This window comes from Poromitra crassiceps (assembly GCF_964638095.1).
Source record: "Poromitra crassiceps genome assembly, chromosome: 20".
NCBI lineage: Eukaryota > Metazoa > Chordata > Actinopteri > Beryciformes > Melamphaidae > Poromitra > Poromitra crassiceps.
In genome coordinates, this window is record NC_139637.1 from 29,812,372 (window position 1) to 29,879,646 (window position 67,275).

General features: G+C 42.8%; 6 protein-coding genes across 6 annotated transcripts; all 6 read left to right on the forward strand.

Moving 5' to 3' along the window:
* Positions 1 to 33,025: 33,025 nt before the first annotated feature.
* On the forward strand, positions 33,026 to 33,985 carry LOC310795013 (olfactory receptor 10H2-like; the record flags this gene model as incomplete). Its single annotated transcript, XM_083657035.1, has 1 exon — positions 33,026 to 33,985. One exon carries the CDS (start codon positions 33,026 to 33,028, stop codon positions 33,983 to 33,985), a length of 960 nt encoding a protein of 319 aa, XP_083513161.1.
* Positions 33,986 to 38,065: 4,080 nt separating this feature from the next.
* Positions 38,066 to 39,025, forward strand: LOC310795014 (olfactory receptor 10H2-like; the record flags this gene model as incomplete). Its single annotated transcript, XM_083657036.1, has 1 exon — positions 38,066 to 39,025. The coding sequence occupies one exon, from the start codon at positions 38,066 to 38,068 to the stop codon at positions 39,023 to 39,025; it is 960 nt and encodes a 319-aa protein (XP_083513162.1).
* Positions 39,026 to 43,171: 4,146 nt separating this feature from the next.
* LOC310795015 (olfactory receptor 10H2-like) lies at positions 43,172 to 44,131 on the forward strand (the record flags this gene model as incomplete). The annotated part of the gene is made up of 1 exon (XM_083657037.1): positions 43,172 to 44,131. One exon carries the CDS (start codon positions 43,172 to 43,174, stop codon positions 44,129 to 44,131), a length of 960 nt encoding a protein of 319 aa, XP_083513163.1.
* A 4,668-nt stretch (positions 44,132 to 48,799) lies between these two features.
* Positions 48,800 to 50,473, forward strand: LOC310795016 (olfactory receptor 10H2-like; the record flags this gene model as incomplete). The annotated part of the gene is made up of 2 exons (XM_083657038.1): positions 48,800 to 49,565; positions 50,340 to 50,473. 2 exons carry the CDS (start codon positions 48,800 to 48,802, stop codon positions 50,471 to 50,473), a joined length of 900 nt encoding a protein of 299 aa, XP_083513164.1.
* Positions 50,474 to 53,903: 3,430 nt separating this feature from the next.
* On the forward strand, positions 53,904 to 54,863 carry LOC310795017 (olfactory receptor 10H2-like; the record flags this gene model as incomplete). The annotated part of the gene is made up of 1 exon (XM_083657039.1): positions 53,904 to 54,863. One exon carries the CDS (start codon positions 53,904 to 53,906, stop codon positions 54,861 to 54,863), a length of 960 nt encoding a protein of 319 aa, XP_083513165.1.
* Positions 54,864 to 58,907: 4,044 nt separating this feature from the next.
* Positions 58,908 to 59,570, forward strand: LOC310795019 (olfactory receptor 10A6-like; the record flags this gene model as incomplete). The annotated part of the gene is made up of 1 exon (XM_083657041.1): positions 58,908 to 59,570. One exon carries the CDS (start codon positions 58,908 to 58,910, stop codon positions 59,568 to 59,570), a length of 663 nt encoding a protein of 220 aa, XP_083513167.1.
* Between the last annotated feature and the right edge of the window lie 7,705 nt (positions 59,571 to 67,275).

The window sequence follows — 67,275 nt, forward strand, 5'->3', positions numbered from 1 at the left end:
AGAGGCCATACTACAATTAAATGAACTACCTATGTGTGGCAGTATACCGCTGCCGACCTCACAATACATAACCTGGATGTAAGCTTACATCCAAAGAGACTATTCTACCATTAAGTGAACAGCAGTATTTAAGTGAAGCAGCACGCCAGCTGCGACCTCAGCTGCATCCCGCTTGGAAGAGAAGCAAGCCTGCAACCCCTGAGGTCATATTACCTACGCCAGTACGATGCCAACCACTTTCCAAATGCAGCAATTAACATAATTTACTAATAATGAGTACACAATAAATGACTTGTCTCCTCAGGTGTTAGTGCTCATGGCCTTTTGAGCTGAGATAATGTCATTGACTTCTGAGCGAATGTGACGTTTGTATGGTGCAGAAGACCAATGTCCCATTGCTTTGAGAATAGATGCAGAGGTAGACGTGAGTGAAGAGAGCAGCTGACGAGGGAGTCCTTGTCATTTGCAGCGGAGATGGCGGCGGAGCCTCCTGGCGGGAGGTCAGCCTTCCCTTCGACACTCAGTAACAGGGTTAGTCCTGCCCCACATCAGGATCTCATGCAGTACGGATCTTAGAGGATAGAGGACAGATCAAGTATTAGTTAAAGAGATAACAGTTGAGCCTTTAGCATCCCTGTCTGTTTTAAAAATGTTAAAGTGAATACAAAATTTGTATTTTGTCACTGGTTGGGGCAGCAATGGAAATCTCTCATGACAATAAAGTCTCATGACTTTATTGTGCTATCCTGATGTATTTTAATACTGTATGCTTCTGTGTATTATATTTTATTATGTCAAATAAAAACAATCAATCCCCCAAAACACATTGCTTCCTGCTGGAACAGCAGCAGTACTGCACCAGCAGTGTCATCCCAAGAGTAACCATACTGTATGCCTAGCCTAGCCTGTTGCATACCCTAAATGCACTTTACCTATGAGAAGCAACAAGCATTCTGCTATTCTCATTGGGTGCTGAGAGCCTTTCTTGTTCAAGTGAGAGATGAGGGAGCATGAGGGAGACACATAGCATCTTTATCCAAGAGAAATTACACATTAAATGACCTTACCTATGAAGAGATAAGCCTGACACAGATATAAGCTGAACATTTTCTCAGAGGGCAGAACATAATGATAAGCTGTGATTTCCATATTTGATAATGAATGAAACTAAACTATAAACAATGAGCTGCATTTAATATTAATGACTATACTCCCATGTGCAGAAATATCAAGCTTAGCTTTCACTGAGGCGGCAGCCGGCATCACGTCTTTGGCGCTTAGCATATTTGTCAATGCACGCTCTGGTTCATGGAACATCCTGAATTGAAAAAGAGTTTTTAAAATATCTTATTTCTGCCAACTGATGACCGCAGATGAGAAGCAAAATATCAACTGCTAATTGAATGTTGTGATGATAGTCCTATTACCTGTACTAATTAGACTGAGGAAACTGAATTGACTTACACTGCATGAAAAACCTACTTTCCGGGACTTTGTAAAATCGCAAATATCTCCTCTTTGCTGGTCTTTGTAGCACTTTGGAGCCATCACAGAAAAATTCCACATTTTAACCACAAATAGGTCGACAGTTGACCCCCCCAGCCCCCTAGCCTGTGGGAGGCTTTCACATGCAAATGACAATCCTGGTCCTGGATGGGGGATGGGGGGGGGGGGGGGGGGGGGTTTATTGACTTAATAGGTAACACCTCAGGACAATGGCTGGTGTGTGAGTGCCTCTGTGATTGTGAGAGAAATAAACTTAAAAGCAGTAAAGTGTTAGATCCTAAAACAATAGCTGCTTTCACACACAGTTGAGGGCCGGATTGAGATGGTCCAGGGGCCGCAAATAAATAAATGATGAAATGATACATTCCCTAAACTGATAACAATCAGATCACTTTCAGATTTTGTGCCTAGGTCCCCCGTGTGAAAATATGTTTACTTTAGATGTATCACAGACCCATAACAAAAAAAGCCATCCTGCTTCCCCCCACATATTTCCTTCAACACAGTCTCACAGAAAATTGTATAATAGCAACGTTTTGGAGCAACGTTGCTATGTTACAATTTTGGCTCGAAAAATTGTAAAATGGTAATGTTCTGAGATCTTAGGGTTAGGGTAGGGGGAGGGGTTAGAAACAGAAAATCTCCGTAAACCACGCCCAAACCATGACCACCGCTGTAGACACATACGTTACCATTTTACAATTTCTTCGCCAAAATTGTAAAATAGCAACGTTGCTCCACAAACGTTGCTATTTTACAATTTTTTGGGAGATCGGGTTGATTTCCTTCCACCAAGCTTAGACATACTTGAGGCAGACAAGAGGATGATCATTGTACATGTAAATTAACTCAACAGTCACAATGTGCTTCGATGAGTGTCTGCTCCATTTCTTGAATGAACACTGAATGTACACTCGTCATATCCACCCAGCTCCTGCTTTCTTCTCAAAGGCCATGATTATCATATGGTTGGGGTGGGGAGAGATGGGGGAGAGACAAGTATCTGATAATTGTCTGATAATGTTAAATGACCTCTCTCACCCATTCATGTTACAATGTGCATGATGGCTGTCTGTCTGCAATATATGCGTAATGTACACTCCACATCCACAACGATGCTGGCTTACTTCAACACCCAAGGATACCCAATTTGGGGCCTGGGGGCCAAACTGGGGCCATGCACAGTCTGTCTTTCAGTGCATTTAGATGTAGAATGTAAACTGTCTATACAATAATATCATCTAATTTCATACATAATTTATTCTTGTCCCATCCAGATTAATTTCGGCCCTTCATTTTACTGAATTTGGATGCCTCGGGACTAAACATTGAGGCATCAGAATATCTCGCAAATGCAGTTGTTAAAGATAATATTTCTTTATTCCCACAGCAACCAATGGATATTGTCACTGTTTATTTTACCAGGTGTTCATATTAACTTTAATTGTGTTTGTGATGTTATGGCTGATGCTAACATGAATCATATGATGAAACAGAAGGGTTCAAGTAAAGTGTTTTTATTTCAAAGATAAATCAAACGGTCACACCAAAAAAGTAATGAGTAAAGCCATTAAAAAATGTCCTAAAAATAGCTAAAAAGTAAAAAAAAAAAAAAAGGACAAAAATAGTACCAAAAAAGTAAAAAAGAAAAGAAAAAGTAAATGCTTTAAAGCAGCTACGAGCAACTTTTTCGATTGTTATTAAACAGTATAAATTTAATATCAATGCATCACATCTTACCTCTAATAGTCGACGAGACCAACGCAGAGTAGTCTCGCTTGAACCCCGAGTTAATCGGCCAGTGTAGTCTGTCTGTGGCCAGGGAAGATCAGGAAGTGAAATGAAACGGTTTGCAGCAGCCACTTCGGCCATAACCACAAAATAACTTCCAAAAAACCTGTTAGAATATAACGAGAGATGTTCGCGAGAGTATGCGTGGCGTTCACATTGTTTATGCTATGTTGCTAGGCAGTGCGAACGGGGTAGGCAGGCAGCTGCGTTTCACTCCCGGGTTTCACTTCTGCGTTTCACTTCCGGGTAGCCGGGCCGGCGGTAAGGAGAGAGAGAGAGAGAGCCCCCTGTTGACGCGAGTTTAGACAGAGACAGACTTAATAATCATCCAAGGGAGCAATCTCCGATTCACACGGCTTTGGTCTCAGCTACTATTATAGGTAAGATGTGATGCATCAATATTGTAATTATACTGTTTAATAACAATCGAAAAAGTTGCTCGTAGCTGCTTTAAAAGATAAAAATGATCAAAAGCACTTTTATAAAAAGGTACAAAAATTAGATAATAAAATAAGTCTGTAGTGCAAAGCAGACGCTGACGCCACTATATAATAATATACGTCCACATCTAAAACCAAGTTTAGCACACCATAAAATAAGAGGAGATAAGAAAAACACCACTCATTAAAATTACACACGACACAGCACACAACATGAGTAAATAAACACAGCACTCTAAGGGCACACAATATGGATAAATAAACACTGCACTCTAAAATAAACCATAGTCACTTATGAAACCTGCCCCATGGCCTCAGTCACCCCGTAGGTAATAATTACTGAAAAATCAATTGGAATAATCATTTAAATCTCAACCAAGGTGCTGAGTGGTATGACTACGGTCACCTTTTCTTTTCTTTTGCTTAACTGAACAGTCAAAGTGTTTACCACACATCTTCCAGCAATTCGCTCAACAGGGAGAAATGATGCTGGGCATGAGGTTTCTATTTCCTGCAGGCTCCATACTTCAACTGGCTTTCTGTAAAAATGTCTGTCCAGATGGGGTTGCAGCCAGGAAACTTTTGCAATGACATGTTCACATGGAATACCTTGTGAAATGACATTCACAACTATGAACTGCTTTATAATGGCTGGTTGTGGTTCTGTTAGAGGGTCAAGGATGGGTTCCTCAAAACTGTAAGTGTTAGCACACCACTTTGCATACACATATGCTGACATTTCTACAGCCATCTATGGAGTAAGTCGCATTCAGATGCTTTACTCTTTTGCATGTCTTGGCAAGAGATGCAACCGCAGTGATACAATTTTCAGGGTACATTTTATGATACATGGTCAACATTGCATCTCTATCATACTCATCCAAGTCAATATTGTGGAATGGAGGCACTGGCTCAGCTGTACAGTTTTCTAACAGAAGTCTTTCTGCTGACACTAAAACACTGTGCTTCACATAAAGCAGATCGGCTGTCTCGTCACGTGACAAAGTCCCAACCATTTGATGACCTCCCAAAATACTAGCAAATTCAGCAGCATATTCACATGTCCATGGCATACAAAGCTGTTGACTCTGCTGAAATTTCCTCATAATCTGGACTTTAATCGACCTGTTGTTGTTATTAAATTTACCCAACATTCCATTGAAACGCTCAAAAGAAAAACACCAGAAAGAATACACGGGTCCATAGTCCAACATGCACTCTTTCAAATGAAGATGCAAATGCATGTTGGGGGTACAGTCTAGCAGACAATTGGACTCGAGTCATAGGGACTCGGACTCGAGTCGACTCGAGTCGCAAATTTGACGACTTCCGACTCGACTCGGACTTGGAAGGTAAACACTTGAAACTCGACTCGGACTTGGAAGAAAATGACTCGAAACTCGACTCGGACTTGTGACAAGATCAGCCGAGTGCACCAGCTGGGCGTACGCCTAGGTTTACACGCTACGTCCGATGTAGAACTCAAAGTTACGACTAACTTAATTTTATGACTAGTGCACCCTGTATGCGCTGCGTCTGTGTATGGAGCAGGCGTAAAAGTTACACCCAAATGCGTAGCTACTCACTGACAGCTGTCTCATCTTGATCTGCGCGTGATGCGGCCGGAATCTTCTCCAAAAATATCGATCGATATGTGCTGTAAATAGACGAAAGCTGATGCGTCGGAAGATCTTTCAATTTCTTCCTGACTTCGTCAACTGCCCGCAGTGCGCAGTCTGCCATCGCATTCAGTAGCCTACTGATTGCACTTGTGATCAAACTGCTTGTGTTGGCGCTGTTAAATTGAGCTGTGAGAACGTTTCTATGCTTTGAATACAACTCTATAAGTTTGAGCTGAGTTGGAGCTGTCTGTCAGCTGTCTCGCTCGTCTGAGAAAAGTGTGTTGCTTGGCAACAAGCACGTATTAACGTGAACGCGCACGTCTGCAGCCTAAATAATCTCTGCCTTGTCATTTTTTCTAACCTGTGACTCGACTTGACATAACCTGTGACTCGACTCGAGACTTGACTTGAAATAACATTGTGACTTGACTTGACTTGACTTGCCGACAAAAGGAAAGACTTGGGACTTGCTTGAGACTCGGGACCAATTGACTTGAGACTCGCTTGGGACTCGGATCAGAGGGACTTGAACAATTGTCTGCAGTCTAGTGCAGTGGTTCCCAACCATTTTTGTGTTATGTACCCCTTGAGCTGTTTTACCATGCCGATAGTACCCCCTCACTCATGTGTGTCCATAATTCTCCTAAAGATGTTATATTAAACTTTTAGTAGGCCTCTCTAACACATCTCATTAAATGAAAATAATTTGAATGACTCCTCTTTAATACAATTTTGAATTGCGAAAAAGTCACCAGTTTTTATCATTTTGGAAATACATTGTAATCCCAATCTTTCCAAGTACCCCCTGCAAGCTGCTCAAGTACCCCTAGGGGTACACGTACCCCTGGTTAGGAATCACTGGTCTAGTGGACTGAAAAGTTTGAGAAATTTGGAAAGAAATGCCTGCAGGTATTGATCAGCTATTTCCAGTTTTGAGATGGATATGACTCTGGAACAGAGAATGGCACAAGCCTGCACAAAGTCAGACCACATGTCATAGTGTCTATTGTCAATGAGCCCCTTCAGACAAAACATGGAGTAAATAATTGTCCAGTTTTTCCATTGATCTGCTGTAAATCCTGTGAAGTCGGATGATATTCGCAAGGGGATTCGGCCAACCTCATGAGGTACTTTGACGTTTTCCACTCTAGTCTGAAGTTCTTCAAGGCTTCTTCTGATGGCATCATATGGCTCAAGCGGAACAGTTCTGACCATCTAGCATGGGTACGATTTCAATCCACTCTCTTTCCCTATGTTCTTCATAACAAAAGTGTGCTATACATTGTGCTGTATAAAAGTAAATAAATCTGTTCTGTTCTCTATTTCATTTGTGTTCACAGATTGAGCCATCCACACAATGTGGCGGTGAACTCATATTTGATGGGAGCCCTGGCTGCGAGTGCAGACTTCTACACTTTGGACCACGATGTCCTTCTGAGTAAGTAACTTTGTTAAATGTTTGTTAAATGTTCTTTGTAAAATGAAGAGATTGCCTATTTTCAGCACCAGTTGATTCCATTCTGTGTATAAACTGGAGATTGTTTTGCTCTAGTGCAGTGGTTATCAGGACCCACAGAGGTCCTTATCAGGGTTTCCATGGGGTCCCCAGCTAAACAAAAAAAATCCATTCATAATCCTTCTAACACAGAATGTATGACTTTTGGTCATCATCTCATCTAAAAGTAAAAATCTTATCAAACGGGGTTCAGTGGTCTAATTTGTGTCAGTTTAGGGAACCACTGCTCTAGTGTGTGTCTATACATATCAGTATATTTTATATACTTATATGGAAATGTAGAGAGACAAAGACATTGTTCCCATGCATGTACTTGTATGCACTTGTATACGACCCCTGGGTAATCTGTATCAATTATGTTTGGATATGCTTCACCCTGAGAGGTGCTGATTGCACCACCCACACCAGCCACCCATAGAGCCTATTAGCCTATGATTGGCAGTTTATATATATGGGTGGTGTCAGTCACCAAACATTTCTGACCTGAAGAAGATCTAATAGGATCGAAACGTTGTCTATTCTTGTGTCTCAATAAACTATACGGCATGGAGTAAGTGTACAGGCTCAACCTTTTTTCATTTATCTGAGCTCTTTTGCTATAGCCTCGCACCTGTATATGTGATGTGCGTATAATTTTTCCCTTTCAACATTAGCGGTTAGAGGGACATACAGTAATATTGCGGGACAGTCCCAAATGAAGTAGCCTGGTTAAAACCATCCGGATCCATGAACTCACATTTTGATCATACGGCTTTTACATGGAACACAGACAAATCTAGTTATTCATATCCCTGTATATTATATATGGGGTGTGCCACCTTAGGCACCTCACGATTCGATTCGATTACGATTAAGGGTGCTACGATTCGATTATTAAACGATTACGATTAATCACGATTTTCGATGCATCTTTTTCACCAAACAGGATTTTTTTTAAGCAAGGTACGTTGTTCATAACGTGAGCAGCAGGTGCAAAACAATCATTAAATTAACAACCATGAGATGGCAGATGGCAGCATATTAATCAAAATGTTATGTGTCAGATATTACTTTATTTGCCCATAATATTAAACGTTACAATTGCAAACCGTATAACTGAGTTATAGCATTATTAACCATATAACCAGATAAGACTATATTTTCAAACGCAGCTGGCTGTGATATAACTGAACAACCATAAAGTGGTCACTTACTTACCAATGGGTTCAGTTCATTGTTTTCTGGACATGTTTTCATGCTACAGTAACACAGCAGCTAACAGAACTGACAGGCCTGCCATGCCGACGGACCTCCATGGTACACCGTCACAACAGGGTTCCTCCAGGCAGCTGTCGGAGTCTCGGAGGGCGGGGCTGTGAGGGGGCGGGCTCTGTAAATTTTGACGCCTATTGGTTGGCGGTTAACTAGGTAGTAAAATCCATGCAAATTCTGAAACTCTGATCCGCCCTCTCCTGGGGCTCCATGTTGTGGCAGGGGGGGGAGAGGAATGACTGCAGCAAGTGATTTCATACTTTTACAGATGTTACTTAGCACCTCCAAATTTATACAAACCACAAAACCCAATCAAAATCGATTTTCACAGTATGGGACGTTTAAGTTAAAGAAACATTCTTGGTTGAGTAATATTTACTAGCTTATTTTAAGTGATACCTACTCATTGTTTTAAGTTAAAGAAACATACCTTGGTTGAGTAAGTATTTTTGTGTTCAAAGTACTAAACAAACATCAAGTAACTACCTCTAAATATTTTTTTACCTTTAGCAGAAAACATTGGATTTATTTAAGGCAATATTCACTTTACTGTATGTCAACTACATTTTTTTTAAGTTCAACAAAGTTCCCTATACTTTTTGCACCCCATTAAATAAGTTGCCAGTGAAATTGTGATTGTGGTCCAGTCTTCTCTTTAGGTTCAGTCACTTTGGAAATGGCCCATTGAACTGTTTCTAGTATTTTGTCCTATTCTGAGAGCGCCGACCTCCCTCTGTGGAGGGGCTGAAGTACAAGAGATTCCTTATACATCACCACACATGCAGAAAACCTCTTGACAAGTGAGCTCCACATCATTGCATGAGAAAGCCACATGGCGCAACACCTCCTTGTGTAACACAAAGAAACAAGTGCAGAATTATCTGAGCTGCAGTGGAGATAATGTCATATCATATCATATCATATTTCACATTCAATCAACTAGACCCATATTTCAAATATGATCATGACAGTCTAGTTGATACAATGTGAAAAATTCTAGTTCCTGGTTGGGAAAAAACAAGAATGCTCAAAACAACGGGAAGTGGTCACTTTTAATAGTGTAGGTGTTTTCCCAGCTCCTCTTTGCTCATACTGTGTCCGTACATAAGTGTGTTTTAGAACATATGTTTAGAGCATACTGCACACCACTCTATACTGCCCACCTGTGGTCAGGTTACAGGAGGGCAAGCATGCACAGACTTCAAGTGGCATATAATGATGCCGTGAGAATATTGCTCAGGAGACCTAGATGGAGCTCTTACCACCTTCCAGGCACTGTTGAGGAATCTGATGTATAAATGTATCTGTTGACTGAATGTCTCACAGAATGTCATCAAGCTGTTGGTAAATCCCTGCTGTAGTGATGTCAGATATCAGTCACCTCTGTGGAGACACTGGTATATGTCGCTCTTATGAACACTGCACTATTTATTTGGATATTGCTTTTTTTCCTACTGTCTGTAGGGATCCTTTTTAGTGTTGTATGTTTTTTATATGGACCTTGAGGCCATGTCCACACGGAGACGAGTTTAGGTCTATCCGCTAAAGTCTTTTCTCGTATGGACGTTTCGTCCAGATGGAACCAGCGTTCTGGGAGTATAAGTTCTGGGAGAATACGCTAATTTTTGAAACCGGGTCCCAGAGTGAACAAATCTGAAGACGCCACCCTTGCATTTCCGTGTTTACAACCCATACGCATCTTTCCTGAACCGATGATGCCTTAGCCCCACCTCTCCGCCAGCAACAGCTAGTGAGCCTCTCCACAGCTGCCTCTTCCCATCCACCCCTCCCCTCCCTTCATCGGATATTACCCAGAAAGCTTAGCGGTGGCTACGTTTTTACAATAACACAAACAAAATCAGGCTAAACGTGTTTGATAGAAATAATATTTATTTTTAATACAAGATGCAATTCTGGAATATTTGAATATTGGACAAAATTAAATTAAATGAAATGTAAACCCTGAGTGTAACACACATACTCGGGATGCTCTGACATATAGGGCTCTATTCTCCCACAGGCCATCGGCGCTATTACGGGCCTTAACCGCAAAAAAACGTGCCTTGCGCCTGTTTCGGCAAGATAGCAATAGGCTTTAGGCTGCCAAATGCGCTTTAGGCCGAATGGGCGTGGCGCAGTCCCAAAGTGGGCGTGTCGGCGCTAAATACCAGCCTAGTGATATCTTGGGACCTGGCCTACATTTAGCGCTTTGCGCTTTTGAAAAGCAGGCCTATTCTGTGCCTTCACTGCTTCTTCTCTGTCACCCTTCTCTCTCTCTCTCTCTGAGTTCCCAGCATGCATTGTGTTTCTTCATTTCGCTACTAAATAGCCACCAAATGAGCCAAAATAGATATAAAAGGTAGTTCTAAATTAATGTGTAATGGTAACACAGCCTGCCATTGTCAACATTTCAATATTGGACCAAATAAAACATCGAAATGAAAACACCACCCTATGTGAAACATATATGTCCTCCTGGGCCTATATATACCCCTTGTCGAGTTAACGTGATTTAGAGAAGTAACAGCGGAACGCGCTTCGGAACGCGCTTCTAATGGCATCTGCTATACTGTGATGTCCCTCCAATAACTTGGCCCTATTTCACATTTAGTTTTACAATAAAAACACATTTATGCAATGACTTGACATAATGTAGGGTATATTTATGTGCATCATCCTTCCTGCAGCAGGCGAGAGAAAATGATATCTTTCTGGACAAACTTTCACCAATCTAATAGGCTATATTTTTCTAGCTGATGCATAGAACATTATTTTCACTTTGATCTTGCTATAGTGTAGCGTATTTACATGCTTGCAGTAGGCTATTTAAACTGCAGTTAGATTGGTTTGAGAAGCATCATAATATGGAATAATAGCCGATATATGGAGACAGACGGGATGAAGGGAGGTGGGGGGGGGGGGGGGGGGGGATCAGAGGCTTGGGTTTCGTCTGGTTTTGCGGGACCAGTGGAATTGGAGCTAAAAAGGCAAGCGTGCCATTCGTTTATTGCACTTATCCAATGAGCATGACGGTGCATAATTTTACGCCTAAAAGGCGTGGTTGTAATGCTTTGGGCTGCATCTAGCGCCAGCACGACGATATCAAGTGCGCCTGTCCACGCCCACTGCTTTGATCTGCGCCTGCCGCTCGGCCTAGAAACTGCGCCGATGCAACGATAGGGGCCATATAGTGAAGTGAGAGGTTTGACGACTTAACTTAGTTATCCTATGTATTAGGGGTGTCACAATATATCGTCCCACGAAATTTCGCGATAGTAAAACGTCACGATATGTATCGTTGAGATGAAATCTCATATCGCAATTTTTTTTTTTTTTTTTTTTTTTTTCAAAAATAGACAAAGAAACGTCTTTGTTTGTTGAAGTTCAATGTGTGGAAAGTAGTTCAGTTGAACAAGTCTCTGAAGAGACACATGAGAAGTTATACAGGAGAGAAACCATTCAATTGAGTTTCTGGCAAAACTGTTTACTTGACAGGAAAAACTGAAGATGCATAAAAAATAGACTAAGAAAAGTCTTGTTGTTTGAGTTTGAAGAAAAACTGAAGATACATAATGAGAATTTATACTGAATTTATACCTTTTAGTTCAAAGTAAATCTAAGTGACGGTGTAACTCATTCTATTTCAAGATAAGCCTTATCTCCAATCTCATGTTTTTTCTAGTTGTTATTGTAATAACAATTTCCCACAACAGCATGTTTTGTATTTGTGCATTTCAAATAAAATACTACTTTTCCAGTCATATATTGTCATTATTCAAGTTTAAAAGAATATTGTTAAAATCGTATCGTATCGTTATCGTGAACCCAGTATCGTGATACGTATCGTATCGTGAACTGAGTGTATCGTGACACCCCTACTATGTATGCATTATTGTGGTTGGCGATTGGGCACTTATGTAACTGACTGACTCCCAATATTTGATTGCATTACTAGTGTTTATGTCCTTTGCGTTAGAAACCGGTAGATTCAACGCAGTTCCAGAAGAGGACAGGTTTTTTATTTTATTTAACCTTTATTTAACCAGGAAGTCCCTTGAGATTGAAATCTCTTTTCCGAGGGAGACCTGGCCAAGACAGGTCAGTTACAAGTCAGTTACTGTTACAGAATTAAAATTAAAATACAAACAAAACAGACAATACAAACATCAAATACACAAGAGACTAAAATCCAACTCAGTTTAGGCAGATGCATTTCTCGGTTACAAAGACTTTTAACATGGCTTTAGAGACTAGGTTAGTTAGATGAAGAGAGCTTGTGAGGTTGTGTTTATGTTGTGACCTTGGGGAGATAATTAAATTCATTTTGTGTTTTATTGCCCTCTGTATGATGACCTGAGACACACAATGTGAAAAAGTGTTCACCCTGAAGCTTTTTGGTTACATGATGTGCCTAGACTTGAATTTTCCTTTAATAAGAGAGTCTTTGATATAGCTCAATTTATTAGTAATGCCTGGGAAAGAAGAAAAAATATGTTGTTTGTATAGGTTTGTAATGAATATGTTCTATTTTTCTGTGACACTTTGTGTCCTTTTGTTTGTTATCTTGCATTCTGGAATGTGGAAGCTGAAGTATTGTAAACCTCAGTTTTGTATCTGTTTTTGTCATGTCTCATAAGCCCATACCATAGGTGTGTGATACGTTAATAAAGAAATCAATCAAAATCCTTTGCATGCTTGTACTTATGTGGTCATAAATACATCATTCAAGTGTGTGTGTGTGTTGTGTGTGTGTGTGTGTGTGTGTGTGTGTGTGTGTGTGTGTGTGTGTGTGTGTGTGTGTGTGTGTGTGTGTGTGTGTGTGTGCGTGCGTGCGTGCATGCGTGTGTGTGTGTTTGGTCATGTTTGATCTCACGCTAGGTGCCCACTCCCTGCAAAGATAGCATTCATGCTATCAGAGAGGCGTTGATGTGAGTTAGATCAGGTCGCGATAGCCTCGCTGATATGATTGTCAACACGAAATATATCGAGCATGTGTGGTTATATAGGTGTGGCTCTGTCCCGGTGTGTGGGTTAATTTACCATCAGTCAAAATTAGGCACACCCACCACTGACTTAAGACCAGGTGATTGAGGACGGCTTGTGCAATTGGGGACAAAAGCCGTGTCTCCACTTGGTAAAAAGCTGATTTTGGGGCCAGTGGGGCTCTGTCCCCTTTAGTTTTCACCGGGACACTGGAAGGCTCTGACCCCTTTAGTTTTCACCGGGACACTGGAAGGCTCTGTCCCCTGGTTCGGATGCCTGCAGCCTAACCCAGAAGTGGGCGTGACTTTGGCTCTATACACACTGAAGTTGGTGAGGGAAACCCTATCACTGGTCTGACCCACTTGGAGCTCACGCCCACTTGGAGTTTAGGGAGGTGCTCCAGGCTGCAGATACTGTATATATACCGGTACTTTAAATGAATTCATGCAAACCTTTAGCACACAAGCTATTTTCTCAAATAGGCTATTCATAATATTGAGGAGAAAAATTGCTACAAGATTTTATACTTTCATTTTTGCTAGACCAGCAAGACCAAGGACGAAGACCATGAAACCTGCCATCAGCTTGGCTCTTCTGCTGCTCTGTGCAGGTAAGAAATTAACATTATTTCTCCAAAGTCAGTGAGAATATGAGTACATCTTATGACATGTATATTTTTGTTTGCATTCTGTTTTATTTCTAGTTGTTGTTGAGTCATGGCACTTCCCAGACATCAAGAACCATTACAAAGATGAGGTGAGAACCAGTTGATTTGTTTATTTGGTTTTTAAAAAGGATCCCCATTAGCTGATGCCTAAATGACCGCTAGTCTTCCTGCCGTCCAAGACAACAACATATATTACAAACAATCAGATGACCTCATGTACTACAGACCTCATGATAGGCAATTCTCAATACCTGCACTCACTTTTATTGACATTTTTTCAATACATAATATTGTTGTGCAAGTCGTTGTCTTGTATTCTTTCCCAATTAGGTATGTGGGGTTGGGGTACGTGGTTGTGGTGGGTTCCTGGGGCAAAAGTGGCTGGAGGAGGCATTCCACACCCTCAGAATTAATTGAGTTTAACACCAATTAGTGTTGCTTTTCTAACACTGGTAGTGTTGATTTTCTAACACTGACACTAGTGTTGAGTACTATCAACACTACTCATTGTTAGACCAGTGTTAAATTTCAACACCGTACGGTGTTAAAATAATAATTATAATAATAATAATAATAATTTAATTTAACACTTCAAAGCAGCTACGAGCAACTTTTTCGATTGTTATTAAACAGTATGAATTTAATATCAATGCATCACATCTTACCTCTAATAGTCGACGAGACCAACGCAGAGTAGTCTCGCTTGAACCCCGAGTGAATCAGCCAGTGTAGTCTGTCTGTGGCCAGGGAAGATCAGGAAGTGAAATGAAACGGTTTGCAGCAGCCACTTCGGCCATAACCACAAAATAACTTCCAAAAAACCTGTTAGAATATAACGAGAGATGTTCGCGAGAGTATGCGTGGCGTTCACATTGTTTATGTTATGTTGCTAGGCAGCGCAAACGGGGTAGGCAGGCAGCTGCGTTTCACTTCCGGGTTTCACTTCCGCGTTTCACTTCCGGGTAGCCGGTCCGGCGGTAGAGAGAGAGAGAGAGAGAGCCCCCTGTTGACGCGAGTTTAGACAGACAGACTTAATAATCATTAAGGGAGCAATCTCCGATTCACACGGCTTTGGTCTCAGCTACTATTATAGGTAAGATGTGATGCATCAATATTGTAATTATACTGTTTAATATAAACAGTATAATTTATAATCGAAAAAGTTGCTCGTAGCTAAGAAGTGGTAATTTAACACTTAAATGTGTGGACGCATATAGACACATTTCTAGTGTTCAATTTAACACTCTCAGTGTTAATTTAACACTGGTGATTTTACTGTGATACGTTAAAAACAACTTTCTGACTGCTAACATGTCAAGTTTGAAAGCTCTCAGAGCTTGTATTATTACTCTATGAGTTTATATGTCTCAACTCCCATATGGCCAGGCTATATTTAGGTTATTTTTTTTAGTTTTGGGATAACAATATCTTATCAATTTACCCATTTTAGCAGGAAGATATTGTTATACAAGAATCCATTTCACATATGGGGGACCTTAAAGATGAGGAAAAACATTGTTGTGTTTTGTTCTACTTCCGGTAGGGGTATCTCTAAAGTTTGCGGCATTGTCGCTAGCCTAAAATGCGATAGCGTTGTGAAGGGAAAGGGCTTTCATGTAAGATAAGATACAATACTGAGGATCCAGTAACAACAGAGATAAGATCACCCAAACACAAGTTTCCAAACTTTTTGCGTTGAGTTTTATACAGTATATAACACATATACCCTCATAGAAACATATTTGAAGGTTGAATTTGATTTGATTTTCTTTTTTGATAGGTTGAAGCAAATAAGTGTCCAGTCTGCAAAACCATTTATGCCGAAGCTAAGGAGTTGCTGGGCAACATCGACACAAAGCTTTTGTTTTTTTTAACCGCAAAGGTAAGGAATACAATTACACAATAATAGTCTATATATCATACTGTGGAAAAAAAGGTTACTTATTCTCAAATTACTTTCTGTGCTACTATATTCAGTATTAGCTGTCATTGACTGTGTTGCATAGTTGATTTCTGTACTGTTGACAAAATTACATTGTAACTCACTTAAGATAAAAGCGTCTGCTAAATCACATAAGGTAAATGTAATGTCCTGTTTAATGACCAATGTCTCAATGGAGTTGGGGGACGGTTGCTTTCCAGCAATTCTGACAGTTTTAATTATATTCTGTAAAACTAGAAACAAAAGGTTTTTCTTATTCCTCTGCCCGGTGATAGCCATGGCCGGAGGCATTAGGGTTTCGGGTTGTCCGTCCGCCCGTACATCCGCTCGGGTGTCGTTAACGCGATATCTCAGGAATCTTAATGGAATTGCTTCAAATTTGGCTCAAACATCCACTTGGACTCATGGATGCACTGATAGACCTTTTTCACAGGGGCCATTTTGTGTCTACAAGGGAGGATAAACACAGGTGTACCAAAACATTAATTGGGATTTCCAACGTCCAGCCCATTTAGGTGATTCAGTGCTGGGGCCCTAATTAGTGAGTTGGTTGCACCTGTGTTTATCCTGCCTTTTAGACACAAAATGGCAGCTGTGAAAAGGGTCTATTAGATTTTGGTGGTCAAAGTTCAAGCTCACTGTGACCTCATGACCGACATTTTCATGCTTGTTAAGGCAATATTTCAGGAACGCCTAGATGGAATTGCTTCAAATTTGGCTCAAACGTCCACTTGAGTTGGAAAAGGTTGAACTGGTTAGATTTTGGTGGACAAAGGTTTGTGTCCACATGTCTGTCTGTTCCATCAAGGGGGCGGAGCTAGGTAAATAGGCCCATAGCTAGGGATAGGAAGGTCGTAGAGAATCAATATTCAAGGGGTGTAGGGGGAGTGGGTAGAGGGTGTGTGTGGTGGGAGGGAGTGTGGTGAAGGAAAGGAGCGGAACTCAGGAAAATTGGCCGTAGCTAGGGATAAGACGGTCGTAGAGAGTCAGGATTCGAGGGGTGTGTAGGTGGTAGGGGGTGTAGGTGGTGGGAAGGGGCATGGTGAGGAAAAGGGTTGGGCTATGGAAAAGGGGCTGTAGCTAGGGATACAAAGGTCATAGAAAGTTGGGATTCTACGAGTGGGTTGGGGGACTGTCTAAGGGGATGTGGGTGGGGAGAGCGGGCGTGACCAGTAAGGGTCGAGCTGGGGTCAAATGGGCCGTAGCTAGTGAGCGTAGGGTCGTAGAGAGTCTGGGTTCGAGCCGAGGGGTGGGTAGAGGGAGTGGATAGGGGGCTCTGGGTGGTGGGAAGGACCGTGGTGAGGGGGTGGGGCTAGGGGAAAGAGGCTAGGCCATAGCTAGGGATACAAAGGTCATAGAGAGTTGGGGTTCGAGGGGTGGGTAGGGGGAGTGGTTGGGGGATGTGGGTGGTTTTAGGGTAGGATCATTTTCCATGTAGAAAACATGGACACATCAGACACATTAAACACATTAGCCGTGTTGTTGAGGTGTTCCCAAACTTTGCGTAAAGTTCCATAAGGCTGAATGGCCACACCAGTGCGCTGTGGGCTTCAATGTATTTGTGCTTGTATGAGTCTGGACAGACATGGATGTAGACTGCTCACTTGTTGGCGGAGGCGCATCTGCTATGCAGTATTTATATATTTTTTTATTGTATGTGTTTTCATTTGCAGGAGAAAAGAAAATATGTGTTGGAAGTAGCCTGCAACAAGCAGCTTGGGTCTGACCCCCAGTTCGTCTGCTGGACAATCCTTGGTGACGTCGAAAGTGAATTGATGGGTTATTTAGAAACAAACTTGAATGCCGACGAAGTGTGTGTTAAGGTGAACATGTGCTAATTGGACACCTTGGGCCTGTACTACGAAGCAAGTTCAACAAAGTCAGAATATCTTTGAGTTAGACGGCTTCATGGGTGACAATTTGCATATGGTGAAACTGATCCCTGGGGAAATGAGTTTGTTAAGATTCAAGATTAATTTAAAGCCATAGCGAGTAAACATGTTACACATAAGGATTTTGTCTTTGTCTTTGCACTATGTAGCACCACAATCTGCAATAGCCAACACAAAAGCAAAATATGAAGCAAACAGTACACAATCTCCAAATTATTAGTGCAAAGTAAAATACCTTTTAACGTGACATATAGGGGAGTTCTTGTAAAAAGTCTATGTAAAATGTCCAGCCCCAGTGTCCAGTCACGCCCCCTTCCAGGTCAGGCTTTCGAACCAAGGGATTTCATCCGCCATTTTATTTTCCATAGATATTTCATAAAATGCTTAGTCAATGCTTGGTCAAACCAAGCGATTCAGCTATATTTAGAATCACAAGAGACCATATTATTAAATATATATATAATTTAAAACGAGATATTCCTCTAAATCTGGCTGCAAATACGGCCAATTTTTTTCGGTCACCAGCAAAAAGTCCATTCCTTGCAGCACCCCCTACAAGTACATAAAAATCGTTCCCGTGTCTCTGGTTCTGTTAATATCGTTCTGTTTCCCTGTTTGCTCCATCTTCTGCTATTGCTGAGATCGCTGTGCTGCATACTGCACAAAGGCAAATTCCTCGTTTGTAACGTTACATTACTCGCTATGGCGATTAAAATCTTGAATCTTGAATATCGAGGGAATTACTAGGTTGAAGTTTCATCTTGTTTAAGTTGTATCAGTTTGATTGTAATCATGGGTTTGGTTCAGTTTAAAATCAATACAGTTAAAGATCAATTGACTCATAGTGAATTACTGAGTTTGATTTGAAGAGAGAATTTCTCAATTTCTTTAATTCTCTCTACATGTAATAATGTCATGTGTTACTAGAGGATGATTACTGAGTGTGTTTGATTGTCTTCCTCCTCCTAATAATATGTATAATGAATAGTACTTTAATCTTTACAAGTCAAGTGGCTGTAAAGATTAAATTCTGTCAGTGCAATGGTAGATTCTCATGACACGAGAATATTATTTCATTGATCCATAATAATGCATCATAATAAACAGAGAATGCCTCCAAAGATTGTGTCGTTGTTGGTATACTGTGCTAAAGCTAAATCATGTGACATTATATCTGGATCATGTAGTCGCATGCGGACAAGCTCATTCTCCTTTGTCTGCATGGTGAGAGGCACAGTTGGATAAAAATGATAAGATGTCTGTAAATTAATATAAAGATGTTGATGTTGAGTGAACGCCAAAAGGACCAACCCTGGACCAGGACCCTGTACTACGAAGCTAGTTTAACAGATCCGCGATAAGTCCCTTTGATCTGGTTTGACTGAACAGGATCAAAGCTATCTAGTTTAAGGATACTACAACGCTGGTTTTGTAGTCGATAACTGAAGCTGGGATCTGCCTGTGCACGCGCACGTTTTTCGCTCGTGCACAGGCGCGCGTCCACGCGAAAGAGGTGCGCTAGCCAATCACATTATGAACAGCTGAGTTGATCCACGCCCACACCCATTTCCACACCCATTTCCTCATTCAGCGCAGCCACAGTAGTGTGATCAGAGATTTTTGCGGATATTTAATGTATCCGCGATTTAATGTCAGAATGAAAATCCGCGTTGGATAGTCTGCTGAAGGGCTGTCTAAAGCAGCAGCTTGTATTCACATCAGTCATTTGATTTACTTTGATCAGCGATTTCTGTCTGATACAGCTGCATTGATACAGGCAGCAGCAACAAATGTAAAAGTGTAATCTCAGTCTATACATTTCCACAATCTGTAAGCCTATTTAGACCATAGATTTAGAAACGCATGCTCAATGAATAATGATCTCTATCACTCATGTGTGTGGTTGCACTGATCGAATAATTCATATATAAAATAGCCTAGTATAAAGCCTAATAGCCTACTATAAAAGAGAAAACTGCTGAACTGAATTGAGACGATGCGGGCATAGTTATCATTGATAAAAACTAGCCTATTTTTGCTCATATATTGGCATACAGCCTACAGGACACAGTTCCAGCTGAAAGATGCAAGAATAGCCTGCATATTTAGTATTGGGGCTATCCCATATTTAAACTAATATCTATATTATATGTATAGGCTTTTCTGGCATGTAGGAGAATATCACCCTCACTCCATTTGAGGGTCCGTTCATGATATGCGCCGCGGTGATTAATAGTGATCATATTTCTCCACACATCGTTGAGCTGTTAAGACATAAAGTGGTAAGTAGGCTTAATTTAATTATGTAGCCTACAGAGCCACGAATGTTTTGCTTGTTCTATTCTCAGTTGACCTCAATCTATTTTTCATATGGCGATCTTATGAATGGTGAGTGACTCCAGAGAGCCGATATTATATGGGTCTCTCATGGATTTTGATCTTATCCTCTGAAGCTAACCTGGTCGCGACCAGGTTAGCTTTGCAGCGTCAGTTGCCATGGTGATTGAAAGTTAACTTGCTTTGTAGTACGGCTAAACCAGGTTTAAACTCAAACTTACTCGGATAAGGCATTAAACTAGCTTCGTAGTACAGGCTACAGGTGTTAAATGCATCTGTATGTGGAGAAAAACAAACGACCTGCAGTTTTCAAATCGCAACCGATCGGGTAAACCAAAGAGGATCCTGGTGCACTCGAATCACTGGTCAAAATATTTTAATAAAGGTGCAAGGACTAATGTTTCAACGCTCACAGCGTCTTTATCAAACTGAGATGGAAATAAAAGAAAACATAACATACCAGAGTAGTGCTACCAGCCACATAATGTGCTTGCATAAAATCCCATGAAAAGAATCCCTGGAAAATAATGTCTTAGGGCCTGTGTACACCTAGCGTCTTTTTCCGACGTTAAACGCTGGGAATGCGCTGGGGAATGCTGATCCCAGCGCACAATATACAAGGAAGCAGTCTGCAAGTAACGTTAGTTCAGCTTGATAGCTGACAGCTAGCAAGCTAACAACACAGGTAGGCTACGCTATTAAAAGCAGTAAGCACAACACTCACCAGAAATATTAAGTGTCTAGCCGATCTGCTCCCACAATTGAGCCGTTCTGTCTCTGTTGCGATAGTTTTTCCATATGATTAGTTACCAGAAAAGGAGCAGCCGACACCAGCGTCTTTCTGAAAAGTTAAAATATTTTCAGCTGGAAGCGCTGGGAGTCGGCGCACAAAAACGCCGAAAAAAGACGCTGGGCGCTCTGCACTTTCTCTACACGTCCGTGTGCGGTCGCATACGCTCTCCTCCCATTGGAAACAATTGAAAATAGACGCTGGACCTGAGGAAAAGACGCCAGGTGGACACAGGCCCTTAGACTGTTTTCAATAATGAAGACTACTTCTCTATTCAAAGTCTGATTAACCATCCCATTCACTAATCCATTGTTCCTTTCCATTCATCTCTCTCTCCTCTGCAGCAACGCCCTGTTCAGGTTACATCAGCCATTCATAAATATGCACGCCCCCTTTATCCCTGTCCAATCAATGTCTCCCATGCTTTCCCTCTCTTCGGCTGCTGGCCAATCACCTAAATGAAGTTTCATATCAGTCTTCTCGTATCCTGCAAAGTTCTAACTCACCTTGTGTCACCCATAGCTGCTGAAATCCTGTGTAGCAGTCGATTCGCCCCACCTCCTCCCCTGAACACCACCAATGTCATGGCTCCAATAGAACTCCCTATGGGGGTTCACTATCCTATAAATCTCTGATGCCCAGAGGAGCGTCATCATACCATGGAGTAATTCGCCAAATCTAAGTGTTGTTTGTTTCATCATTAAAGTGTATTGTACTTTCCTTCTAGTCTCTCATTATTGAAAAGCAGCTGGGCGAGTTACATTACAACGCTATTGACTATTCTAAAATAAGAATGAAAGGAAAGTGACGTTTTTTAGCGAATGGGTGTTTCACTTTTTTTTCTTGTGGGAGGTTTGTGGGCAGTGCCATTGCAGGACGTTTGGGGGGAGAGCTTCGTTCCTCTTTGTCAATTGGAAACGTCGCAAGGTATTATGGGTTAGATACCCTTGTATGGTTCCTCGAAAATTGGCCAAAAACAGGTACCTAGAAAGGTTGCAAACGTATGTATCAAACTGGTGCTAATTACAACTTCCTACCTATATAGCTCGTTCACTTGAGAATTGGACAGGGCCAAAGTATATTTTTATCAAACCTGGGCATTACGTCAATCAAAACCAATCAGATTCCCATCTCGCAATGGCTGTTTGCGCGAGGCATGCAATATGCTGTAATTCTCTGCATGCGTAATAGAGTGTACTCCTCGTGCGAGGACAGAGAGAGCTTATCGTCTGTGGTGCCAACGACCCTCCGGGTTATGAAGGTAAATAGCCTATATGTCCATTGTCCAACAAGTTTTCTCAATTAATTTCCCTCTTTGTGATGTGATAAAAGTTTCTCAGTGAGTTATAGTTGATTGCCTCACTGAACTATCTGCTAATACCCAATTTTAGCAGCATAATTTGATGCCTTGGCGTGGCAAGGCTGTGCGTAATGACATATCCAAAAGGAATTCTACTTTGCACTGCGCTGCGCTGCACGGAGATTACGAGGGCTCTATCGTTGCAGCGGCGCAGTTTCTAGGCCGAGCGCCAGCCGCAGCGCAAAGCAGTGGGCGTGGAAAGGCGCACTTGATATCTTGGTATCGGCGCTAAACTCAGCCTCAACCATTATAACCACGCCTTTTAAGCGTAAAATTATGCATTGTCCGCTCATTGGAGAATTGCAGGGAAGAGACACACGCTTGCCTTTTAAGCTCCAATTCCTGGACAAATCCGGTAAAACCAGACAAAGCCAAGGGCTCCGCCGCCCCCCCCTCCCTTCATCCGGTCTGTCTATCTCCATATATAGGCTATTATTCCATATTATTGCTTCTCAAACCAATCTAACTGCAGTTAAAATACTGCAAGCATGTAAATACCGTAAAATACCAATTATTAGCCCGGCGTTAATTGACAAAATATGTAGCCAGACCCCGCGTCAATATGGGACCTGCGGCAGTTTGGGACCTGCTTTAATTATTTTTGTACAAAAATATTGCTCAGCAAAGATTGTAAATAGTATGAAATTGTTTATTTAAACCATTTATTTTAATGAGTTGGCTACAGTCAGCACCCCACACGATTGCTTGTCTATGGGGAGAGCCGCGCCTCCCTCTCAGCGCAGCAGAGCACATTGCATGCCAGTTCTGGCCTGTACATGAAATCAAATAAAATTTGAGCTGAACTGTGACCTACCGGTATTTACCACTAAACTTTCTCCGCTGAAGGTGAGAGAACATGATCATCATGTGAGCAGATTATTTGTTGCATGCGCTGCCTCCTCCGCTGTTCATCACTCACGGAGCACCCTCTTCAGTAGCGCACATGTGAAAGAGCGGTGAAATACCAATTAGAAGCGGACTTCTATGCCCGCTGGCAGGGAAATATACCATAGGCACATTTCTCAAAATAATTATTACACCAGAGATGTCGGTTTTAGTGTATAAAAATCTTCAGGAAATGCCTACACAATTTTCAGAATCATCAGATGTTGAGGGAAAACGAATTTTGATCAGCAAGTTTCGTGCATGTGTTTTTTTTCCTCGTTGTTCCCGTTTCCTCGTTGTTCGTATTCTTCATCCGATTTTTCTTCTTCGTTGTGTTTGGGAGATGCATTCAACAGGATGTCGCAAAGGTAAAAAGAAAACATTGAAAAAACTAACCGGGCGTCAAATTGGGACCTGCTTTTATGTACAAAATATGTATCCAGACCCCGCTTATATATGGGACCCGCGGCAATTTGGAAGTCGGCTTCTAATTGGTATTTTACGGTACATGCCTATAATGTCAATTATCTGAATGAAATAATAATACATATTAATTAGGAATATTAGTAATATTAGTAGCCTAGCTAATTTCGGGGGGGGGGGGGGGGGTAATAAAACGTAGAGCTATATTACACATAAATGGGGATTATTATGATAGCCTAAACTAAATTTATGAAACTGCATTACAGCTTCACCCAAAGCCTGAGAAGGGTTGCAATCTGATATTCTATTGTATTCTAAAGTATTTTTTTCTATATATTGTATTCTCCATTCACTTTCCTGTCCCCGGTGCACAGAATCCTGCTTTAGGCCTGCTTTTCAAAAGCGCAAAGCGCTAAAAGTAGGCCAGGTCGGAAGATGGCTGGAAGATAGCAGTATGCCGGTATTTAGCGCTGACACGCCCACTTCGGCGCATTCAGGGACTCCGCCACGCCCATTCGGCCTAAAGCGCATTTGGCAGCCTAAAGCCTATTGCTATTTTCCCGAAACAGGCGCAAGGCACGTTTTTTTGCGGTTAAGGCCCGTAATAGCGCCGATGGCCTGTGGGAGAATAGGGCCCTACGTGCGCTCCCAGAACAGTGAGGTATTTGCGTGTAAGAGGTCCTTTTCAAACCTCTTAGTGCAAAGTAAATTGCGTGCTGCTGACGATAATGCCATCTATCCCCACATTTTAGCGCTGAAACACCTGCTTTGGCATGTGGCAGTCTATGCACAATTATAACAGGCATGCGCTTGTGCCCGCCCCCAATTTGCATTGCACACGGTGTTAAACGAGCGCAAACGCTAAATTAGCGCTTTTGGGAAGATAGGGCCCTACGTGATTGGCCTTTGCAGTCAGTCAAATGGATCTGATTTTAACACATTCACTGCCAGCCATTTTTTTTTTACTGTAGGTAGCTTCTGCCAGAGGGTTTTTTTGAGGATTCTGGCTCATCTTTCAAGACCCGAGGATTCTTTTCTGCTAAGATTTTGTGAACGGGACGGCTTTAGCTCAGGAGGTAGAGCGGGTCGGCCAATGACGCAAGGGTTGGCGGTTCGATCCCCGCTCCCTCCCAGCTGCTGTCGTTGTGTCCTTGGGCAAGACACTTAACCCCAAATTGCTCCCGATGGTGTGTAGGCACCCTGCGTGGCAGCCTGCCGCCATTGGTGTATGAATGGGTGAATGTAGACTATCTACTCATTGTAAAGCGCTTTGGATAAAAGCGCTATATAAATGCAGACCATTTACCATTTACCATTTACCATTTACCATTTACCATGAACACAAAATATCTCAAAAGAACTAATAGAATGTGTGCTTTCTCTGTCTAAAAGAGTTAGTTTGTAGAGTTAGTAGTTATGTAGGCATTAGCACTTGAATACAGCATGGTTTCAGCGTCTGAAAATTTAAGCTGAGATAAATAGCTTTTTGTGAAATTCGATAGAACAGTCACTTTAACCATTCATTTTTGGCATCAGTAAGACGTCAGACATCTAAACAATAGTTTTGAACAGTAATTTCCTCCATAACAGCAGGAAACCCCCCTCTACTTCAAACTCCTCCCTCCGTGTGTGTTCTTCTTGGCTGCAGCGGGCGTGTCACAAGCTCGTTTCTGCTGCTGCTGCTGCTGCTGCTCCTGTCTGCTGCGGCCGCTGGGCGAGGATGGGCTCGCTCGTTTCTTGGGGTTTCGGTTGAGAAACCCCAAGAAACGGGGTTTCTTTTGCGATTCTGGTCTTATTTATGCTGCGTGTTTCAAAGTGTGTTGCACCCATAATCTATTATGCAAATTTGCAATCCCCCACCGCCAGCAATCAGCGCGAAAGCGAAAGCGTTTTCGCCAATCCATTTTACAGTATGAGAATGGTTTCATCGCGCGTTCCCCTGCAGTTTTGGCTCGGCTTTTTCTAGTCTGGAGAGCACTGTCGCCACTTAGTGGGTCGGTGGAATGGGTTGTACACGTTCGGTGGCTTCAATATTTATATAAGAGATGTAAAAGGGTTAGATCAACGTCCCACCGTCAATTTTTTTTTTTTTTTTGTCATTGGCAGTCAACCGTTGGATTTTTTTTGACGTATCAACACGTCATTGGCAGTGAACGTGTTAAGATCCACCAACTTCAACTTTTATTTGAAGTTGGAAAAAAATAAATATATATATGCTTTAAAAGCATCAGTGGTCTCAGTTTAATGTAACCTGTATTAATATATTGTAGCGAATCAGTGTTACACATACAGTGGTGAGCAATGGTAGTGTCTCGACTACAGATAGGAACTGATGTGTGGGAGTGTTATTGGGGAACACTATGCTGTTGGGGATACTTCCGGGGGAGACTGAGCATGCGCGGTCAGTCTCCAGATACTGCCTAGAGGGAATGCTGCTAGCTATGAGCGTGACAACCGCTGAGAGTTGTAATATAACTAACTGATAATAAAGAACCCTGTACCAGCAAGAAGCCTCTGCCTCGTGAGTTACCAGGAACGTTACACTGGCGTCAGAAGTTTAAACGGTGAATATTGCCTCCAGAATCGGCAAGATGGTTAACAAGTTCCTGAAGAAAGAGCGGAAAAGACTCAAACGAGAGGCGGGAAAAGCAAGAGTCGGGGCAGACTACCAGGCATCCGAAGAGGAAGATGACTGGGTAGACGCGGCCGCTACCACAGAGATCCAAGCGGGGAAAGCAGCAGAAAGCCTGGGGTTGGTGAGGATAAAATCCGAGCTAGACGGCGCTATCACCGTAGCCACGGAAGCTATCCCGCGGCTCAAGGGAGCTAGCAGGCAAGCTAGCGAGGCGGGAGAAGGAGCGGAAAAACCGGGGCCGGTGAGAGTGAAGACCGAGCTTGTTGACATTGCCGCTGTAGCCATGGAGGCTGTGCCACAGCCCAGCGGAGCTAGCCTGCGAGCCAGGGACAAAGACGGGACACGGATCGAGGCGACAAAGGACGGCGGGCGCCGGGGAAGGAAGGAAATCACCCCGCCATAATTCAACGGTAAAGGCGAGTGGGAGCCATATTGCACAATGTTTAACGTAGCAGCGGACATGAATGGCTGGTCGAGGGAGGAGAGAGCCAGTCACCTGGTGATGTCACTCGAGGGTGAAGCTATAACATGTGTGGCGGCCATGGCAGATACAAAAGACTTAGACGTTGTGATGGCGGCCCTGAGGAGGCGTTTCGGACAGTGCAAAGAAGAAGGCATCATGGTCGCGGAACTGTGTAACAGACGTAGACGACCAGGGGAGTCGCTGTGGGCGCTGGCTACAGACATTGAGATCCTCAGCCGGCGCGTATACAGCCGGTTGCCGCCAGAAGCACTGGACGAGCTAGCCCGAAATTACTTCATCCAGGCTATCGCGCCGCGAGGACTAAGGGAGCAAGTAATGCTACAACGGCCAAAGACACTAGAAGTAGCGCTGGAGCTGGCGTTTGAAAGAGAGACAGTAGAGGGCTGGGCCATGAACAGCGAAGAGGGGAGAGCTGCCCCCGTGGCGAGAATGGCAGCAGAAAGCCCGATACAAGAGGAGCCAGCGTGGAAGACGGCGTTGACAGAGCAAGGCAACATGGTGAAAGAACTTTTGGGGTGGGGTGGGGGGGGGGCACCACCAATGAGATGTTTTATGACATTGAGGTATCGGGACACTGCCCGTTGCCATGCTCGCCAATTGTGTAGGTGTCGGCTTTTAATTTTTTGTATTTCTTTATTTTAATTTTAATTATTATCAATTTACTTCTTCTTTTTTTTTTCCTTCTTCTTCTTCCTCTTCTTCTTAATTATATTATTACTATTGTTATTAGTGGCCGTTTAATGATAGGATGATCAGATCACATGACCAAATAAATTGTCAATCAGCTACGTTTTATTTAATCAGAACACAAGGGACACCTACAGTACATGTGGTGTTTTCAAAGCAATGTAAAATCAATATTTCTTGTTTGGAGGGGGGTGGGTCCTTTGTGGGCAGACGGAGCGGGGGTGGGCGTCCCCGCAGGTGCTACATGCGTGCAGGAAATTACATTTGGGATATGTGCACACGTTTTCATTGAAATATCTGCAAAGGGAGTTGGGGATATGGGTACGCACCTCGCGACCCTGGTTGCCCAACTGGGGGAACTCACCGGGGTTAGGCGCCTGGCGAGGAGTGGGGGTGGCGCTGGGCGGCTGGAAGGCCTCCCTTGGGCAGAAAGGTGCCGAGTGCCCCGGTTCGCCGCACAAGTCGCAGGCGTTTGCCGGGCTGCCCGCTTACTAGCGATGTGTAAATTTGCATGTCCAGGATGGACCAGTCTAGCCGCGAATTAGCCTGGGCGATCATCAGGGTGGCTTTGGCGGAGAATGCTTTATGGTACAGATAAAACATTTTGCCATGTCTGGTGTGGAGGTCCCCTATTAGCGCCAGGTACTTGTCTAGCTTGGCGTAGCGCTCTGGATACACAGAGCATATCACGTCGCGATAAACGCTGAACGTGTTCAGGAACTCACTTATAGAAAGGTCTTTGGGCAGGCGGGGGTCGGATGATTTTAAGTAGACCCGTAACTTTTCTTTTGCACTGAGGGGATGGCAGGAGGATGCTAACTAAATTAATGTCTTTGCCCTGCAAAATCTGGGACCTCAGCCTGGGGGACACGTTGGCACATGGGGAAACGGCGTACCGAATGGGACTGCGGGCGTGGCAGACACCAGGGAATTCATCTGGGCGGGTTGGGTGGTGGGGAACGCGTCCGCCTGCGGCATAGGGGGGACCGGGTGGGGGGGTCTGCTGAGCCGTGGGGTGATGGGGAGGGGGGGTTTCCATAGCTGTCAGACGGACCTCCACAGGTCTGCTAGCATCTAGCAGGGACAGCAGAATAGCTCTTGATGACCCCTGTCAGCTCGGCGGTGCAGTGCCTGCGGCGAAGTGGGCCGTTTCCGCTTCCGGGGCGGCGGCCTGGAGGTCACCAGGGAGATTGTGGGCGTGGCATCTCGCAGCGCCCGCCGTTCTTCCTCGTTGCCTGCCGATTCTAGGGGGGGCTTCCTCTTCATGTCTCCGTCCATGGCCTCTCGCGCGTCCACAGCCTCTCGCGTGTCCGCGCCGAGCGGCCTCTCCCTCCGGCTCGCTTGCACGCGTCCCTGGGCGTCCACGAGTGCGCGGCCCCTCCTCTTCTGTTCTTCTCCCACGGGCCATCACAGTGGCGCGCCCCCTGCTACGGGAGCACGCGCCGGGCCTCCTAATCGTGGCTTCGTTGGGCTCACCGGCCTGTGGCACGGCCACTTCGTCGGTGTCTTCAGATGACTCGGAAGGCGGATACGCGCCGTCACCGGTCCGGAAAAGGGTATCGTTGTTGAGGGTCTTGTCGCTGTCCATGGACTGCTCTTGCTCGGAATCTGACATGCCGGGAGTGGAGCGGGGAGCGCCGAATGATCCACAGGGGTGATCCATGGGTAATGACGACTTGGAATGCTGATCCGGTCTGCAGATACAGTATAGTGTGAAATGATGGCTTCAGAGGATGGTTTCAGGGGTAATGAACAGCCGCGATGCGATGATCCGCCAGAGTGGGGGTTGACGTAGAACCTTTGCTATACAGGTATATACTAGGGAGGACTGACGTCATGCCTGACGTCATGAACTGAGGACAACTGATGTCATGCCTGACGTCACGCTAGGGCTTGACTGACGTCACAGGCTGATCAGGTAATACAAATATGACAACCTCTCTCTCAGCTTGAAATTTGGTATGGAAACCGTACTGTGTGTGTGTGTGTGTGTGTGTGTGTGTGTGTGTGTGTGTGTGTTTGTGTGTGTGTGTGTGTGTGTGTGTGTGTGTGTTATTATTATTCAATTGTGAAACTCTTTGTACTTTCCATGAGAAATGTACCAGGAGTACTGTAGTAGAAATTGTCGTTATTACCTTCCAAACGTGTGTGTGGCCACCCGCTATGCCGAACACCCCACAATGCTGACAGCCCAACACATTTCTCACTCCCAACTCGTCAAGCATCCGACATTAGGTTTAGGCATGGGGGGTGGGAGAGGTTAGGTTTAGGGTTAGGGTCTGGGAGAGGTTAGGTTTAGGCGTGGGGGGTGGGAGAGGTTAGGTTTAGGGTTAGGGTCTGGGGGAGGTTAGGTTTAGGCATGGGGGCTGGGGGAGGTTAGGTTTAGGCGTGGGGGGTGGGAGAGGTTAGGGTTAGGGTCTGGGAGACGTTAGGTTTAGGCGTGGGGGGTGGGGTGGGGTGGGAGAGCTTAGGGTTAGGGTCTGGGAGAGGTTAGGTTTAGGCGTGGGGGGTGGGAGAGGTTAGAGTTCAGTTGGGGTTAGGATCTGGGAGAGGTTAGGTTTAGGAGTGGGGGCTGGGAGGGCCTGGTTAGCTCTAGGTGGTCCACTGACACGCTGCACGCTGCCTCGCTCAGCTGGTTCTGCTTGCGGGCTATCGGCATTGCGGGCTGCCGGCACATAGATGCGGCACCGTGGTAATTGGGTTAGGCTTTACACTCACTGTTGGTTTCACTTGCATGATGGTTCAAAATTTGTTGTTTATTCTTCTTCACTTTAAACCGAAAGGCATCTTTGTTTTCGGTTGGTTACCAAGGTTGGACCTTCCAGCATGGTGCAGCCTGGTTAATTGCTCTCTAGGGATGAAGATAATGACCTGTTGCCACTTAAATTGTGATTATTCTACATTAATGTAAGATTAAAAAATAAAACATACAGCACCACGTCCCTGGGGTTCTCATTAAAGTGTTTTTCAGCATCACATCAGTGGACTGGAACTAAACCTCCAGATTCTAATCAAAAGAATCAAACATTTGTTTTCCTAAACCTCTCCTGAGGCCAAGTGACCATTAGGACATAATTGGCTGTATCAAGCTTGGCCATACTCAAGGCACCAAGGTATACACCAAGGATATCATGCAGAGGTGAGCATTACTGTAGGGAGGACAGCAGGTCTAATGACAACAACATTTCAACAACCTGACATCATTCATGGTCTACTGTGTACTAGGGATCATTAAGGAATTAACAATACTACTACTTATCATATCGGTCCTGCTTATCGATCCGCTACTTTAACGGTACTCTTATTGATTCTTTGTATTATTTTAATTTATTTAAGCATTTTTATTTATTGTCAGAAAAAAGTGTCAGATGCAACGTCAGGGGCCTTTTGGGACCCTCAGGGGCCAAAGGGGCCCTGAGGCTGAGGCCCGCGGCCCCTCAGAGGGTCACAGACCTCATGTTGAATACCTGCAGCACTGTGTGTGTGTGTGTGTGTGTGTGTCTGTGTGTGTGTGTGTGTGTGTGTGTGTGTGTGTGTGTGTGTGGGTGTGTGTGTGGGTGTGGGTGTGTGTGTGGGTGTGTGTCTGTGTGTGTGTGTGTGTGTGTGTGTGTGTGTGGGTGTCTGTGTGTGTATGCGTATGTACAGTATGTGTCTGTATGCGTATGTATGCATGTGTGTATTGGGTGAATGTAGGCACATTGTAAAGCGCTTTGGATAAAAACGCTTTACAATGTGCCTATATAAATGATTATGAGATTGAGAACGTTTTATTATGATTATGAGATTGAGAACGTAGCTGGTCATCAGCAATGGGCAGTATGCAATATGTAATATATCATAGATACGCACACAGAGACAGAGTTGGCAAGAGTAACAGCTGAGAACCAGGAGTTGCTCAGATCGAAAGCTGAACGAGAGGCCCAAAGGGCAGTAGAGGACACCGATCATCAGAAACCCTTAGGCAAGGCTTTTGGGATGAAGTCAGCTTCTTCCACATATGGTCCCCAGGTGACGCCTACATTCCACTAGGTCCGTGTTCAGTCCGTCTGCACATCGGAGCCGATACGTTTCCACTCTAATCATTGTGTCAACTCCCACCTACTCCGCTGCGTTGCGTGTCTACTCCGTCCCAGCTCCGACGATCCGGAGCTCTCCGAAAAAAATACGCAAGGGTTTTATTTTTTCACGGATGACGGAGCAAAGCTGCAGCAAGTTGGGCGGAGCCAGGCATGGAGTCAACAGGGCAGAGGTGTTTACAGCATTCAATATCAAGCCAGAGGACAAACATGTATGAGGAAAAGTTCGTCATTGAAGTGGAAAACCACAAAATAATTTATGACACGACCCATCCTTTTTACAAGGACAACACCAAGCAAGTCCACCCCTCCTCTGCTTCTCCAGTTGGGAACAATGATCTTCTTCCTGTTTGTCGTTGTATTTATCCCACATACAAATTGTCTCGCACAATTTCACCGCGAGAACTTGTCGGTCTCGTCACTCCAGCTGTCTGGCGGAGCGGAGCAGTGATGTGCTCTGCACGCAGCCGGTTAGTGTTGGCGGAGCACAGAGCACGGAGCAAAACCGGAGAACAGCCGCAACGCAACGCAAATGCAACCAGTGCAATCCCGGCGTCACCCAGAAAGCTGACTTATACCCTCATGAAAGGGCTTACCCTACCGACACTCTCAGTGACAGAGGACGTGACACCACTAAACTGAGAGTTTCTAGGGAGCTGGCTGGATCCGGAGGCCGTGAATAAGTGAGGGAACAGGTCCTCTGGGGCAAAGGGGCCTCAGGGGCCAAAGGGGCCATCAGGTTGAGCCCCGCAGCCTGTCAGAGGGTCGTGAACCGTAGGTTCAATCCTGACGGCCTTTAGAAGGACCATGGACCTCATGTTGAATGCCTGCGGCACTGTGTGTATGTGTGTGTGCCCAGCCTCTCTGTCACCACATGTCTGTCGGTCACACCCTCCCATCCATTCCCTCCCATGTTAAAAATACCGTGTTCGAACCCGGATGGCGAAAAATCTACAAAAGATATCGGAAAGTTGAACACACGCGATGGATTCCTCACCCAGCTTAACGATGGAATGGCGTCTCTCCGTGTGAGCATGTGGGAGGAGATGTGTGCTGAAAAAGATACCTGCCTCAAATTGCTCCTCGAGGGACTAATAAAGTATTTTGAATTGAATTGAACAGAACATACTATGACTGAATAAAATAATTATGTTTGCTCCCCAAACCCATTTTTCAGTTATTTTGCTCCAATGTAAACTTCAGAGTTCAGACAGTGAAAAGTTAGCAGTAAGAAAGAATCCAAAAGTGCCTGAGTCAGAGTTGTTTAGGCTGGATGAATATGTGATGCACTAGCACCAGGCTAGTCCACCAGCCCCCCCATGGCGTCGGGGGCCAGACCGTCACGCAGAACCAAATGAAATGTGAGTTCACGTGATGGGCTGGTTTACCAGGCTAGTGATGCACAGGTACCTGTGGGACTGGCCTGAAAAGGTATAAAGCAGCGGACATCGCTGCTCTCTACAGGTAGGGAGGGAGGAGTACAGCTGTGTACATGACAGCAGATTAGAACGTTAGATTGTGTGAAACATGTAAACTTGTGTCATGTATACTCTTTCTTTTGGGGGGGGGGGGGGGGCATCGGACCCTGGATCTTCTGTGTGGGTAGGGGAGTGAATTGTCATTTTGGGTCTCACGTTTGTTAATCTCCTTTACACTTGATGATCATCTCTAAAGCATTAAGCCAAATGATTTAATTATGTTCACACTAATTATTGGTTTGTGAACTACTCCAAAGATAATGGACAATGTTACTGTATCTTTCATTCTTGGGGGTTATGCACATTTTGGACATTTGAAATACTTGTATTTTATAATAATAGCATTGTTGTACATTGCAGTTGTTTTTTCCAACACAGCAATCCTTGCAGTTATTTGGACGAATAGAAGCTTACATGAACCTATGTATCTGTTTCTGTGCAGCCTGTTTGTAAATGAACTGTATCGTTCTGCAGCGATTTTTCCATTCCTTCTGGTTCAGCTGATCTCTGACACTCACACAGTTTCTGTCCCATGGTGTTTTTTGCAGATGTTCTGTCTATACTCATATTCAAATACGCAATTTCTCACTTTAGCCTTCATGTCTTATGACCGATACCTTGCTATCTGTCATCCTCTACAATATAATACACACATGACATCTAACAAGGTGGCTGTATTTATTGTTGTGACATGGTTGTACGCTTCTCTCCTAACCCTGATCAATCTATCCTTGAGTCGGCGTTTGACACTGTGTGGAAACTTCATAAATGATTGGAAGTGTGCCAACTATCTCATCGTCAAGCTGGCATGCTCACGCTCTGACACCAGAGTCAATAACATTTTTGGTCTCTTTAACCTTTGTCTAACCATCTTAGTCCCTCTAATTCCCGTCCTTTTTTCTTACATGAAGATTCTTCACATTTGTTTTGCTGGTTCAAAAGAGACCAGGCAGAAAGCTCTTAGTACCTGCGCTCCTCAGCTGGTTTCCCTTCTCTGCTATTCCTTTGCTTGCTGCTTTTTGATAGGTTTCAAAAGAATTGACATGAGGAGTTGGCCCCATGTGTTGAAATTTGGTTTATTTGTGTATGCTCAGACATGGATTAATGTTTTAATGCTTTTAAATCCTATCATGTATGGAATGGGGCTGTCCAAAATACGAGTCATATGTAAAAGTCTGGTCTATTGTTACATACTGGCTCGTTCCAGGGTTCCTGTGTAAGTGTGATAAGTCTGGAAGACTACTGGAAACCAAATTTGTAAATACAAATACTATTTTGTAGTCTTGAAAAGTGTGTGTGGCCCAGTATCATTTTCTTTATTTGGGTTGTGGTCTGGTGAAATAAAAGTTCAGTAAATTCAGAGAATTTAAACAAAATATGAATATGTTGGCTTCTTTTTTTTTTTCTCTCTCATTTTCTAGGGTGAGTGTAGCCAGTGTAAATAAATACAACATAATTTCATGTTTTTCTTCTTTCTGTATTTTCCCTATAATTAATCCATGCTTCTTTCCAGTTAACTTGACACATACATCTGATAGATGCACCTGGCAAGGGGGAGGCCAGGCTTTACTGTGCAATATGCCCTAACCCGACATATTACACACTACATCTTCTAAATGCAACTGGGATACATCATCAGTGATGTAACCTGGGGCCGTTGGGTGTTTCGGGTCTCACAACATCATACACACTCGCCCAGGTGACCCAGCCGAGGCTAATTACACCTCGGCTTGTATCCCAGCAGCAGCCACTCACTGATCTGACCACTTAATCTTCCTCTGCAATGTTGCCAGCGGACGGGTCCAAGAAACCCCAATCCACTGCTGTGGAACTACTCCGCAGGGACTGGAACATCAGTGCATGGAGAGTTGAGGCATTGTGGTTCTCCCGGCTGGGCTTCTCCTTCGACAGTTTAATAGAAACTTAAAAGTTCCTTTCAAGGTAATTAGGAAATTACAGATTTTTATTTATTTATTCCACTTCTTGTATAATATCTTACCATCTCCCATGTTTACAATGAGATGTCAAACTATTAATAACCATGTTCATATTATTTTATAGTAATCATTCTAATCAAAATATACCCAAAGTCAGATTTTTACATGGACCTATGTATATGTTACTGTGCAGCCTGTTGTTTGTAAATGAACTGTATGGTTCAGTGTTGTTTCCATTCCTTCTCCTTCAGATAATCTCTGACACTCACAGTTTCTGCTTCATGATGTTTCTGTTTGTTTACTTTTATGCATGTGCTGAGTTTTGCCACTTAGCCCTCATGTCTGATGACAGCTACCTTCTTATCTGTTGTCCTCCACAATATAATACACATGTACACGCATGCACATGCGGGCGCATGCACACACACACACACACACACACACACACACACACACACACACACACACACACACACACACACACACACACACACACACACACACACACACACACACACACACACACACACACACATTTCTAAATAAACACATATCCTTGATATAGGCCCAAAATACCCTGCGCCCCACCCAATATTCATACCGTTTATGACCATTTATGACAATGAAACGATGAAGAAACCTAATTGACCCGAAATGGTCTAGGACTGCACAAGGACAATGCGGGCGAGAAAGGTTGTGTGATTTTTTAAGACTTTTTTTTAATACTTAATCACCCTGATGTGGTTATTTTGTTGATTTGTAGTCATTTGTTCATAAATTCTATTATTTTGCTTAGACCTCTGTTCCACAGTTTGATAATGCCTTCACCACTGCTGTGAAATAAATTTGATTTTGAAACAGTCGTCTTTCTTGTGTTGTTATTTAGCCTTTCAGAGGCTAGGCTATTGCATGTTAAATCAACACATTTCATTAAACCTACAACAAGACCAATTTTAGGTGGTGACCTGACAATCTGTCCCAAATATTCCTATTTTCATATTATGGCCATGACGCACAAACACATGCACACCTGCTAATTCAGCACCATGGACAGTGGCGGTGCGGGTAGCTTTGATGAGGGCAAGGCAACAGGAACAATGACAAACCAGAGTGTTCAGTCGTCACCAATTTATTTTGAAGGACTTCCAAAAAGGTGAAAACGGCTTTTAAGGCTTACAACAAAATAAATACTTTAAATACAAAATAAACAAAAAATGTCTAAACAGACTTGGTCAAGCTTGATGTAATCAGACAGCTTTAAGTTGGCTCCCAACAACAAACTACAGTTGGGACAGAGCATCCAGCATAGTGCCCCCAACCTCTCTCCTTCAGGTCTGAGTACAGACTGTTTAAATGCAGGCCTCAACCCAGCCCCCACTCCCAGGACTATGCCCTTTTACAGCCCAGGGTGGCATGAAGTTCCACCTCAGCACAGGTACACTTTTAGACACACATCAACATATCACAGGTGCACATACAATGTACAATCCCATATACATTTCTGAACACAATTACTCTCAAGCAATAATCTTATCAAAAGTTAAAACCCTCTACAAAATACATTGGTAGCAGCAAATTACCTCAGTCACCCCATACATATGGTTTATGGAGGTATGTATGATCTGTATAAGTTATGTGATGCATTTACCTGTATTTAATAAATGTTTAGTTCTGTATCAATGTTCTATGTCTCTGTGTTGTTTGTAACTTGAAAGAGGTTAACTCTGTGTTGCAGTCTCAAGGTGGTGGAATCGACAATGCTCACAAACATTTTGTGTTAGCCTAGCTAGCATAGGCCTCTCCAAATGTCTGGTGGGGTCAGGACTGCCATGTTGGCAATGGTTAACCAAACATATAGAACCTGTCAAATGAAATGTGCATTTGAATGGGCACTGTTTACACTGAGGTTCAAATATAACAAAAGTTTCAAATATTAATATAACAAAGCATACACCTTTAACTATGAGTAAAGATTTAATGAAGAGGAAGAACACAAGACAAGAAAACACTGTGCGATGTCCATGATGAGTCACATCGTCACACACCCCCACCCGTCAAGATCTGTCCTTCATCTATCCTTCCTGGACAGGAAGTGAGCCACTGTCCTTTCCAGGGCGGTACTTCACTTTGAGCCTGTAGGGCTGCAAGGACAGATACCAGCTTGCCATTCTGTCATTTGAGTCTTTCATGTTGTGAATCCACTGAAGGGCACGATGATCAGTTTCTAAGAGGAATTCTTGCCCAAGGAGATAGTATCTGAGTGTATCTACAGCCCATTTGATGGCCAGACTCTCTTTTTCAATAGTGGAATATCGAGTCTCCCTTGGAAAGAGTTTACGGCTGATGTACAGCATGGCCTCCTATTGCCCTCCTCACCTTGCAACAACACTGCCCCCAGACCCCCAGATGAATATGTGATGGACAGATAAAGACGTTTGAAGCAGAGTTGTTTAGGCTGGATGAATGTGATGCACTAGCCTGGTAAACCAGCCCGTCACGTGAACTCACATTTCATTTGGTTCTCTGTGACGGTCTGGCCCCGAAACCAGTGGGGAGGTTAGCAGAAGCAGCAGAGCGGAAGAGCCAATCAGCGACTCCGCTGTGATTGACAGCGCAAGTTGGCCAATCAGGAACGCCACTAGCACTGCACTAACAAAACAGTAAAGGCCGCCTCCTTGCCTTATCGTCTCAAGGAGTCATGTCAGCGTTTGTCTAGTTTAAACAGCCATAAAGTGCAGTTATTGCAGAAATAGACTCAATAACAACAATTAAACAAGTACAGGAGTATCGGCGCAACCGCAGAGTTTCTCGGCGGAAAATATGTTTTTGCCATTCTCCCAAGTGGATTTGGGTTTGATTGGATCCAACGCTGATTGGCTGAAGGAGTTGTCTGTCAAGGCAACTACGCCCGCCCATGCTCCCGCCCCTGCTAAAATCCCCCCATGGCGTCGGGGCCAGACCGTCATGGAGAACCAAATGAAATGTGAGTTCACGTGACGGGCTGGTTTACCAGGCTAGTGATGCACAGGTAGCTGTGGGACTGGCCTGAAAAGGTATAAAGCAGCGGACATCGCTGCTCTCTACAGGTAGGGAGGGAGGAGTACAGCTGTGTACATGACAGCAGATTAGAACGTTAGATTGTGTGAAACATGTAAACTTGTGTCATGTATACTCTTTCTTTTGGGGGGGGGGGGGGGGGGGCATCGGATCCTGGATCTTCTGTGTGGGTAGGGGAGTGAATTGTCATTTTGGGTCTCACGTTTGTTAATCTCCTTTACACTTGATGATCATCTCTAAAGCATTAAGCCAAATGATTTAATTATGTTCACACTAATTCTTGGTTTGTGAACTACTCAAAAGATAATGGACAATGTTACTGTATCTTTCATTCTTGGGGGTTATGCACATTTTGGACATTTGAAATACTTGTATTTTATAATAATAGCATTGTTGTACATTGCAGTTGTTTTTTCCAACACAGCAATCCTTGCGGTTATTTGGACGAATAGAAGCTTACATGAACCTATGTATCTGTTTCTGTGCAGCCTGTTTGTAAATGAACTGTATCGTTCTGCAGCGATTTTTCCATTCCTTCTGGTTCAGCTGATCTCTGACACTCACACAGTTTCTGTCCCATGGTGTTTTTTGCAGATGTTCTGTCTATACTCATATTCAAATACGCAATTTCTCACTTTAGCCTTCATGTCTTATGACCGATACCTTGCTATCTGTCATCCTCTACAATATAATACACACATGACATCTAACAAGGTGGCTGTATTTATTGTTGTGACATGGTTGTACGCTTCTCTCCTAACCCTGATCAATCTATCCTTGAGTCGGCGTTTGACACTGTGTGGAAACTTCATAAATGATTGGAAGTGTGCCAACTATCTCATCGTCAAGCTGGCATGCTCACGCTCTGACACCAGAGTCAATAACATTTTTGGTCTCTTTAACCTTTGTCTAACCATCTTAGTCCCTCTAATTCCCGTCCTTTTTTCTTACATGAAGATTCTTCACATTTGTTTTGCTGGTTCAAAAGAGACCAGGCAGAAAGCTCTTAGTACCTGCGCTCCTCAGCTGGTTTCCCTTCTCTGCTATTCCTTTGCTTGCTGCTTTTTGATAGGTTTCAAAAGAATTGACATGAGGAGTTGGCCCCATGTGTTGAAATTTGGTTTATTTGTGTATGCTCAGACATGGATTAATGTTTTAATGCTTTTAAATCCTATCATGTATGGAATGGGGCTGTCCAAAATACGAGTCATATGTAAAAGTCTGGTCTATTGTTACATACTGGCTCGTTCCAGGGTTCCTGTGTAAGTGTGATAAGTCTGGAAGACTACTGGAAACCAAATTTGTAAATACAAATACTATTTTGTAGTCTTGAAAAGTGTGTGTGGCCCAGTATCATTTTCTTTATTTGGGTTGTGGTCTGGTGAAATAAAAGTTCAGTAAATTCACAGAATTTAAACAAAATATGAATATGTTGGCTTCTTTTTTTTTTCTCTCTCTCATTTTCTAGGGTGAGTGTAGCCAGTGTAAATAAATACAACATAATTTCATGTTTTTCTTCTTTCTGTATTTTCCCTATAATTAATCCATGCTTCTTTCCAGTTAACTTGACACATACATCTGATAGATGCACCTGGCAAGGGGGAGGCCAGGCTTTACTGTGCAATATGCCCTAACCCGACATATTACACACTACATCTTCTAAATGCAACTGGGATACATCATCAGTGATGTAACCTGGGGTCGTTGGGTGTTTGGGGTCTCACAACATCATACACACTCGCCCAGGTGACCCAGCCGAGGCTAATTACACCTCGGCTTGTATCCCAGCAGCAGCCACTCACTGATCTGACCACTTAATCTTCCTCTGCAATGTTGCCAGCGGACGGGTCCAAGAAACCCCAATCCACTGCTGTGGAACTACTCCGCAGGGACTGGAACATCAGTGCATGGAGAGTTGAGGCATTGTGGTTCTCCCGGCCGGGCTTCTCCTTCGACAGTTTAATAGAAACTTAAAAGTTCCTTTCAAGGTAATTAGGAAATTACAGATTTTTATTTATTTATTCCACTTCTTGTATAATATCTTACCATCTCCCATGTTTACAATGAGATGTCAAACTATTAATAACCATGTTCATATTATTTTATAGTAATCATTCTAATCAAAATATACCCAAAGTCAGATTTTTACATGGACCTACCGGTATGTATCTGTTACTGTGCAGCCTGTTGTTTGTAAATGAACTGTATGGTTCAGTGTTGTTTCCATTCCTTCTCCTTCAGATAATCTCTGACACTCACAGTTTCTGCTTCATGATGTTTCTGTTTGTTTACTCTTATGCATGTGCTGAGTTTTGCCACTTAGCCCTCATGTCTGATGACAGCTACCTTCTTATCTGTTGTCCTCCACAATATAATACACATGTACACGCATGCACATGCGGGCGCATGCACACACACACACACACACACACACACACACACACACACACACACACACACACACACACACACACACACACACACACACACAGACACACACACACACACACACACACACACACACACACACACACACACACACACACACACACACACACACACACACACACACACACACGTACATTTCTAAATACACACATATCCTTGATATAGGCCCAAAATACCCTGCGCCCCAGCCAATATTCATACCGTTTATGACCATTTATGACAATGAAACGATGAAGAAACCTAATTGACCCGAAATGATCTAGGACTGCACAAGGACAATGCGGGCGAGAAAAGTTGTGTGATTTTTTAAGACTTTTTTTTAATACTTAATCACCCTGATGTGGTTATTTTGTTGATTTGTAGTCATTTGTTCATAAATTCTATTATTTTGCTTAGACCTCTGTTCCACAGTTTGATAATGCCTTCACCACTGCTGTGAAATAAATTTGATTTTGAAACAGTCGTCTTTCTTGTGTTGTTATTTAGCCTTTCAGAGGCTAGGCTATTGCATGTTAAATCAACACATTTCATTAAACCTACAACAAGACCAATTTTAGGTGGTGACCTGACAATCTGTCCCAAATATTCCTATTTTCATATTATGGCCATGACGCACAAACACATGCACACCTGCTAATTCAGCACCATGGACAGTGGCGATGCGGGTAGCTTTGATGAGGGCAAGGCAACAGGAACAATGACAAACCAGAGTGTTCAGTCGTCACCAATTTATTTTGAAGGACTTCCAAAAAGGTGAAAACGGCTTTTAAGGCTTACAACAAAATAAATACTTTAAATACAAAATAAACAAAAAATGTCTAAACAGACTTGGTCAAGCTTGATGTAATCAGACAGCTTTAAGTTGGCTCCCAACAACAAACTACAGTTGGGACAGAGCATCCAGCATAGTGCCCCCAACCTCTCTCCTTCAGGTCTGAGTATAGACTGTTTAAATGCAGGCCTCAACCCAGCCCCCACTCCCAGGACTATGCCCTTTTACAGCCCAGGGTGGCATGAAGTTCCACCTCAGCACAGGTACACTTTTAGACACACATCAACATATCACAGGTGCACATACAATGTACAATCCCATATACATTTCTGAACACAATTACTCTCAAGCAATAATCTTATCAAAAGTTAAAACCCTCTACAAAATACATTGGTAGCAGCAAATTACCTCAGTCACCCCATACATATGGTTTATGGAGGTATGTATGATCTGTATAAGTTACATGATGCATTTACCTGTATTTAATAAATGTTTAGTTCTGTATCAATGTTCTATGTATCTGTGTTGTTTGTAACTTGAAAGAGGTTAACTCTGTGTTGCAGTCTCAAGGTGGTGGAATCGACAATGCTCACAAACATTTTGTGTTAGCCTAGCTAGCATAGGCCTCTCCAAATGTCTGGTGGGGTCAGGACTGCCATGTTGGCAATGGTTAACCAAACATATAGAACCTGTCAAATGAAATGTGCATTTGAATGGGCACTGTTTACACTGAGGTTCAAATACATCAAAAGTTTCAAATATTAATATAACAAAGCATACACCTTTAACTATGAGTAAAGATTTAATGAAGAGGAAGAACACAAGACAAGAAAACACTGTGCGATGTCCATGATGAGTCACATCGTCACACACCCCCACCCCTCAAGATCTGTCCTTCATCTATCCTTCCTGGACAGGAAGTGAGCCACTGTCCTTTCCAGGGCGGTACTTCACTTTGAGCCTGTAGGGCTGCAAGGACAGATACCAGTTTGCCATTCTGTCATTTGAGTCTTTCATGTTGTGAATCCACTGAAGGGCACGATGATCAGTTTCTAAGAGGAATTCTTGCCCAAGGAGATAGTATCTGAGTGTATCTACAGCCCATTTGATGGCCAGACTCTCTTTTTCAATAGTGGAATATCGAGTCTCCGTTGGAAAGAGTTTACGGCTGATGTACAGCACTGGCCTCCTATTGCCCTCCTCACCTTGCAACAACACTGCCCCCAGACCCCCAGATGAATATGTGATGGACAGATAAAGACGTTTGAAGCAGAGTTGTTTAGGCTGGATGAATGTGATGCACTAGCCTGGTAAACCAGCCCGTCACGTGAACTCACATTTCATTTGGTTCTCTGTGACGGTCTGGCCCCGAAACCAGTGGGGGGGGTTTAGCAGAAGCAGCAGAGCGGAAGAGCCAATCAGCGACTCCGCTGTGATTGACAGCGCAAGTTGGCCAATCAGGAACGCCACTAGCACTGCACTAACAAAACAGTAAAGGCCGCCTCCTTGCCTTATCGTCTCAAGGAGTCATGTCAGCGTTTGTCTAGTTTAAACAGCCATAAAGTGCAGTTATTGCAGAAATAGACTCAATAACAACAATTAAACAAGTACAGGAGTATCGGCGCAACCGCAGAGTTTCTCGGCGGAAAATATGTTTTTGCCATTCTCCCAAGTGGATTTGGGTTTGATTGGATCCAACGCTGATTGGCTGAAGGAGTTGTCTGTCAAGGCAACTACGCCCGCCCATGCTCCCGCCCCTGCTAAAATCCCCCCATGGCGTCGGGGCCAGACCGTCATGGAGAACCAAATGAAATGTGAGTTCACGTGATGGGCTGGTTTACCAGGCTAGTGATGCACAGGTACCTGTGGGACTGGCCTGAAAAGGTATAAAGCAGCGGACATCGCTGCTCTCTACAGGTAGGGAGGGAGGAGTACAGCTGTGTACATGACAGCAGATTAGAACGTTAGATTGTGTGAAACATGTAAACTTGTGTCATGTATACTCTTTCTTTTGGGGGGGGGGGGGGGGGCATCGGACCCTGGATCTTCTGTGTGGGTAGGGGAGTGAATTGTCATTTTGGGTCTCACGTTTGTTAATCTCCTTTACACTTGATGATCATCTCTAAAGCATTAAGCCAAATGATTTAATTATGTTCACACTAATTATTGGTTTGTGAACTACTCCAAAGATAATGGACAATGTTACTGTATCTTTCATTCTTGGGGGTTATGCACATTTTGGACATTTGAAATACTTGTATTTTATAATAATAGCATTGTTGTACATTGCAGTTGTTTTTTCCAACACAGCAATCCTTGCGGTTATTTGGACGAATAGAAGCTTACATGAACCTATGTATCTGTTTCTGTGCAGCCTGTTTGTAAATGAACTGTATCGTTCTGCAGCAATTTTTCCATTCCTTCTGGTTCAGCTGATCTCTGACACTCACACAGTTTCTGTCCCATGGTGTTTTTTGCAGATGTTCTGTCTATACTCATATTCAAATACGCAATTTCTCACTTTAGCCTTCATGTCTTATGACCGATACCTTGCTATCTGTCATTCTCTACAATATAATACACACATGACATCTAACAAGGTGGCTGTATTTATTGTTGTGACATGGTTGTACGCTTCTCTCCTAACCCTGATCAATCTATCCTTGAGTCAGCGTTTGACACTGTGTGGAAACTTCATAAATGATTGGAAGTGTGCCAACTATCTCATCGTCAAGCTGGCATGCTCACGCTCTGACACCAGAGTCAATAACATTTTTGGTCTCTTTAACCTTTGTCTAACCATCTTAGTCCCTCTAATTCCCGTCCTTTTTTCTTACATGAAGATTCTTTACATTTGTTTTGCTGGTTCAAAAGAGACCAGGCAGAAAGCTCTTAGTACCTGCGCTCCTCAGCTGGTTTCCCTTCTCTGCTATTCCTTTGCTTGCTGCTTTTTGATAGGTTTCAAAAGAATTGACATGAGGAATTGGCCCCATGTGTTGAAATATGGTTTATTTGTGTATGCTCAGACATGGATTAATGTTTTAATGCTTTTAAATCCTATCATGTATGGAATGGGGCTGTCCAAAATACGAGTCATATGTAAAAGTCTGGTCTATTGTTACATACTGGCTCGTTCCAGGGTTCCTGTGTAAGTGTGATAAGTCTGGAAGACTATACTGGAAACCAAATTTGTAAATACAAATAGTATTTTGTAGTCTTGAAAAGTGTGTGTGGCCCACTATCATTTTCTTTATTTGGGTTGTGGTCTGGTGAAATAAAAGTTCAGTAAATTCACAGAATTTAAACAAAATATGAATATGTTGGCTAACTTTTTTTTAATTTCTCTTTTCTCATTTTCTAGGGTGAGTGTAGCCAGTGTAAATAAATACAACATAATTTCATGTTTTTCTTCTTTCTGTATTTTCCCTATAATTAATCCATGCTTATTTCCAGTTAACTTGACACATACATCTGATAGATGCACCTGGCAAGGGGGAGGCCAGGCTTTACTGTGCAATATGCCCTAACCCGACATATTACACACTACATCTTCTAAATGCAACTGGGATACATCATCAGTGATGTAACCTGGGGTCGTTGGGTGTTTCGGGTCTCACAACATCAAACACACTCGCCCAGGTGACCCAGCCGAGGCTAATTACACCTCGGCTTGTATCCCAACAGCAGCCACTCATGGATCTGACCACTTAATCTTCCTCTACAATGTTGCTAGTGGACGGGTCCAAGAAGCCCCAATCCACTGCTGTGGAACTACTCCGCAGGGACTGGAACATCATGCATGGAGAGTTGAGGCATTGTGGTTCTCCCGGCCAGGCTTCTCCTTCGACAGTTTAATAGAAACTTAAAAGTTCCTTTCAAGGTAATTAGGAAATTACAGTTTTTTATTTATTTATTTCACTTCTTGTATAATATCTTACCATCTCCCATGTTTACAATGAGATGTCAAACTATTAATAACCATGTTCATATTATTTTATAGTAATCATTCTAATCAAAATATACCCAAAGTCAGATTTTTACATGGACCTATGTATCTGTTACTGTGCAGCCTGTTGTTTGTAAATGAACTGTATGGTTCAGTGTTAGTAGTAGTAGTAGTAGTTTATTTAACACAATGTAAAATCCACATAAAAAAGCTTCAAATGAAGACAGTTTACATACATTAACACATGCCGAGGATTAAGTACACAATAAAGCCAAAGGCTTATTTCCATTGTGATCCTCTAGGGGTGCGGGGCTTGGGGAAGGGGGATAGGGGGGTGATGCCAAGACTGGCAGGTCCAACAAGCTACAATACACTATTAACAATTTTACGCGTACAAATGACATAAAGACAGCATTTCAATACAAAAAGTAATTAATTCACTTCACAACATTCCAATACAATAATTCATTTACATAATATGCAATAAAACAAAACAAAAAAAAAACATACAGCATAACTCGACACAATACAGGTTGCGCCAGATCCCTACTCTGACAGACCATTTGCTAGCCACTTCTTTGTGGCCCGTCTAAAACCTCCCTCCTCTTCAATAAGTTTCAGAGACACAGGGAGCTTATTCCACTCGGAATAAGTGTGTTGTTTCCATTCCTTCTCCTTCAGATAATCTCTGACACTCACAGTTTCTGCTTCATGATGTTTCTGTTTGTTTACTCTTATGCATGTGCTGAGTTTTGCCACTTAGCCCTCATGTCTGATGACAGCTACCTTGCTATCTGTTGTCCTCCACAATATAATACACATGTACACGCATGCACAGACACACACACACACACACACACACACACACACACACACACACACACACACACACACACACACACGCACACACACACGCACACACACATGCTCACACACACACACACACACACACACACACACACACACACACACACACACACACACACGCTAACACACACACACACACACACACACACACACACACACACACACACACACACACACACACACATTTCTAAATACACACATATCCTTGATATAAGCCCAAAATACCCTGCGCCCCAGCCAATATTCATACCGTTTATGACCATTTATGACAATGAAACGATGAAGAAACCTAATTGACCCGAAATGGTCTAGGACTGCACAAGGACAATGCGGGCGGGAAAAGTTGTGTGATTTTTTAAGACTTTTTTTTAATACTTAATCACCCTGATGTGGTTATTTTGTTGATTTGTACTAATTTGTTCATAAATTCTATTATTATGCTTAGACCTCTGTTCCACAGTTTGATAATGCCTTCACCACTGCTGTGAAATAAATTTGATTTTGAAACAGTCGTCTTTCTTGTGTTGTTATTTAGCCTTTCGGAGGCTAGGCTATTGCATGTTAAATCAACACATTTCATTAAACCTACAACAAGACCAATTTTAGGTGGTGACCTGACAATCTGTCCCAAATATTCCTATTTTCATATTATGGCCATGACGCACAAACACATGCACACCTGCTAATTCAGCACCATGGACAGTGGCGGTGCGGGTAGCTTTGATGAGGGCAAGGCAACAGGAATGACAAACCAGAGTGTTTAGTCTTCACCAATTTATTTTGAAGGACTTCCAAAAAGGTGAAAACGGCTTTTAAGGCTTACAACAAAATAAATACTTTAAATACAAAATAAACAAAAAATGTCTAAACAGACTTGGTCGCTTGATGTAATCAGACAGCTTTAAGTTGGCTCCCAACAACAAACTACAGTTGGGACAGAGCATCCAGCATAGTGCCCCCAACCTCTCTCCTTCAGGTCTGAGTACAGACTGTTTAAATGCAGGCCTCAACCCAGCCCCCACTCCCAGGACTATGCCCTTTTACAGCCCAGGGTGGCATGAAGTTCCACCTCAGCACAGGTACACTTTTAGACACACATCAACATATCACAGGTGCACATACAATGTACAATCCCATATACATTTCTGAACACAATTACTCTCAAGCAATAATCTTATCAAAAGTTAAAACCCTCTACAAAATACATTGGTAGCAGCAAATTACCTCAGTCACCCCATACATATGGTTTATGGAGGTATGTATGATCTGTATAAGTTACATGATGCATTTACCTGTATTTAATAAATGTTTAGTTCTGTATCAATGTTCTATGTCTCTGTGTTGTTTGTAACTTGAAAGAGGTTAACTCTGTGTTGCAGTCTCAAGGTGGTGGAATCGACAATGCTCACAAACATTTTGTGTTAGCCTAGCTAGCATAGGCCTCTCCAAATGTCTGGTGGGGTCAGGACTGCCATGTTGGCAATGGTTAACCAAACATATAGAACCTGTCAAATGAAATGTGCATTTGAATGGGCACTGTTTACACTGAGGTTCAAATATATCAAAAGTTTCAAATATTAATATAACAAAGCATACACCTTTAACTATGAGTAAAGATTTAATGAAGAGGAAGAACACAAGACAAGAAAACACTGTGCGATGTCCATGATGAGTCACATCGTCACACACCCCCACCCGTCAAGATCTGTCCTTCATCTATCCTTCCTGGACAGGAAGTGAGCCACTGTCCTTTCCAGGGCGGTACTTCACTTTGAGCCTGTAGGGCTGCAAGGACAGATACCAGCTTGCCATTCTGTCATTTGAGTCTTTCATGTTGTGAATCCACTGAAGGGCACGATGATCAGTTTCTAAGAGGAATTCTTGCCCAAGGAGATAGTATCTGAGTGTATCTACAGCCCATTTGATGGCCAGACTCTCTTTTTCAATAGTGGAATATCGAGTCTCCCTTGGAAAGAGTTTACGGCTGATGTACAGCACTGGCCTCCTATTGCCCTCCTCACCTTGCAACAACACTGCCCCCAGACCCCCAGATGAATATGTGATGGACAGATAAAGACGTTTGAAGCAGAGTTGTTTAGGCTGGATGAATGTGATGCACTAGCCTGGTAAACCAGCCCGTCACGTGAACTCACATTTCATTTGGTTCTCTGTGACGGTCTGGCCCCGAAACCAGTGGGGGGGGTTTAGCAGAAGCAGCAGAGCGGAAGAGCCAATCAGCGACTCCGCTGTGATTGACAGCGCAAGTTGGCCAATCAGGAACGCCACTAGCACTGCACTAACAAAACAGTAAAGGCCGCCTCCTTGCCTTATCGTCTCAAGGAGTCATGTCAGCGTTTGTCTAGTTTAAACAGCCATAAAGTGCAGTTATTGCAGAAATAGACTCAATAACAACAATTAAACAAGTACAGGAGTATCGGCGCAACCGCAGAGTTTCTCGGCGGAAAATATGTTTTTGCCATTCTCCCAAGTGGATTTGGGTTTGATTGGATCCAACGCTGATTGGCTGAAGGAGTTGTCTGTCAAGGCAACTACGCCCGCCCATGCTCCCGCCCCTGCTAAAATCCCCCCATGGCGTCGGGGCCAGACCGTCACGGAGAACCAAATGAAATGTGAGTTCACGTGATGGGCTGGTTTACCAGGCTAGTGATGCACAGGTACCTGTGGGACTGGCCTGAAAAGGTATAAAGCAGCGGACATCGCTGCTCTCTACAGGTAGGGAGGGAGGAGTACAGCTGTGTACATGACAGCAGATTAGAACGTTAGATTGTGTGAAACATGTAAACTTGTGTCATGTATACTCTTTCTTTTGGGGGGGGGGGGGGGGCATCGGATCCTGGATCTTCTGTGTGGGTAGGGGAGTGAATTGTCATTTTGGGTCTCATGTTTGTTAATCTCCTTTACACTTGATGATCATCTCTAAAGCATTAAGCCAAATGATTTAATTATGTTCACACTAATTATTGGTTTGTGAACTACTCCAAAGATAATGGACAATGTTACTGTATCTTTCATTCTTGGGGGTTATGCACATTTTGGACATTTGAAATACTTGTATTTTATAATAATAGCATTGTTGTACATTGCAGTTGTTTTTTCCAACACAGCAATCCTTGCGGTTATTTGGACGAATAGAAGCTTACATGAACCTATGTATCTGTTTCTGTGCAGCCTGTTTGTAAATGAACTGTATCGTTCTGCAGCGATTTTTCCATTCCTTCTGGTTCAGCTGATCTCTGACACTCACACAGTTTCTGTCCCATGGTGTTTTTTGCAGATGTTCTGTCTATACTCATATTCAAATACGCAATTTCTCACTTTAACCTTCATGTCTTATGACCGATACCTTGCTATCTGTCATCCTCTACAATATAATACACACATGACATCTAACAAGGTGGCTGTATTTATTGTTGTGACATGGTTGTACGCTTCTCTCCTAACCCTGATCAATCTATCCTTGAGTCGGCGTTTGACACTGTGTGGAAACTTCATAAATGATTGGAAGTGTGCCAACTATCTCATCGTCAAGCTGGCATGCTCACGCTCTGACACCAGAGTCAATAACATTTTTGGTCTCTTTAACCTTTGTCTAACCATCTTAGTCCCTCTAATTCCCGTCCTTTTTTCTTACATGAAGATTCTTCACATTTGTTTTGCTGGTTCAAAAGAGACCAGGCAGAAAGCTCTTAGTACCTGCGCTCCTCAGCTGGTTTCCCTTCTCTGCTATTCCTTTGCTTGCTGCTTTTTGATAGGTTTCAAAAGAATTGACATGAGGAGTTGGCCCCATGTGTTGAAATTTGGTTTATTTGTGTATGCTCAGACATGGATTAATGTTTTAATGCTTTTAAATCCTATCATGTATGGAATGGGGCTGTCCAAAATAAGAGTCATATGTAAAGGTCTGGTCTATTGTTACATACTGGCTCGTTCCAGGGTTCCTGTGTAAGTGTGATAAGTCTGGAAGACTACTTGAAACCAAATTTGTAAATACAAATACTATTTTGTAGTCTTGAAAAGTGTGTGTGGCCCAGTATCATTTTCTTTATTTGGGCTGTGGTCTGGTGAAATAAAAGTTCAGTAAATTCACAGAATTTAAACAAAATATGAATATGTTGGCTAACTTTTTTTTTTTCTTCTCTTTTCTCATTTTCTAGGGTGAGTGTAGCCAGTGTAAATAAATACAACATAATTTCATGTTTTTCTTCTTTCTGTATTTTCCCTATAATTAATCCATGCTTATTTCCAGTTAACTTGACACATACATCTGATAGATGCACCTGGCAAGGGGGAGGCCAGGCTTTACTGTGCAATATGCCCTAACCCGACATATTACACACTACATCTTCTAAATGCAACTGGGATACATCATCAGTGATGTAACCTGGGGTCGTTGGGTGTTTCGGGTCTCACAACATCATACACACTCGCCCAGGTGACCCAGCCGAGGCTAATTACTCCTCGGCTTGTATCCCAACAGCAGCCACTCACGGATCTGACCACTTAATCTTCCTCTACAATGTTGCTAGTGGACGGGTCCAAGAAGCCCCAATCCACTGCTGTGGAACTACTCTGCAGGGACCAGAACATCAGTGCATGGAGAGTCGAGGCATTGTGGTTCTCCCGGCCAGGCTTCTCCTTCGACAGTTTAATAGAAACTTAAAAGTTCCTTTCAAGGTAATTAGGAAATTACAGTTTTTTATTTATTTATTTCACTTCTTGTATAATATCTTACCATCTCCCATGTTTACAATGAGATGTCAAACTATTAATAACCATGTTCATATTATTTTATAGTAATCATTCTAATCAAAATATACCCAAAGTCAGATTTTTACATGGACCTATGTATCTGTTACTGTGCAGCCTGTTGTTTGTAAATGAACTGTATGGTTCAGTGTTGTTTCCATTCCTTCTCCTTCAGATAATCTCTGACACTCACAGTTTCTGCTTCATGATGTTTCTGTTTGTTTACTCTTATGCATGTGCTGAGTTTTGCCACTTAGCCCTCATGTCTGATGACAGCTACCTTCTTATCTGTTGTCCTCCACAATATAATACACATGTACACGCATGCACACACACACACACACACGCACACGCACACGCACACGCACACGCACACGCACACGCTCACACACACACACACACACACACACGCACACGCACACGCACACGCACACGCACACGCACACGCACACGCTCACACACACACACACACACACACACACACACACACACACACACACACACACACACACACACACACACATTTCTAAATACACCCATATCCTTGATATAAGCCCAAAATACCCTGCGCCCCAGCCAATATTCATACCGTTTATGACCATTTATGACAATGAAACGATGAAGAAACCTAATTGACCCGAAATGGTCTAGGACTGCACAAGGACAATGCGGGCGGGAAAAGTTGTGTGATTTTTTAAGACTTTTTTTAATACTTAATCACCCTGATGTGGTTATTTTGTTGATTTGTAGTAATTTGTTCATAAATTCTATTATTTTGCTTAGACCTCTGTTCCACAGTTTCATAATGCCTTCACCACTGCTGTGAAATAAATTTGATTTTGAAACAGTCGTCTTTCTTGTGTTGTTATTTAGCCTTTCGGAGGCTAGGCTATTGCATGTTAAATCAACACATTTCATTAAACCTACAACAAGACCAATTTTAGGTGGTGACCTGACAATCTGTCCCAAATATTCCTATTTTCATATTATGGCCATGACGCACAAACACATGCACACCTGCTAATTCAGCACCATGGACAGTGGCGATGCGGGTAGCTTTGATGAGGGCAAGGCAACAGGGACAATGACAAACCAGAGTGTTCAGTCGTCACCAATTTATTTAGAAGGACTTCCAAAAAGGTGAAAACGGCTTTTAAGGCTTACAACAAAATAAATACTTTAAATACAAAATAAACAAAAAATGTCTAAACAGACTTGGTCAAGCTTGATGTAATCAGACAGCTTTAAGTTGGCTCCCAACAACAAACTACAGTTGGGACAGAGCATCCAGCATAGTGCCCCCAACCTCTCTCCTTCAGGTCTGAGTATAGACTGTTTAAATGCAGGCCTCAACCCAGCCCCCACTCCCAGGACTATGCCCTTTTACAGCCCAGGGTGGCATGAAGTTCCACCTCAGCACAGGTAAACTTTTAGACACACATCAACATATCACAGGTGCACATACAATGTACAATCCCATATACATTTCTGAACACAATTACTCTCAAGCAATAATCTTATCAACAGTTAAAACCCTCTACAAAATACATTGGTAGCAGCAAATTACCTCAGTCACCCCATAAATATGGTTTATGGAGGTATGTATGATCTGTATAAGTTACATGATGCATTTACCTGTATTTAATAAATGTTTAGTTCTGTATCAATGTTCTATGTATCTGTGTTGTTTGTAACTTGAAAGAGGTTAACTCTGTGTTGCAGTCTCAAGGTGGTGGGATCGACAATGCTCACAAACATTTTGTGTTAGCCTAGCTAGCAGGCCTCTCCAAATGTCTGGTGGGGTCAGGACTGCCATGTTGGCAATGGTTAACCAAACATATAGAACCTGTCAAATGAAATGTGCATTTGAATGGGCACTGTTTACACTGAGGTTCAAATATAACAAAAGTTTCAAATATTAATATAACAAAGCATACACCTTTAACTATGAGTAAAGATTTAATGAAGAGGAAGAACACAAGACAAGAAAACACTGTGCGATGTCCATGATGAGTCACATCGTCACACACCCCCACCCCTCAAGATCTGTCCTTCATCTATCCTTCCTGGACAGGAAGTGAGCCACTGTCCTTTCCAGGGCGGTACTTCACTTTGAGCCTGTAGGGCTGCAAGGACAGATACCAGCTTGCCATTCTGTCATTTGAGTCTTTCATGTTGTGAATCCACTGAAGGGCACGATGATCAGTTTCTAAGAGGAATTCTTGCCCAAGGAGATAGTATCTGAGTGTATCTACAGCCCATTTGATGGCCAGACTCTCTTTTTCAATAGTGGAATATCGAGTCTCCCTTGGAAAGAGTTTATGGCTGATGTACAGCAGTGGCCTCCTATTGCCCTCCTCACCTTGCAACAACACTGCCCCCAGACCCCCAGATGAATATGTGATGGACAGATAAAGACCTTTGAAGCAGAGTTGTTTAGGCTGGATCAATGTGATGCACTAGCCTGGTAAACCAGCCCGTCACGTGAACTCACATTTCATTTGGTTCTCTGTGACGGTCTGGCCCCGAAACCAGTGGGGGGGTTAGCAGAAGCAGCAGAGCGGAAGAGCCAATCAGCGACTCCGCTGTGATTGACAGCGCAAGTTGGCCAATCAGGAACGCCACTAGCACTGCACTAACAAAACAGTAAAGGCCGCCTCCTTGCCTTATCGTCTCAAGGAGTCATGTCAGCGTTTGTCTAGTTTAAACAGCCATAAAGTGCAGTTATTGCAGAAATAGACTCAATAACAACAATTAAACAAGTACAGGAGTATCGGCGCAACCGCAGAGTTTCTCGGCGGAAAATATGTTTTTGCCATTCTCCCAAGTGGATTTGGGTTTGATTGGATCCAACGCTGATTGGCTGAAGGAGTTGTCTGTCAAGGCAACTACGCCCGCCCATGCTCCCGCCCCTGCTAAAATCCCCCCATGGCGTCGGGGCCAGACCGTCATGGAGAACCAAATGAAATGTGAGTTCACGTGATGGGCTGGTTTACCAGGCTAGTGATGCACAGGTAGCTGTGGGACTGGCCTGAAAAGGTATAAAGCAGCAGACATCGCTGCTCTCTACAGGTAGGGAGGGAGGAGTACAGCTGTGTACATGACAGCAGATTAGAACGTTAGATTGTCTGAAACATGTAAACTTGTGTCATGTATACTCTTTCTTTTGGGGGGGGGGGGGGCATCGGATCCTGGATCTTCTGTGTGGGTAGGGGAGTGAATTGTCATTTTGGGTCTCACGTTTGTTAATCTCCTTTACACTTGATGATCATCTCTAAAGCATTAAGCCAAATGATTTAATTATGTTCACACTAATTATTGGTTTGTGAACTACTCCAAAGATAATGGACAATGTTACTGTATCTTTCATTCTTGGGGGTTATGCACATTTTGGACATTTGAAATACTTGTATTTTATAATAATAGCATTGTTGTACATTGCAGTTGTTTTTTCCAACACAGCAATCCTTGCGGTTATTTGGACGAATAGAAGCTTACATGAACCTATGTATCTGTTTCTGTGCAGCCTGTTTGTAAATGAACTGTATCGTTCTGCAGCGATTTTTCCATTCCTTCTGGTTCAGCTGATCTCTGACACTCACACAGTTTCTGTCCCATGGTGTTTTTTGCAGATGTTCTGTCTATACTCATATTCAAATACGCAATTTCTCACTTTAGCCTTCATGTCTTATGACCGATACCTTGCTATCTGTCATCCTCTACAATATAATACACACATGACATCTAACAAGGTGGCTGTATTTATTGTTGTGACATGGTTGTACGCTTCTCTCCTAACCCTGATCAATCTATCCTTGAGTCGGCGTTTGACACTGTGTGGAAACTTCATAAATGATTGGAAGTGTGCCAACTATCTCATCGTCAAGCTGGCATGCTCACGCTCTGACACCAGAGTCAATAACATTTTTGGTCTCTTTAACCTTTGTCTAACCATCTTAGTCCCTCTAATTCCCGTCCTTTTTTCTTACATGAAGATTCTTCACATTTGTTTTGCTGGTTCAAAAGAGACCAGGCAGAAAGCTCTTAGTACCTGCGCTCCTCAGCTGGTTTCCCTTCTCTGCTATTCCTTTGCTTGCTGCTTTTTGATAGGTTTCAAAAGAATTGACATGAGGAGTTGGCCCCATGTGTTGAAATTTGGTTTATTTGTGTATGCTCAGACATGGATTAATGTTTTAATGCTTTTAAATCCTATCATGTATGGAATGGGGCTGTCCAAAATACGAGTCATATGTAAAAGTCTGGTCTATTGTTACATACTGGCTCGTTCCAGGGTTCCTGTGTAAGTGTGATAAGTCTGGAAGACTACTGGAAACCACATTTGTAAATACAAATACTATTTTGTAGTCTTGAAAAGTGTGTGTGGCCCAGTATCATTTTCTTTATTTGGGTTGTGGTCTGGTGAAATAAAAGTTCAGTAAATTCACAGAATTTAAACAAAATATGAATATGTTGGCTTCTTTTTTTTTTTTCTCTCATTTTCTAGGGTGAGTGTAGCCAGTGTAAATAAATACAACATAATTTCATGTTTTTCTTCTTTCTGTATTTTCCCTATAATTAATCCATGCTTCTTTCCAGTTAACTTGACACATACATCTGATAGATGCACCTGGCAAGGGGGAGGCCAGGCTTTACTGTGCAATATGCCCTAACCCGACATATTACACACTACATCTTCTAAATGCAACTGGGATACATCATCAGTGATGTAACCTGGGGTCGTTGGGTGTTTGGGGTCTCACAACATCATACACACTCGCCCAGGTGACCCAGCCGAGGCTAATTACACCTCGGCTTGTATCCCAGCAGCAGCCACTCACTGATCTGACCACTTAATCTTCCTCTGCAATGTTGCCAGCGGACGGGTCCAAGAAACCCCAATCCACTGCTGTGGAACTACTCCACAGGGACTGGAACATCAGTGCATGGAGAGTTGAGGCATTGTGGTTCTCCCGGCCGGGCTTCTCCTTCGACAGTTTAATAGAAACTTAAAAGTTCCTTTCAAGGTAATTAGGAAATTACAGATTTTTATTTATTTATTCCACTTCTTGTATAATATCTTACCATCTCCCATGTTTACAATGAGATGTCAAACTATTAATAACCATGTTCATATTATTTTATAGTAATCATTCTAATCAAAATATACCCAAAGTCAGATTTTTACATGGACCTATGTATCTGTTACTGTGCAGCCTGTTGTTTGTAAATGAACTGTATGGTTCAGTGTTGTTTCCATTCCTTCTCCTTCAGATAATCTCTGACACTCACAGTTTCTGCTTCATGATGTTTCTGTTTGTTTACTCTTATGCATGTGCTGAGTTTTGCCACTTAGCCCTCATGTCTGATGACAGCTACCTTCTTATCTATTGTCCTCCACAATATAATACACATGTACACGCATGCACATGCGGGCGCATGCACACACACACACACACACACACACACACACACACACACACACACACACACACACACACACACACACACACACACACATACACACACACACACACACATTTCTAAATACACACATATCCTTGATATAGGCCCAAAATACCCTGCGCCCCAGCCAATATTCATACCGTTTATGACCATTTATGACAATGAAACGATGAAGAAACCTAATTGACCCGAAATGGTCTAGGACTGCACAAGGACAATGCGGGCGAGAAAAGTTGTGTGATTTTTTAAGCCTTTTTTTTTATACTTAATCACCCTGATGTGGTTATTTTGTTGATTTGTAGTCATTTGTTCATAAATTCTATTATTTTGCTTAGACCTCTGTTCCACAGTTTGATAATGCCTTCACCACTGCTGTGAAATAAATTTGATTTTGAAACAGTCGTCTTTCTTGTGTTGTTATTTAGCCTTTCAGAGGCTAGGCTATTGCATGTTAAATCAACACATTTCATTAAACCTACAACAAGACCAATTTTAGGTGGTGACCTGACAATCTGTCCCAAATATTCCTATTTTCATATTATGGCCATGACGCACAAACACATGCACACCTGCTAATTCAGCACCATGGACAGTGGCGATGCGGGTAGCTTTGATGAGGGCAAGGCAACAGGAACAATGACAAACCAGAGTGTTCAGTCGTCACCAATTTATTTTGAAGGACTTCCAAAAAGGTGAAAACGGCTTTTAAGGCTTACAACAATATAAAACTTTAAATACAAAATAAACAAAAAATGTCTAAACAGACTTGGTCAAGCTTGATGTAATCAGACAGCTTTAAGTTGGCTCCCAACAACAAACTACAGTTGGGACAGAGCATCCAGCATAGTGCCCCCAACCTCTCTCCTTCAGGTCTGAGTATAGACTGTTTAAATGCAGGCCTCAACCCAGCCCCCACTCCCAGGACTATGCCCTTTTACAGCCCAGGGTGGCATGAAGTTCCACCTCAGCACAGGTACACTTTTAGACACACAACATATCACAGGTGTACATACAATGTACAATCCCATATACATTTCTGAACACAATTACTCTCAAGCAATAATCTTATCAAAAGTTAAAACCCTCTACAAAATACATTGGTAGCAGCAACTTACCTCAGTCACCCCATACATATGGTTTATGGAGGTATGTATGATCTGTATAAGTTATGTGATGCATTTACCTGTATTTAATAAATGTTTAGTTCTGTATCAATGTTCTATGTCTCTGTGTTGTTTGTAACTTGAAAGAGGTTAACTCTGTGTTGCAGTCTCAAGGTGGTGGAATCGACAATGCTCACAAACATTTTGTGTTAGCCTAGCTAGCATAGGCCTCTCCAAATGTCTGGTGGGGTCAGGACTGCCATGTTGGCAATGGTTAACCAAACATAGAACCTGTCAAATGAAATGTGCATTTGAATGGGCACTGTTTACACTGAGGTTCAAATATATCAAAAGTTTCAAATATTAATATAACAAAGCATACACCTTTAACTATGAGTAAAGATTTAATGAAGAGGAAGAACACAAGACAAGTAAACACTGTGCGATGTCCATGATGAGTCACATCGTCACACACCCCCACCCGTCAAGATCTGTCCTTCATCTATCCTTCCTGGACAGGAAGTGAGCCACTGTCCTTTCCAGGGCGGTACTTCACTTTGAGCCTGTAGGGCTGCAAGGACAGATACCAGCTTGCCATTCTGTCATTTGAGTCTTTCATGTTGTGAATCCACTGAAGGGCACGATGATCAGTTTCTAAGAGGAATTCTTGCCCAAGGAGATAGTATCTGAGTGTATCTACAGCCCATTTGATGGCCAGACTCTCTTTTTCAATAGTGGAATATCGAGTCTCCCTTGGAAAGAGTTTACGGCTGATGTACAGCAGTGGCCTCCTATTGCCCTCCTCACCTTGCAACAACACTGCCCCCAGACCCCCAGATGAATATGTGATGGACAGATAAAGACGTTTGAAGCAGAGTTGTTTAGGCTGGATGAATGTGATGCACTAGCCTGGTAAACCAGCCCGTCACGTGAACTCACATTTCATTTGGTTCTCTGTGACGGTCTGGCCCCGAAACCAGTGGGGGGGGTTTAGCAGAAGCAGCAGAGCGGAAGAGCCAATCAGCGACTCCGCTGTGATTGACAGCGCAAGTTGGCCAATCAGGAACGCCACTAGCACTGCACTAACAAAACAGTAATGGCCGCCTCCTTGCCTTATCGTCTCAAGGAGTCATGTCAGCGTTTGTCTAGTTTAAACAGCCACAAAGTGCAGTTATTGCAGAAATAGACTCAATAACAACAATTAAACAAGTACAGGAGTATCGGCGCAACCGCAGAGTTTCTCGGCGGAAAATATGTTTTTGCCATTCTCCCGAGTGGATTTGGGTTTGATTGGATCAAACGCTGATTGGCTGAAGGAGTTGTCTGTCAAGGCAACTACGCCCGCCCATGCTCCCGCCCCTGCTAAAATCCCCCCATGCCGTCACGGAGAACCAAATGAAATGTGAGTTCACGTGATGGGCTGGTTTACCAGGCTAGTGATGCACAGGTACCTGTGGGACTGGCCTGAAAAGGTATAAAGCAGCAGACATCGCTGCTCTCTACAGGTAGGGAGGGAGGAGTACAGCTGTGTACATGACAGCAGATTAGAACGTTAGATTGTCTGAAACATGTAAACTTGTGTCATGTATACTCTTTCTTTTGGGGGGGGGGGGGGGGGGGCATCGGATCCTGGATCTTCTGTGTGGGTAGGGGAGTGAATTGTCATTTTGGGTCTCACGTTTGTTAATCTCCTTTACACTTGATGATCATCTCTAAAGCATTAAGCCAAATGATTTAATTATGTTCACACTAATTATTGGTTTGTGAACTACTCCAAAGATAATGGACAATGTTACTGTATCTTTCATTCTTGGGGGTTATGCACATTTTGGACATTTGAAATACTTGTATTTTATAATAATAGCATTGTTGTACATTGCAGTTGTTTTTTCCAACACAGCAATCCTTGTGGTTATTTGGATGAATAGAAGCTTACATGAACCTAATCTGTTTCTGTGCAGCCTGTTTGTAAATGAACTGTATCGTTCTGCAGCGATTTTTCCATTCCTTCTGGTTCAGCTGATCTCTGACACTCACACAGTTTCTGTCCCATGGTGTTTTTTGCAGATGTTCTGTCTATACTCATATTCAAATATGCAATTTCTCACTTTAGCCTTCATGTCTTATGACCGATACCTTGCTATCTGTCATCCTCTACAATATAATACACACATGACATCTAACAAGGTGGCTGTATTTATTGTTGTGACATGGTTGTACGCTTCTCTCCTAACCCTGATCAATCTATCCTTGAGTCGGCGTTTGACACTGTGTGGAAACTTCATAAATGATTGGAAGTGTGCCAACTATCTCATCGTCAAGCTGGCATGCTCACGCTCTGACACCAGAGTCAATAACATTTTTGGTCTCTTTAACCTTTGTCTAACCATCTTAGTCCCTCTAATTCCCGTCCTTTTTTCTTACATGAAGATTCTTGAATGGTAAATGGTAAATGGCCTGCATTTATATAGCGCTTTTATCCAAAGCGCTTTACAATCAGTAGGTAGTCTACATTCACCCATTCATACACCGATGGCAGCAGGCTGCCACACAGGGTGCCTACACACCATCGGGAGCAAGGAGGGTTAAGTGTCTTGCCCAAGGACACAACGACAGCAGCTGGGAGGGAGCGGGGATCGAACCGCCAACCCTTGCGTCATTGGCCGACCCGCTCTACCTCCTGAGCTAAAGCCGCCCCAATTCTTCACATTTGTTTTGCTGGTTCAAAAGAGACCAGGCAGAAAGCTCTTAGTACCTGCGCTCCTCAGCTGGTTTCCCTTCTCTGCTATTCCTTTGCGTGCTGCTTTTTGATAGGTTTCAAAAGAATTGACATGAGGAGTTGGCCCCATGTGTTGAAATATGTTTTATTTGTGTATGCTCAGACATGGATTAATGTTTTAATGCTTTTAAATCCTATCATGTATGGAATGGGGCTGTCCAAAATAAGAGTCATATGTAAAGGTTGTTACATACTGGCTCGTTCCAGGGTTCCTGTGTAAGTGTGATAAGTCTGGAAGACTACTGGAAACCAAATCTGTAAATACAAATAATATTTTGTAGTCTTGAAAAGTGTGTCTGGCCCACTATCATTTTCTTTATTTGGGTTGTGGTCTGGTTAAATAAAAGTTCAGTAAATTCACAAAATTTAAACAAAATATGAATATGTTGGCTAATGTTTTTTATTTTCTCTTTTCTCATTTTCTAGGGTGAGTGTAGGCAGTGTAAATAAATACAACATAATTTCATGTTTTTCTTCTTCCTGTATTTTCCCTATAATTAATCCATAATGTCATGCTTCTTTCCAGTAAACTTGACAGTTTAATAGAAACTTATAAGGTCCTTTCAAGGTAATTAGGAAATTACAGATGTTTTATTTATTTATTCCACTTCTTGTATAATATCTTACCATCTCCCATTTTTACAATGAGATGTCAAACTATTAATAACCATGTTCATATTATTTTATAGTAATCATTCTAATCAAAATATACCCAAAGTCAGATTTTTACATGGACCTATGTATCTGTTAGTGTGCAGCCTGTTGTTTGTAAATTAACTGTATGGTTCAGTGTTGTTTCCATTCCTTCTCCTTCAGATAATCTCTGACACTCACAGTTTCTGCTTCATGATGTTTCTGTTTGTTTACTCTTATGCATGTGCTGAGTTTTGCCACTTAGCCCTCATGTCTGATGACAGCTACCTTGCTATCTGTTGTCCTCCACAATATAATACACATGTACACGCATGCACATGCGGGCGCACGCACGCACGCACACACACACACACACACACACACACACACACACACACACACACACACACACACACACACACACACACACACACACACACACACACACACACACACACACACACACACACACACACACACACACACACACACACACACTATGACATCCAAATTGCCTGCAATAGATGCATATGCCAAACATGAGAAAATGTTGCAATCTGCTGAAAAATACTAACAACTATAATTTTGAAGCCTTAAGTCCAAAATATCTAGAGGAAGTACCAGCCCCCCCCTTCCACACACACACACACACACACACACACACACACACACACACACACACACACACACACACACACACACACACACTTCAAAAGTGGTTTCGAGGCCCAAAAATAACACTGTTTTGCAGGTTCCTATGGTCTTTTGAGTGCAATGTTTTTTTTTCCTGCGGCCAGAAATGACCTATAGGTACTCAAGTGTGCAAACCCTTGATATAAGCCCAAAATACCCCGCGCCCCAGCCAATATTCATACCGTTTATGACCGTTTATGACAATGAAACGAAGAAGAAACCTAATTGACCCGAAATGGTCTAGGACTGCACAAGGACAATGCCGGCGGGAAAAGTTGTGTTATTTCATAAGACTTTTTTTAATACTTAATCACGCTGATGTGGTTATTTTGTTGATTTGTAGTAATTTGTTCATAAATTCTAGTATTTTGCTTAGACCTCTGTTCCAGAGTTTGATAGTCAAGTCAAGTCAAGTCAACTTTATTTATATAGCACATTTACATACAGCAGCAGCCGAACCAAAGTGCTTCACAGGCGGGGATGATAATGCCTTCACCACTACTGTGAAATAAATTTGATTTTGAAACAGTCGTCTTTCTTGTGTTATTATTTAGCCTTTCGGAGGCTAGGCTATTGCATGTTAAATCAACACATTTCATTAAACCTACAAGACCAATTTTAGGTGGTGACCTGACAATCTGTCCCAAATATTCCTATTTTCATATTATGGCCATGACGCACAAACACATGCACACCTGCTAATTCAGCACCATGGACAGTGGCGATGTGTCAGTGTAAGCGGGTAGCTTTGATGAGGGCAAGGCAACAGGAACAATGACAAACCAGAGAGTTTAGTCTTCACCAATTTATTTTGAAGGACTTCCAAAAAGATGAAAATGGCTTTTAAGGCTTACAACAAAATAAATACTTTAAATACAAAATAAACTAAAAATGTCTAAACAGACTTGGTCGCTTGATGTAATCAGACAGCTTTAAGTTTGCTCCCAACAACAAACTACAGTTGGGACAGAGCATCCAGCATAGTGCCCCCAACCTCTCTCCTTCAGGTCTGAGTACAGACTGTTTAAATGCAGGCCTCAACCCAGCCCCCACAATGCCCTTTTACAGCCCAGGGTGGCATGAAGTTCCACCTCAGCACAGGTAAACTTTTAGACACACATCAACATATCACAGCTGCACATCTTGGGCCCTATCGTTGCATCGGCGCAGTTTCTAGGCCGAGCGGCAGGCGCAGATCAAAGCAGTGGGCGTGGAAAGGCGCACTTGATATCGTCGTGCTGGCGCTAGATGCAGCCCAAAGCATTACAACCACGCCTTTTAGGCGTAAAATTATGCACTGTCATGCTCATTGGATAAGTGCAATAAACGAATGGCACGCTTGCCTTTTTAGCTCCAATTCCACTGGTCCCGCAAAACCAGATGAAACCCAAGCCTCTGATCCCCCCCCCCCCCACCTCCCTTCATCCCGTCTGTCTCCATATATCGGCTATTATTCCATATTATGATGCTTCTCAAACCAATCTAACTGCAGTTTAAATAGCCTACTGCAAGCATGTAAATACGCTACACTATAGCAAGATCAAAGTGAAAATAATGTTCTATGCATCAGCTAGAAAAATATAGCCTATTAGATTGGTGAAAGTTTGTCCAGAAAGATATCATTTTCTCTCGCCTGCTGCAGGAAGGATGATGCACATAAATATACCCTACATTATGTCAAGTCATTGCATAAATGTGTTTTTATTGTAAAACTAAATGTGAAATAGGGCCAAGTTATTGGAGGGACATCACAGTATAGCAGATGCCATTAGAAGCGCGTTCCGAAGCGCGTTCCGCTGTTACTTCTCTAAATCACGTTAACTCGACAAGGGGTATATATAGGCCCAGGAGGACATATATGTTTCACATAGGGTGGTGTTTTCATTTCGATGTTTTATTTGGTCCAATATTGAAATGTTGACAATGGCAGGCTGTGTTACCATTACACATTAATTTAGAACTACCTTTTATATCTATTTTGGCTCATTTGGTGGCTATTTAGTAGCGAAATGAAGAAACACAATGCATGCTGGGAACTCAGAGAGAGAGAGAGAGAAGGGTGACAGAGAAGAAGCAGTGAAGGCAGAGAATAGGCCTGCTTTTCAAAAGCGCAAAGCGCTAAATGTAGGCCAGGTCCCAAGATATCACTAGGCTGGTATTTAGCGCCGACACGCCCACTTTGGGACTGCGCCACGCCCATTCGGCCTAAAGCGCATTTGGCAGCCTAAAGCCTATTGCTATCTTGCCGAAACAGGCGCAAGGCATGTTTTTTTGCGGTTAAGGCCCGTAATAGCGCCGATGGCCTGTGGGAGAATAGAGCCCATAATGTACAATCCCATATACATTTCTGAACACAATTACTCTCAAGCAATAATCTTATCAAAAGTTAAAACCCTCTACAAAACACAATGGTAGCAGCAAATTACCTCAGTCACCCCATAAATATGGTTTATGGAGGTATGTATGATCTGTATAAGTTACGTGATGCATTTACCTGTATTTAATAAATGTTTAGTTCTGTATCAATGTTCTATGTCTCTGTGTTGTTTGTAACTTGAAAGAGGTTAACTCTGTGTTGCAGTCTCAAGGTGGTGGAATCGACAATGCTCACAAACATTTTGTGTTAGCCTAGCTAGCATAGGCCTCTCCAAATGTTTGGTGTGGTCAGGACTGCCATGTTGGAAATGGTTAACCAAACATATAGAACCTGTCAAATGAAATGTGCATTTGAATGGGCACTGTTTACACTGAGGTTCAAATATATCAAAAGTTTCAAATATTAATATAACAAAGCATACACCTTTAACTATGAGTAAAGATTTAAAGCAGCTACGAGCAACTTTTTCGATTGTTATTAAACAGTATAATTACAATATTGATGCATCACATCTTACCTATAATAGTAGCTGAGACCAAAGCCGTGTGTATCTGAGATTGCTCCCTTAGGTGATTATTAAGTCTATGTCTGTCTAAACTCGCGTCAACAGGGGGCTCTCTAGAGAGACCGGACCGGGTAACCCAGAAGTGAAACGCGGAAGTGAAACGCAGCTGCCTGCCTACGCCGTTCGCTGCCTAGCAACATAGCATAAACATTGTGAACGCCACGCATACTCTCGGGAACATCTCTCGTTATATTCTAACAGGTTTTTTGGAAGTTATTTTGTGGTTATGGCCGAAGTGGCTGCTGCAAACCGTTTCATTTCACTTCCTGATCTGCCCTGGCTACAGACAGACTAACACTGGCCGATTCACTCGGGGTTCAAGCGAGACTACTCTGCGTTGGTCTCGTCGACTATTAGAGGTAAGATGTGATGCATTGATATTAAATTTATACTGTTTAAAGGATGGGTTTTCCGTGGGGAATATGAATATATATTAAATCTCACGCCCCTAAGGTTTTCGAATCCGTTGAAATTTTTGAAATTGGAGGTTTACTCACAGAGATATCAACCGAAATCCACTCTGTGTGTGGGGGGGGGTGGTGCGGGTGCGGGGACTCGAAATACTACATTTCCCACAATGCACTGGGCTCGCGTGGCCTTCGTTTTTATGCCCACCCCTCAGGCATTTGGCTGATATCAAACTCCAGTAGGTGGCGGTAATGCACATATATGTTTGCCAACCGCCATAAAACTCAAAGAAGAAGAAGAAGAAGGCTTCGACAATGAAATATACAAAGAACAAGAAATAAATCGAAAATAAAATTGCCTCCAAATTGCACCAAATGTAAACGGTAGTATATATGTCGGGAGATGTCTTCATAAAAAAAATTTCATGCATTTTAAGGCATTTTCGTAGGAGTTACGCGCATCTGATGTTGTAACTATTTTCTGTAAAAATGTGTAAAAACGGGTACATTGCTCAGCGTTGATTTCGTTACTTCAACCCACCTACTACTAGATGTAAAATTTGACGAGCTTTCCAATGCCGCCAGTCCCGTGTCGATTAGTGCTTCCGTTCCCGAGATAATGGTCTCTTTGCAAGGAACTATGGGAAGCTAATATTAGCTACAGCAGGCTAGGCGGTTGACAAGATGGCTGCGTTTTTGTTTTGGTCAAGGCCTCTGAAGGGGCGTGGAGGACCTCTAGAGGCGGGACCATGGCCAACAACAGTTGTAGTTCATAGGTGCACGACTTCCGCAAGGCGGACTTAGGCCAGATGACGCGAAACGCGTCGGCTGGCCCAAAAAATATGTGAGAGATGCTTGATATCTCTGGCAGTGAATATCCAATTTCAAAAATTTCAACGGATTCGAAAACCTTAGGGGCGTGAGATTTAATATATATTCATATTCCCCACGGAAAACCCATCCTTTAATAACAATTGAAAAAGTTGCTCGTAGCTGCTTTAATGAAGAGGAAGAACACAAGACAAGAAAACACTGTGCGATGTCCATGATAAGTCACATCGTCACACACCCCCACCCCTCAAGATCTGTCCTTCATCTATCCTTCCTGGACAGGAACTGAGCCACTGTACTTTCCAGGGCGGTACTTCACTTTGAGCCTGTAGGGCTGCAAGGACAGATACCACCTTGCCATTCTGTCATTTGAGTCTTTCATGTTGTGAATCCACTGAAGGGCACGATGATCAGTTTCTAAGAGGAATTCTTGCCCAAGGAGATAGTATCTGAGTGTATCTACAGCCCATTTGATGGCCAGACTCTCTTTTTCAATAGTGGAATATCGAGTCTCCCTTGGAAAGAGTTTACGGCTGATGTACAGCACTGGCCTCCTACCGCCACTTGTCTTATCGTTATTCTGCCTCATTGCCTATTGCTGCTTAGTATTGCTTATTGATGCCTATTTCTTATTGCCTATTGCTCATTGCTTGTTGCCTATTTGTACTATGTCGTAAACGGAATCCACAGCACAATAATTTCACACGTGATACTTGTACCATGGAGTGACAATAAAAATCTTGAATCTTGAATCTTGAATCTTGAATCTTGAATCTTGAATCTTGAATCTATTGCCCTCCTCACCTTGCAACAACACTGCCCCCAGACCCCCAGATGAATATGTGATGGACAGATAAAGACCTTTGAAGCAGAGTTGTTTAGGCTGGATGAATATGTGATGGACACATGTCCCTTTAACAGTGTTGATTTTGGGATGAACTGTCCCTTTAACAGTGTAGATTTTGGGATGAACTGTCCCTTTAACGGTGTTGATTTTAGGATGAACTGTCCCTTTAACGGTGTTGATTTTAGGATGAACTGTCCCTTCAACGGTATTTTAGGCATTTTTCGTAGCAGTAATGTATTAGTAGTAACGGGAGCTAGCAGTGGCAGTAGTAGCGGCAGCTAGCAGTAGTATTACTGTAGTAACGGTAGTCGGTCAACGCGGCATGTTGCAGTAGCGGCAGCTAACGGTAGTAGTAGTATCAGCCAGTAGTAGAGTAGTGGCATTAGTAGCCGCAGCTAGCTGTAGTAGCGGCAACAATTAACAGTAGTAGTAGTAGTAGTAGTAGTAGTAGCAGTACTGTATTAGTAGCAGCAGGAGCTAGCGGTGGCAGTAGTAGCGGCAGCTAGCAGTGGTATTACTGTAGTAGCGGTAGTCAGTCATCGTGGCATGCCGTAGTAGCGGCAGCTAACAGTAGTAGTAGAAGTAGTAGTAGCAGCAGCGGCATCTAGCAGTAGTAGCCTAGTCTAGTAGTAGCCGTAGTAATAGTGGTAGTAGTCGGAGCGGCTAGTGGTAGCAGTCGTAACGGTAATTGGTAGTGACGTGACGTGACTTCGTAGGAGTGGCAGCAGCAGCATGTGGGACGAGTGGCTGTTGCTTAGTGAGGTGAACATTGGCACTGTCCACCCCTCATACAGGTAGTAGTATTGATTCAGTAAATGCATGGTTTAGAGTTGCTGAAGTCGAAAAACGGATAGTATAGGATAGAGTTTTAGGAAAGCTAAACTTGAATTAAAACAGAAGAGGTACCACCTGGCCATGAAGGCGATGAGTGTGGAACCAAGGAGGGTCAGCTGGAGCGTGGAGGTGAGCGACGGTCCAGTCGGAGATGGTGGTTGGCCATGGGGTGGCCTCGGCATTG